Here is a 72089-nt window from a genome sequence, read left to right as displayed (position 1 = left end):
CCACGATAGGCCAGACGCAGACAGCCACGATAGGCAGACACAGACAGGCCTTGATAGACCGAACATAAATAGCCACGATAGGCAGACGCAGACAGCCACAATAGGCAGACACGAACAGGCCTCGATAGACCATACAGAAAAATAGCCATGATAGCCAGACACGGATAGGCCTCGATAGACCGTACAAAAATAGCCACGATAGGCAGACGCAGACAGGCCTCAATAGACCGAACATAAATAGCCACGATAGGCAGACGCAGACAGCCACAATAGGCAGACACGAACAGGCCTCGATAGACCATACAGAAATAGCCACGATAGGCCAGACGCAGACAGCCACGATAGACAGACACAGGACAGGCCTCGATAGACCATACAGAAAAATAGCCATGATAGCCAGACACGGATAGGCCTCGATAGACCGTACAAAAATAGCCACGATAGGCAGACGCAGACAGGCCTCAATAGACCGAACATAAATAGCCACGATAGGCCAGACGCAGACAGCCACGCAGACATATACAGGCCTTGATAGACCATACAGATATAGCAACACCACCACCAGTAATTGCATGAATTTACCTGATTAGTTACAGGAGAGCTTGCTGAGCTTCGAGAATGGTTTTTGAATCAGGTCTGATGTATGATTCAAATGCTGAGGAAGACCATCTGCCCATGATCTTAACAGCTGATGTAGAGATCCATCGTTCAGCTTCTGAAGTAGCTGCCCCAATTCTGAATGAATGGCCAGTATAGAGAGAGGGGGATAGACTGCAGCTTTTGAGAACAGTGGTTAAGTGAGTTCTAAAACAGGCCTTAGAAAGGGGTGCTCCGTTAGGTAAAATAGAGAGTGGTGCGTTTTTAGAAGCTCTAGGTCGGATTTAACCATGCAGAGAAGGGACAGAATTTATTATTGATTTTAGAATTGTTAAGGTGACACCAGAACCTTGCACATCGGTTTTGAGTGCTTGAGGAAGAGTGTGAGAATTTAGGTCTGAATCATAGATCTTAAAGGAAATGCCGCGAGCAGGATCAAATTGATTAGTTTTGAAGTGAATTCCCCTCCCCTTAACTGTCACCCCCCAATTTATTTTTTTTATTTTTTTATTAAGGCATTAGAGTGCACTATCCGAACTAAATTGCTGTAATTTATGAACACTTTGGAATATAAACAAAGGTTGGTCTCTTTTAAACGAAGAAAATTAGCAGATGTTGGCAAAAGTGGAATTTTTTTTTTCCAAAAAGTTGAAGTATCAAAAGTTATAGAAGTTTAAAGTCCGCATAAATCGAATTGACTTAAGCTTACTAGCACACATTGCTAATCTTGATGTAAACAATTATGTCTTCGTAATCTTTATAGAAATCTGAACATTTCCACTCTGTAATGCATAATTTTTCTGATGACGTCAGTTTGACAGCATGAGCAGAACCTCCTTAACACACCCCTCCAGCCGTTAGTTTGCTATGAGTGAGAAGGAGACCAGGAGCGCCAACAAACCATGCCTGCTAATTAATATTCGGTTTAAACTGGAGATATGTCACTACTCTGAAATAAGGTCAGTAGCAACTTCGTGTCACGTGGACTTTAAGATACCTACTGAGCATTGAGCCGAATCTTACCTACGACTCAAATGAAAGGGTCCATATACGCATCAGCTTGGTAGATCCGGTGTTCATAATAGCGCTAGTCCAAGAGTAAGCCATGTAAAGATGAGGTGAGAGCAGCGGATCCCTGCATCTGCAACCATAGAATCCCATTCGAGTATGAAGCATTTCAGGAATAGATGCAAATGAAACAATGACTGAATAAACAAAGATTAAAGCATAGGATTAAAACAGCGAATCTTAAGTGTGCTAGACAAAGCATATTTTTAACAGAAATGCGAACAATCTTTATCAGTATAAAAGATTATAGCGTTTATTACAAGCCTTTAAAGTGCCTCATTACGAAGGAGTTATTCAGAACATTGCATGCACTATGATCAACATGTTAATTATGCTGTGCGAGTCTGCTAGATAAACAAGCACGAAACGCCGCTTTATTTGAACGTGTGAGTATAAATCCTTGCAGAGAACAAAATTAATGCCCAGCCGCCACAAGTGCATAGAACAAAATGATACTTATAATGCTGTAGACTGATGAAGTGATGGAGGCGAGATGCCGAAAGAGACCGGCAGCCATGATTCTGTCTGCTGGTCCGGAGAGACTTCATTCGTGCAGGTTCACGTGAGCGTACAGATGAATAATTGTTGATTGAGACCCAAGCAGCACTGACGCGACATCTTGGAAAGCACCAGCGTTGCCAAGACCGTTTTTTTTTTTCCTTTTATGAGGGTTGCTATTTCTGTCCGGGGTTTGAGGTGACCCCAATAGTGTCATACAGGGGTGCTGCTGAGGATTTTGGGCCCCATGAAAAGAATCTTGACAGGGCCCCCAACACAGCTGAAAGTTTTTTCATATTAATTTACATAAAATCATGCTCTTTTATGGTGTTTTGACTATCATTCTCATATATTTAAGTCAATCAGACAATTGAACTCCATCCCATGTCCACACCTGTAATTTGTCCTCTGTAATACTGCACTACTTCAGTACTGTATAATGTATATACTGTGCATAGCTGTACATGTTTCATATAGTGTATTCACATATATTTATATTTGTATGAATATTTGTACTGTACACTGGCAATGACAATAAAGTTAATCTAATCTAACCTAATATTTTTAACATGACACTGAAGTACGTTTGAGAAAATTGAGTTCCCTTATCATGCAGTTTTAACACTAGAACGGCCACCAGCAGTCATTTTAACCGCAACATTTAAACTTATGGTAATTATCTTTAACACTAGAATGAACACGGCATCATTTTGACCATTTTGAACTTTGCATAGTCAATAACTTTGTCTAAATAAATCACAAAGCCTTGCTGCTCACTGACTTTTCCTAAAACTACACGAATTTTCATGAAAACTAGTTTAAATATTTATTGTGTGAATAAAAACAGAAATATTATAATTTCTACCTATAACGTCCACTGGCAGTCATTTTGCGCTGTTTAAATTGAGTTTTGCCGATGGTCTGGATCAGATAATGTGAAAGTATTATGTGAAGATGGTTGGCAGAGATGAATCATGCTGTATTTGACAATAAAGGGGACAGTGTAGTAATACAACTCCACATCATCTTCAAGAGATGCACTGAAACCTCACAAACAGCTGATAGTTCGAGTTCATGAAGTTAGATTGTTTGCAAGACAGGTGCAACAGCGTGGTCCGCAGCAGGGTGCTGAAAGTGGGCGCCGCCTCGTACAAAGATGCCGACACCGGCTCCATGTGAGGCACATAGACAGTAAAAGAAATGGACACAGTGACCCCATTGGAACTCAATTGAGACAAGTGAAGCCCATTTTTAGCGGTTTTTAGCACTTCCGTTTCTGACGCGCAGACTCAAACGAAGCTTGACGACGTCAGCAACCTGTCGGACAGATGTAAATCTTCTAAGTGGCTGTGCGTGCAAACTGCCATCGTTAATCTTGCAGAGACGGCGAGCTTGAGCGGGGAGTTCTTTGTCCAGAGTGAGCAGGAGTAAGTATTCTGATTAATTATTTTGTATAGTATTTTAAAATGTAACGCCAGTACGCCATATTAAGTTAATTGCCTGCAAGCTTCTCCTCCTATCTGTACGGTAATGTGACAGAGAGTCGAGTGGTTATGACGCAATCGTTAGCCTATTTTTTACAAAAACTGTTTATACTGTTTATGTACCATCGCCATATCTTCTCATTAAAACTTTAAACTCGCTATTGTTTCCAGACTGTCCTTTCACCAGCCGTCCCAGAACGATCTCACCAACATGGAAGCAGCGAGCACCAATACCCTCACCGTCTTCATGCACCACAGTGTCAAAAGAATGGATCAGCAGCAGGAGAGTATCTCGAACACCGGACGCGCTGTCCAAGCACTGGTGGCACAGGTGTCCGAGCTCACCCAGCAGATCCATCAGGTCACATCTCCCACTGCGCCCATCGCACCGCCTGCGCCGTCCATTCCCCCGGGAATTCCCCAGGACCACTTCCGGCCAGAGCCGCGACTTCCGGCGCCGGAGAACTATGCGGGTGAGCCAACCTTTTGTAGAACATTTCTTAACAAATGCTCGATGCATTTCGCTCTACAGCCCCGCACTTTCGCTACTGAGGAAACCAAAGTAGCGTTCACGCTCACACTTCTCTCTGGCAAGGCTGCCTTATGGGGAACGGTGGTGTGGGAGAATCAACACCCGTGTTGTGCATCGTTCCACCTCCTATCGGACGAAATGAAGAGAGTCTTCGACAGGGCCGCGGCCGGCAGGGAGGCTGCCCATCGCCTCTCGGAATTCCGGCAAGGATCTTCATTGGTAACCGAATACTCCATCGAGTTCTGTACCCTGGCGGCCGCGTACCAGTGGAACGAGGTGGCGCAGTGGGATAGATTCCTGCATGGGTTATCCGACCGTGTTCAGCAGGAGATCTACCTCCTCGAGCTGCCCCCTACTCTCAACGAACTCATTGACCTGGCGTTGCGGGTGGAGGCCAGGTTTAATCGTCTGGGCCGCCAACACAGTCCTTACAGGCCTCCCTTCTCTCCTGGTAGGGGGCGCTTGAGTCGAGAGAACACGGTCAGTTCTGTCGACGATCACGAGCACATGCAGGTGGGTAGAGCTCGGCTGTCCAAGAGGGAGAGGGAACGGCGGAGATCCCAAGGACTATGTCTATACTGCTCTGACCATAACACCTACTCTTGCCCGGTAAAAGAGTCAGCCCGATAGTAAATCTGAGGCTACTATCGGGTGGGATCTCCGCTGAGAAGTCCTCACCAACATCATCGACCCTCCTTCCGGTGAGACTGCAGTGGAAGAATCAACATCATGAATATCAAGCCCTTCTGGACTCCGGAGCCGAAGGTAATTTCATTGATTCTTCACTTGCACATCACCTGAACATTCCTGTCCTTCCTGTGTCTCTCCCCATCCATGTCACCGCACTCAATGGCCAGGAACTGCCTCACGTCACGCACCATACAGAACCCATCACACTGATCACATCTGGAAACCATCAAGAAATAATATCCTTTTTCCTCATGGACTCCCCTGTTACTCCCATTGTTTTAGGTCACCCCTGGTTGTTCAAACATAATCCACGAGTGGAATGGGGTTCTAACACTGTCACATTGTGGAGTGAAAGTTGTCATGAGTCTTGTCTTGTTTCTGCTTGTCCTGTTGTTCCTGTTTTTGTTTTTCAGAAAGAGACCATGGTTTTGCCAAACGTGCCCGTTGAGTATCTGGACCTGAAGGAAGTGTTCAGTAAGTCCCGGGCTGCTTCTCTTCCTCCGCATCGTCCCTACGACTGTGCCATAGACTTAGTGTCAGGTAAATCTCCGCCTAAAGGCAAGTTATACTCTCTTTCTATTCCAGAGAGGGAGGCCATGGAGAAATACATTTCTGATTCCTTAGCCTCTGGGTTCATCCATCCTTCCTCTTCTCCAGCGGGGGGGGGTTCTTTTTTGTGGGTAAGAAGGAATGCTCGCTGCGACCTTGTATTGATTACCGAGAGTTGAACAACATTACTATTAAGAACACTTATCCTTTACCACTCATGTCTTCAGCTTTCCAGAGGTTGCAGGGAGCATCTATCTGTATTCACAAAATTGGATTTACGTAATGCTTATCATTTGGTCCGCATGAGGAAGGGGGATGAATGGAAAACTGCCTTTAACACCCCTTCAAAGGGCACTTTGAATATTTGGTGATGCCATTCGGGCTCTCCAACTCGCCCGGGGTTTTCCAAGCACTCGTGATTGACGTGTTGAGGGATATGGTAGATCAGTTTATATATGTTAACCTGGATGACATACTGATTTCTTCTTCATCTCTCCAGGAACATGTTCAACACGTCAGACGAGTGCTCCAGAGGTTACTAGAAAATGGGCTTTTTGTCAAGGCGGAGAAGTGCGTATTCCATGCACTGTCGGTCCCCTTCCTAGGGTATATCGTGTCGTCTGAGGGAATTCCAATGGACCCTGACAAAGTTAAGGCTGTGATAGATTGGCCATCTCCAGATTCCCGTAAGGCCCTACAGCGGTTTCTGGGTTTCGCCAATTTCTGTCGTCGTTTAATTCGTAATTTCAGCCAACTAGCCTCACCTCTGACAGCCTTGACCTCTCCCAGTACTCCGTTCAGGTGGTCTGACGCAGCTGAGGCTGCGTTCACTAACCTCAAGAACCTCTTCGTTTCGGCTCCCATCCTTGTGGCCCCTGATCCCACACGGCAGTTCGTGGTGGAGGTCAACGCATCAGAGGTGGGGGTAGGAGCAGTGTTGTCCCAACGTGCTGCTTCAGACGATAAGGTACACCCTTGCACGTTTTTTTTCACATCGTTTATCTCCTGCCGAACGTAATTATGACATTGGCAATAGAGAGTTGTTGGCGGTCAAATTAGCATTGGAGGAGTGGTGCCACTGGTTAGAGGGTTCAGGGGTTCCCTTTATTGTTTGGACAGATCACAAGAATTTAGAATACATCAGAACTGCCAAAAGACTCAATTCCAGGCAGGCTCGGTGGGCACTTTTTTCCGGTCGTTTTGAATTTATCATATCGTACCGCCCGGGTTCCAAAAATGTCAAACCCGATTCTTTGTCACGTCTTTTTGATCCCTCCGCCCATCCCGTTACTCCCAAGTGTATTTTGCCTGAGAAATTAGTAGTCTCAGCTCTCGTATGGGAGGTCGAGTCAAAGGTCAAGACAGCCTTACAAGGGGTAATGCCTCCGTCGGGTTGCCCACCAAACCGCTTATTTGTGCCAGAGGAGTTAAGGTCCGAAGTTGTCCAGTGGGGTCATTGTTCCAGCATGGCTTGTCACCCAGGGATAAGTAGAACTAATGGTTTGGTTAGACAACGATTCTGGTGGCCACATATGGCTCGCGATGTCTGCGATTTTGTTTTGGCTTGTTCAGTTTGCGCCAGTGGTAAGTCATCTAACCGACCTCCTGATGGGCTTCTTCAACTGCTGTCTGTCCCTTCGAGACCCTGGTCCCATATCGCTCTAGATTTTGTTACCACCTCCCGCCCTCTAATGGCATGATGGTCGTTTTGACCATAGTGGACCGGTTCTCGAATGCGGCACATTTCATTCCCTTGCCCAAATTACCGACAGCCAAGGAGACAGCGGTTACTGTTTTAGATCACGTCTTTCGGCTTCATGGGCTCCCGGTAGACGTGGTTTCAGACAGGGGATCTCAGTTTATATCCAAATTTTGGAAAGAGTTTTGCAAATTATTAGGAGCGTCAGTTAGCTTGTCGTCGGGTTATCATCCCCAAAGCAACAATCTGAGCGAGCCAACCAAGATTTAGAGAGGACATTGAGATGTTTGGTCTCCAAGAATCCTTCTTCCTGGAGTCAACAACTCTCTATGGTGGAGTACGCCCACAATTCGTTGCCAGTGTCAGCTACGAGCCTCTCTCCGTTTCAGTGTAGTGTACCAGCCACCAGCGTTTCCCAGTCTGGAATCTGAAGTCAAACAAACTACAGCTAGTCCAAAATGCAGCAGCAAGAGTTCTTAATAGAACCAGGAAGTATGACCATATTAGCCCGGTCCTGTCATCGCTGCACTGGCTCCCTATCAAACATCGTATAGATTTTAAAATATTGCTTATTACTTATAAAGCCCTGAATGGTTTAGCACCTCAGTATTTGAATGAGCTCCTTTTACATTATACTCCTCTAAGTCCGCTATGTTCTCAAAACTCAGGCAATTTGATAATACCTAGAATATCATAATCAACTGCCGGCGGCAGATCCTTTTCCTATTTGGCGCCTAAACTCTGGAATAACCTACCTAACATTGTTTGGGAGGCAGACACACTCTTGCAGTTTAAATCCAGATTAAAGACCCATCTCTTTAACTTGGCATACACATATCATACTAATATGCTTTTAATATCCAAATCCGTTAAAGGATTTTTAGGCTGCATTAATTAGGTAAACCGGAACCGGAAACACTTCACATAACACCGTACTTTCTACATAATTAGAAGAATGGCATCTACGCTAATATTTGTCTGTTTCTCTCTTGTTCCGAGGTCATCGTGGCCACCAGATCCAGTCTGTATCCAGATCAGAGGGTCACTGCAGTCACCCGGATCCAGTACGTATCCAGACCAGATGGTGGATCAGCACCTAGAAAGAACCTCTACTGCCCTGAAAGACAGTGGAGACCAGGACAACTAGAGCCCCAGATGGCTTGCTTAGTTGGGGTCTCTTCATCTACAGCGATATCATTGACTTGATTGCAAATAAATGCACAGACACTATTTAAACTGAACAGAGATGACATAACTGAATTCAATGATGAACTGCCTTTAACTATCATTTTGCATTATTGAGACACTGTTTTCCAAATGAATGTTGTTCAGTGCTTTGATGCAATGTATTTTGTTTAAAGCACTATATAAATAAAGGTGATTGATTGAAGTCGTGGTCCCCTCCGCTCACGAGTTTGTCCAGAGGTTTCTGGGTTTCGCCAATTTCTGGACCACCGCACCTGGACCAGAGCCCGTGAGACTCTGCTCCGGGTGAGGGAGCGCACTGAGGCCAAGGCCAATCGCCACCGGTCAAAGCCTCCCGTCTATGTTGTGGGTCAAAAAGTGTGGCTTTCTACCAGTAACATTCCATTGCGAACCGTTTCTAATAAATTAGCTCCCAAATTTATCGCCCCGTTCACTATCACCAAAATCATTAGTCCGGTGACAGTCTGCCTCAAACTACCTCCTGCGTACAAGAGGATACACCCCGCCTTTCATGTGTCCAAAATTAAACCCGTGTTTTATGCACGTATTAATCCGCCTACTCAGGTTCCCCCGCCGCCGCGTCTCGTAGATGGGGAACCGACATATTCGGTTAATCGCATTCTGGACTCGAGACGGAGGGGATGAGGATTCCAGTATCTGGTGGACTGGGAAGGTTACGGTCCAAAGGAGAGGAGTTGGGTAACTGCTAGGGACATATTGGATCACTCCCTTATTGATGAATACAAGCAGCAGGCCCTTCTGGGAACTCCTTCTGGGTACTGTCACGGTTGGTAAACCGTGATCTCGGGATGTTTACACTTTGTTGTGAATTCTGTGTGTTCCGCGTCTGCACTGATTAGTTATGGGCGTCTCCGTTAATTGTATCAGCAACAGCTGCCACTCATTACTCATCCACTATATAATGGCTTGTCTCATGTCTTGTGTTTGTGAGATCGTTGTTCTATGTTCGATGTGTTTACCCCCCGTCTGGCTTCAGTGTTGTTTTGCGTTTGGATGTCTGTGTTTCCCCAGAACCTCATCCACTCTTCACACGTTCACTCAGCCACGGACACTTACCTTCGGCTCTATTTCCCGCAGTTCCTGTGCCACTCTCTCCTGCTGCCTTATGCCGTCTGCATCCGGATTACTCACCTTCTCTCCACCACCGTCTGGACTTCTGACCACTTCACCATCCCCTCGGAGTATTGCTGTCTCATCGTCATTGTTTGTTTATGTACCATCGCCATATCTTTTCATTAAAACTTTAAACTCGCTATTGTTTCCAGACTGTCCTTTCACCAGCCGTCACAGGGAGTCAATGGGAATGCTAACGCAAGTGAAGCTACAAGATGGCAGCCCCCGGCCGACTTCAACTTCCGGTCGACTTCCTTGCCGCCTGGTGAGGCAAAGCCGTGAACCCTCTGCACCCTGCTCTATCGAAACGTGCCAACTTATCGAAAAATGCTACCGTAGAGACCTAGGGCCTCATGTACAAAGCGTGCGTACGCACAGAAAAGTGCCGTAGGCTACGATCCTGTTTGTTGTTGGCGTCTGTACTGCGTTTGAGCTCCGTCACTATATTCTTTTCATTGACTATTTTTAACTTAACAATCAATTTTATACACCATCGTTTCCATTTCTACAACGTGTGAATATATCCTCTATTGTATTCTACAACAAAAACAATCAGAGCGCCTCGCTATCACTAGTTTTATTTTGATCTCCCGGGTCCGCTATTAGCTTATAGCCCGTTAGCATCAGCAAGTGTGGTTGCTGCTAACTGCGCTTATATTGCTAATACTCTGTTCACACACATTACCACTGCTGTACTCACTGTTACTTGCTTTAATGGCGGATTAAACACATCTGATTCAACTCATCAGCTCATTATCACATGGGTTAATGAGCTGATGATTTGAATCAGATGTGTTTAATTAGGGAGACAAAGAAAACGTGCAGTGTTGGGGGTACTCCAGGACAGGTTTGGGAACCACTGCTTTAAATGAATGGTTGTTGTCATGGTGTAAAGAACAGAAACTGCTATTTGTTAATAACTGGAATATTTTCTGGGAGCGTCCTAGGCTGTTTCGCGCTGATGGATTACACCCCAGTAAAATCGAAGCAGAGCTGCTTTCTGACAACATCTCCAGGACACTTCGCTCCATGTGACTAGTAAGTCAATTCTCAAATAACCATTATGATGACTTTTGTTCCACCCGCTTAAATGATAAAAGTACATGAAAAGTAAATGAACAAAAACAATTTTTAAAGTTTGGGCTCATATATATTTGATCACTCACACCCAAAGCAGTTATTGTAAATGAAATGATCACAGATAATAGTTTTGATGTACTCTGCTTGACTGAAACCTGGCTAAAACCAAATGATTTTTTTGGTCTAAATGAGTCTACTCCACCAAACTACTGCTATAAGCATGAGCCCCGTCAGACCGGTCGTGGCGGAGGTGTTGCAACAATATACAGTGATATTTTCAATGTTACCCAGAAAACAGGATATAGGTTTAACTCTTTTGAAATACTTCTGGTAAATGTTACACTGTCAGACATGCAAAAGAAATCTAATGTATCTCTTGCTCTGGCTACTGTGTATAGACCACGAGGGCCATATACAGAATTCCTAAAAGAATTTGCAGATTTCCTCTCAGAACTTCTAGTTACAGTTGATAAAGCACTAATCATGGGAGATATTCACGTTGATAATTCAAATGATACATTAGGACTTGCGTTTACTGACCTAATAAACTCTTTTGGAGTCAAGCAAAATGTCACCGGGCCCACTCATAGTTTTAATCATACACTAGATTTAATTATATCTCATGGAATCGATCTTACTGCTATAGATATTGTATCTCAAAGTGAAGATATTACAGACCATTTCCTTGTATCGTGCATGCTGCATATAACTGATATTAACTATATGTCTCAGCGTTACCGTCTGGGCAGAACTGTTTTTCCAGCCACCAAAGAAAGATTCGCAAATAACCTGCCTGATCTATCTCAACTGCTATCTGTACCCCAAAATACACATGAATTAGACACAGTGACTGACAACATGGGAACTAATTTCTCTAATATATTAGAAACTGTTGCCCCAATCAAATTTAAAATAAAGTTGTTACCTGTAGCCGAAGAACCGCTTCTCAATATTATTAACTCGTCGTTATCTTTAGGTCACGTCCCAAAACCATTCAAGCTGGCGGTTATCAAGCCTCTTATTAAGAAACCAAAACTAGATCCTAGTGTACTGGCAAATTATAGGCCTATTTCAAATTTTCCATTTATGTCAACAATTTTAGAAAAAGTCGTATCTGCTCAATTGAGCACCTGCATAAAAATGATCTGTATGAAGAATTTCAGTCAGGTTTCAGGCCCCACCATAGCACAGAAACTCCACTTGTTAAAATTACAAATGACCTGCTCCTTGCGTCAGATCAAGGCTGCATAGTCTTACTTGATCTTAGTGCTGCGTTCGACACCTTAGATCATGACATACTCCTAGATAGATTACAAAACTATACAGGTATTCAAGGGCAGGCTCTAAGATGGTTTAGATCCTACCTGTCCGATCGCTACCATTTTGTTTACTTAAATGGTGTGTCATCTCATTTATCATCAGTAAAATATGGAGTGCCACAAGGATCCGTCCTAGGTCCCCTTCTATTTTCAATATACATGTTGCCCCTTGGTAATATTATTAGAAAATACGGAATTAGCTTCCACTGTTATGCTGATGATACTCAGCTATATATCTCAACAAGACCAGATCAAACTTCTCAATTATCTAAGCTAACAGAGTGTGTTAAAAATGTAAAAGATTGGATGACAAATTATTTTCTTCAATTAAATTTGGATAAGACAGAGATATTAATTATTGGACCAAAAAACACTACACAGAATCTTGTAGATTACAATTTGCAACTAGACGGATGTACTGTTACTTCCTCTACAGTCAGAAATCTGGGTGTCATATTAGACAGCAAATTGTCTTTTGAAAATCATATTTCCAATGTTACAAAAACTGCATTCTTCCATCTTAGAAACATTGCCAAGCTACGAAACATGTTATCTGTTTCTGATGCAGAAAAGCTAGTTCATGCATTCATGACCTCTAGACTGGATTATTGTAATGCACTTCTAGGTGGTTGTCCTGCTTCGTCAATAAACAAGCTACAGGTAGTCCAAAATGCAGCAGCTAGAGTCCTTACCAGGTCAAGAAAATATGATCATATTACCCCAATTTTACAGTCTCTGCACTGGCTACCTATTAAGTTCCGTATCAGTTACAAATTATCATTACTTACCTATAAGGCCCTAAATGGTTTAGCTCCTGCGTACCTAACTAGCCTTCTACCACGCTACAACCCATCACGCACCCAAAGGTCACAAAATGCTGGACTTTTGGTAGTTCCTAGGATAGGAAAGTCCACTAAAGGAGGTAGAGCTTTTTCACATTTGGCTCCCAAACTCTGGAATAGCCTTCCTGATAATGTTCGGGGTTCAGACATACTCTCTCTGTTTAAATCTAGATTAAAAACGAATCGCTTTCGCCAAGCATTCGAATAATGTATCTCTTAAATCGTGAGTGTAGTTGCATCTGATCAAATGTGCAAATTTATTCATTAGCTTTGGTTAAACTAATTTTAGTTTGTTGGATCAGCATTTATGCTAATGATGTCTCTATTTTGTTTCTTTGTTTTGCCACGGCATTTACATGCTTCAGTTTGGACCCAGAACACCTGGGAAGAGATGATGCTGACCCTCAGAGGACCTCAGATGATGCTAACCTTGAATCAACAAACAGAACTAACAAATATTGCTACAAGTGTGACTGAATCATATAATAATTATTAATTAATAATATTAATAATGTTCATTGTCTAGCTGACTACGTCTTGTATTCATTTTTTCAAAAAATCCTGTCAAACATGCACAAACTGACAGTCACCACCATAAGCTACTACTAAATATTGTAGAAACATAATTTTCTGTAAAGTTGCTTTGTAACGATTCGTATTGTAAAAAGCGCTATACAAATAAACTTGAATTGAATGTAATTGATCATTGTCACGGGCGGTCCACTAACAAACCCACCTTTTCTTGTGAAATATTGGGTAACATACTGTCGACCCTTTGCCTCTTTCACTTCTCTTATTTTTTTCTCTTTCCGTTTTTGACTTCCAGATTTTTGAGGCATTTTCACATCCTCTGTCAAGTTGAATCTGCCGGCGCTATTGTGTTGCCTTGTTTACTGGATACAATTTAGGCGGACTGAACCATTTTATGATAATCGAGAGGGGGAGAGGGGCCCACGGGTGTTTGTGTTTCCTAAACAAAAAAAAAATGTTGACACCAGGAAACAGCAAATAGAATAATTTAAAGTTAATCATTTTTACTATCAAATATTTCTTTTTAGCACCACAACTTTATTGGGGGCTTCTCTGGGCCCCATCTTAGTCATGGGCCCCGATAATCATCATCGTTTACCCCCCCTTTACAGTGCCCCAGGTGTCATATATAGCCCCTAGAATGTGAATTCCTTTTTGAACGAAATGGTGCTATTTTTAGTAGTGACTGGCGGTTTTGAGAAAACCTGGCAACACTGGAAAGCACACGGAAATCTGCCAATGTTTCACATCCTCTGCCGAGAAAAGCTTGTATATCATCCAACACAAACGACTGCAGATAATCACTGCGACACGGAGCTAAGCCAACGATCCCGTGTGCATCTTAGAGGAACGTCAAACTCTAGATAGTTTGCGGGGCACGAACTTAACTATAGCAAGTAAATGAATAAACGCAACAGTTTAAGCAAGGAACAATCGCGTCGGAATCTGCGGTTGTTGTCGCGTCGGCATCTGCGAACTCAAACATGTGTAAGTACGATGTGTAACTACGGAGTATAAAGACGTGATTGGATAATGATGAAGGTAATTAGTGACGAAGTGATTGAGTGTTCCTGGTAGAACTTAGGCTAAAGCTTCCATTTGGGATCTATGTAACATTCTCTGATATTATGTAAATCTGCTCTTGATGTGCAAAAGAAGTCTATTCTTGAATAACTACCATGAACATGCGACATAAAGGTAAAATCCTTCTCTTTGGGGTGCAAATAACGCCAAATATCTGTTAAACCTAATGCTCTCATTATTCCTAAAAAAGCTTTTACTTTTTTTGACTTGTGGTCCCCTTTCTCTTGGTAACCTATCAACACAACTATCTAATACACATTTAAAGTCCCCACCAATTAAATACATTCCCTCACCTTTCTGTGCCAAAAGAGAGAAAAAGTTCTTGAAAAATTGTGGATAGTCCTCGTTAGGTGCATAAAGATTAAGAAAAGTGTTTTTATTGCATGGAATTGTTTCAACTATCATGATGTATCTTCCCTCTTTATCTTTATATACTTGCTCCATATTAAAATAAAAACTGACTTGGCAAACATGATTGCAACACCTCTTCTCTTTCCCTTGTTATATGAGGAACTGTAAACTTGGTCCACCCATTCCCTCCTCAGTTTTAAATGTTCCCCATCAGAGAGGTGGGTCTCTTGAAGCAGTGCAATAGAGCATTGCATTTTTCTAAGCTGATTAAATATTTTATTTCTTTTAATTGGGCTACTCAGTCCTTTCACATTATAACTGACACAAATTGAATTATGTATAGACATTGGTATAAATATTGTATGTTCTAGTCACCAGTATATGTACCAGTAATATACAATAAAAAAATAAATAAAAAAAACCTTTATCTGTCAAGGGTAGATAATTAAAGTAAACAAACACAAAAACAGGAACTATGTACACGATCAAGACTTCCAAACATCCATTTGGCCAAGTTCTTGTCTCGTAGGCCAAATCAGGATGTAAGAAGGGCAGGGAGTTGTGACGTTGACTCCCTGGGATATCAAAAGTGCACCAAGTGCGTGCAGCCAGTTTTGAAACACGGCCACCTCCAAGAGTGGTTTCCACTCAGCAAAACGGTCATCAGGGTAGGAAAGGTTTTTACTCCCGTCTCCAGGTAGATCCTTATCTGTGCTGGATAGATACATTGAGCTCGCATATCTTTCATTTTGAGCTGTTTCATTACGTCTCGTACCTGCGTTCTCTTCCTCTGCAAAGGCGAATAGTCGTTGCCAAGAAGATCCGTTTCGTGTTGTAAAGGACCTGTTTCTGTGACCAGGCTTTTGGTAAGATTGCGTCCTTAACCACATAGTCCAGGAATCTCACTATTATCAATCTCGGGGGTGGGACGGGGTCTTGGCTGCATAAAATCTTTGTATCCATCTCCTATCGCAGCCTTCTGGAACTTGATATATTCTTAGATTATTCCGACAAAGTCTATATTGCAAATCTTCGCATCTACCTGTGCGATCCGCCTCACGTTCTAGTAGATATCGTAACGCTCTTTCGTGTCTCAGCCCAGTCTCCTCAGCAGTACTAATTCGTTCCTCCGTCTCCACAATTCTACTCTCCATACCATTTATTTGTTTTTTTAAGTCCTCAACCGAGGTCTGATATTCTTGTTTGCTTATGCCCCTCTTGATTTTCTTTTCTTAGCAATTTCAGTTCTTCCATCACTTCAGTAAGTTCGGAGAGCACGCGGGCTAGATTTAGCAGGGCTGGGAAATTGTTTTTTATCATCTATATATAATATAATTGAATTTATGATACAAATTGGGATTTATTGTAAAAATTCGACAGAGCTTAGCTTTCAAGCGCCTGCCATTGCTCTGACGTCACCGGAAGTGGACCAAACAGAATATGTTAAAACCTATAGTGAACGTCATAGGCCTGGTCTTATAGGCTACACACAAAACAGTCGGAGATGCCTTTATGCATTTTCTTTTCTATTTTACGCATTAGTAGTAAATCAAGACATCGCAAGTTCTTTTTCTTTCTTTTATTTGAATAGAAAAGAGCATTAGAGATACTGGACATTGGGAAAAATGTGAAAATATAGTTATGTATTATAATGACTATATCAGTCCCTCCAGAAAAACGTGATTATGCGATCGCCTGATTTAATGCATAATCAGCCGAAAAGGGCCACATAATTATGCGGGGGTCGTATTTTTTCAAATACGCAACACTTTCGCCGCATAAATTGCCGATTTCAGGCAGCAAAATATGCGGGGGTAGCATGATTTTACAATCCCTGTATTTTCGTTGCTAAAAAAATGACATATATCTTAGCAGAAAGTTGAAAAATGTTGCGTTTACTTCACACAAGTAAATCGCCATTATATCCCAAGGTAACCTTATGAAGTGAAGTAATTAAGCAACGTGAACATCATCTGCGAGACCCGCGGTGAAACCAGGGTGAAGCACGCAAATCACTCTCATTTGCCAACAAAAATAAGCGCAAAAGACCGCGCGAAGCAGTTAACCAGTGTGTTACATGACAGTGGGTGCAAATTATTTTGAGAGAGGGATGAGGATGAGGATGAGGATGCCGAATGATAGGCCAGTGTTAGAGGCTACGCAGTTAGTTTTCATTTTCACAGTGGACTGTTGTAGTTTCATTCAGAAGTTGATGAACCTCTACGGTTGTAAGATTGCACTTTTTTTGTTACAGAATAGTACCAAAACCTTACAGTTGTAAGTATATTAGTAGTATGTAAAATAATTTACTGTAATTCCTGTAAAACAGCATTTTTTAAATATTTTATTTATTCATTTGTACAGAAGTTGTTGAATATTCCTTTTGTAAAGGTAGAGAACTTGTTTGACTCAATGTTTTGTAAGTTTGAGCAGAGACTGTCTCTGGTCATGTGTTATTTAAGGTCTGAAATAAAACAGAATGAGAACTTAAATATTATGTTATTTAGTATGCTTGCTTATCATATCATATCATAAGTAATGACTCTTTACAGTAGTAGTGAGAACAGGGTGTTGGGGGGATCACCTTTTTTTCTCTTTTTCATCAAACCGCATTTTTGCAAGTTCCTGCGATTACATCGCATAAAATTGCAAAAATATCCTGCATATTCCATTCCATCCTGCACATCCGCGTTTTTCTGGAGGGACTGCTATATGTATTCAATAATATTCTTCATAATATATAGAAAAACATATGATAAACTGTTTGAATGCATACACACATATACTGCGACAGGTACATGCACTAGAAAATTACACAATTATAAGGAAAATATATAAAAGTTATGTGTTCAGCTGTAACTTTTGAAAGAGAAAATGTTTCAATAAAGCTATTTCATGCCAAATTAAAAGTATTTTTTTAAATGCATCAAAAGACATCCAAACATGATCCATGAATATACTGCAGAATACTGAAAAATATAAGTGCTGGTTTCCCATATATAGAAATGTATTATGTAATAAACTGCATTATATTTTCCAAAACATTCCCATATATTTTTCTTTCATATGGGACAACTGTCCACTTTTTAATACTTATTTATTTCATTGTATTGTGGAGGAGCGTCTGCAGAATGATGAGAGGAAGAGCTGCTGGCCACAGGGATCTGCAAGAAAACAGAGATATGATCAGTTTATTGATTGATTTTTATTGGTAATATTACCTAATAATTATTGCACTCATTACTGAGTGCCTAACATATTTCCAGCGCATGGATACTCGTCCCTAATTTCAAATAATAAATTTTTCCTTACTAATTTTACTCAAATTGCAACTAAACTTACAAGTTTCTCTTACCTCTGAGCTGTTGAGATCGTGGAAAGGATTGGGCCTGAAATCACAGGGCTGTGGTGGAAGAACTTGAGCAAACTGCACCTTTGGGGGAGAAAATGCATGCTTTATGCCTTCTTACTGTGAGATACCAGAAATACATCAGTATCACAGGTTTATAAACCTTATTGTACTTCAAAAGGAATAAGAAAAAGCTAAAGACAGAAATGCTTCGGACATGTCTTTTGGAATCAGGAATGTGTAAAAAAAACAGTTCTACAATAAATGTGTAAGAAAAAAAGAGAAAAGAGAGATCCAAGGACACAGAGGGGAAACACAAGCAGCATTCATCACTAACTGGCCAGGAAGAACTGAAAGAGAGCAGCTTAAATTCACAGACTAAATGAGGATAATTATCAAACACAGGTGAACAGAATGAACTAATCAAGGGAACTAAGGAAAAGTAGTTCAAGAAACAAAACAGGAGAACAAATAGTGTGACAGTGGTTTACTTTCCAGTCAATAGCCTACATTTACAACCACATAATAAAATAAGTAACTGAAATAAAGCAAATTAATCCTTAAACTAATCCTCACTAGGATGCTGCTTTTAGCCCCTCGAGGTATCATGGGCTTCATGGGACGAAACATAGAGTAATATTTAATAACCCACAAAAACAGGGTCACGATTTCTCGTTTCAAATCAAGTACTCAATAAATAAATAAAAATCCTTGGTTACATTTTGCCCATGTCGAATAATAATGAACTTAGCATAATTCTATTGTGAATTCATAAATGCTAGATTTAATTAAATATATGTAATGCAGGTTTAATATATGCGCTTTTATTATTTACATGCATGTGTGTTAGTAACATGCATCTCAGAGCAGATCCATTCACAGTAAATGCTGCTCCACACAAACTGTTATCTTTCACATTTGTGGAGCGTCTAACACTCCATCTCTGCATATTGTTATGAGTTAGGGTTTAAAGCAACATTAATCTGGGAATGCAACATGCGCCGTTTCATCAGATTTGTAAGGTAAATAATTTCTAAACCTATGCAATCACAGAAGAAAACATTGGTATCCTTCTTAATATGAAAAGTGTTCATTGCAATTTCGGTCCCACTTTATATTAGGTGGCCTTAACTACTATGTACTTACATAAAAAAATAAGTACAATGTACTTATTGTGTTCATATTGTATTGTAAAACACTTTTGCTGCTATTGAGGTGGGATAGGGCTAAGCTTAGGGAGAAGGTTGGAGGTATGAGTAAGTTTAAGGGTGGGTTAAGGTGTAAAGTATGGGTCAACAGTGTAATTATAAATGTAATTACAGAAATTAAATACAGATGTAATTACATGTTGTTGTTTTTTTTTTAATTTAAGTACAATGTAAAAACATGTATGTACACAATAAGTACATTGCACTAAATTATTAATTAAAATGTAAGTACATAGTAGTTAAGGCCACTTAATATAAAGTGGGTCCGCAATTTCTAATTAAAAGTTTAAACTTTCGGTCTGCCTTTACACGTTATGATGTCCACATATTCAAGAAATTACAGTAGCTGCAGCATTTCTGACGTAAAGAAATGACCAAATATTAAAGATTCAGTGGATGTTTGAAGTAAATGTTGTTTAGTAAACAATAAACAAGGATTAGATTGTGCAGCAAAATGTAAAAACAATCGTCAGGCCGTCTGCGCCTCTGCAGTAATTCGTTATAATTACATTACTTTTACCAGTAAAAAATAGTTACATTTAGTAGGGGTGCTCCGATCACGATCGGCCGATCGTTAATGCGCATCTCGTCAGTAAAGCCGGTTCTCTAATCAGCGGTTAATTCCATCAGGTGCGTGATTTCACATAGAGCAGCTGTTACTACACAGAGCCGTTGTTAACTGAGAAGATGCGCCAAAAAACGCTGAAAATGAAGTGGATTTGCACATCTTCTCTATTAACAACGGTCCAAAGGCAGAAATCAGGAATGGCGTCAGGTGTGTCAGGGATAACCAGAATCGAAACCAGAAACAAGCAGAGATCGGGGCAGGCAGCAGAAAAATCAGAGTCGAACACACAGTCCAAAGGTCAAACACAGGAATAACAAACACAGGGGAAAAACGCTTGGAAATGTCAGACAGGCTAAACAAGACTTCAAGTGGAGTGAGTGTGCTGCTTGTATGTGTGTGTAAATGAAGTGCAGGTGTGGCAATGAGATTAGCTGATGAATGAGGTGCAGGTGTGGCAAGGAGATTAGCTGATGAATGAGGTGCAGGTGTAGCAAGGAGATTAGCTGATGAATGAGGTGCAGGTGTAGCAAGGAGATTAGCTGATGAATGAGGTGCAGGTGTGGCAAGGTGATAGTGATGCAGTGACTCATGGGAGATGTAGTTTGGGTGTGGGGCAACAGATGAGAGGTGCTAGTGTCCAAGTGATGATATGGTGACATGGTTGATGGGTGGAATGGTCCTGAGTGGAGTGCCCTCTACTGAAGTTCGTGGGCACTCCAGCTAATGATCATGACGCATAAACACAATCAATGTTATTACCTGAATGTGGTTACAAGTAACTGTAACTGATAGTTTACATGTAACTGTTGTGTTCTGTGTTATACCTGCAGATGTTTACACTTAATGACATGTGACTGCGTTATCGGCAGGTGCCTGTTATTTGAGACATTTCACTTTCATCTGACATGCATGTGTATATATTTATCTAAAAGTAAAATGACTCTGTTATATTATAACAGTGCATAGGCGATTTGAGATGTTTTCTACATCAGCACACTTTTTATATGTTTTGTGTTTGAGTTCATTTGTATAGTAATGTAAGCAGTTTGAATTCAAGCTGCAGTGTAATGGTTTCCAGTAGCTATCAGTTTACTAGTTGATTTACATCTATCATTGTGTTATTTTTATACTCATTTTTGTTTTTGTTTACAAACCCGATTCCAAAGAAGTTGGGACACTGTACAAATTGTGAATAAAAACAGAATGTAATGATGTGGAAGAAAATTCTATATTTTATTCAGAATACAACATAGATGACATATCAAATGTTTAAACTGAGAAAATGTAGCATTTTAAGGGAAAAATAATTCGATTTTGGCATAAACACATCTCAAAAAAGATGGGACAAGGCCATGTATACAACTGTGTGGCATCCTCTCTTCTTTTTATAACAGTCTGCAAATGTCTGGGGACTGAGGAGACAAGTTGTCCAAGTTTAGGAATAGGAATGTTGTCCCATTCTTGTCTAATACAGGCTTCTAGTTGCTCAACTGTCTTAGGTCTTTGTCTCATCTTCCTCTTTATGATGCACCAAATGTTTTCTATGGGTGAAAGATCTGGACTGCAGGCTGGCCATTTCAGTACCCGGATCCTTCTTTTACACAGCCATGATGTTGTAATTGATGCAGTATGTGGCCTGGCATTCTTCCCTGAAAGAGACGATGTCTGGATGAGAGCACATGTTGTTCTAGACCTTGGATATAGCTTTCAGCATTGATGGTGCTCATCTTTCCAGATGTGTAAGCTGCCCATGCCACACACTCATGCAACCCCATACCATCAGAGATGCAGGCTTCTGAACTGAGCACTGATAACAACTTGGGTTATCCTTGTCCTCTTTAGTCCGGATGACATGGTGTCCCAGTTTTCCAAAAAGAACTTCAAATTTTGATTAGTCTGACCACAGAACAGTTTTCCACTTTGCCACAGTCCATTTTAAATGAGCCTTGGCCCAGAGAAAACGCCTGCGCTTCTGGATCATGTTTAGATATGCTTTCTTTTTTGACCTATAGGGCCCTATAATACACCCGACGCAATGCGACGCAAGGCACAGCGCAAATGTGTTTGCTAGTTTCAGTCCGGCGCTGTTCGCATTTTCTTGTCCAGCGCCATGTCATCTAATTAACAAATGCATTTGCAACCATGTGTGCGCCCATGGGCGTGCTGGTCTAAAAAAAGAGGTGTGTTCAGGCGCATGGATATTTTAAGGGAGCTGAAAATAGACTGCACCATAGACCAACTCAAACCTGATCTACAGGTCCTTCTCAAAAATTAGCATATTGTGATTAAAGTTCATTGTTTTCCATAATGTAATGATAAAAATTAAACTTTCATATATTTTAGATTCATTGCACAACAACTGAAATATTTCAGGTCTTTTATTGTTTTAATACTGATGATTTTGGCATACAGCTCATGAAAACCCAAAATTCCTATCTCAAAAAATTTGCATATCATGAAAAGGTTCTCTAAACGAGCTATTAACCTTATCACCTGAATCAACTAATTAACTCTAAACACCTGCAAAAGATTCCTGAGGCTTTTAAAAACTCCCAGCCTGGTTCATTACTCAAAACCGCAATCATGGGTAAGACTGCCGACCTGACTGCTGTTCAGAAGGCCATCATTGACACCCTCAAGCGAGAGGGTAAGACACAGAAAGAACTTTCTGAACGAATAGGCTGTTCCCAGAGTGCTGTATCAAGGCACCTCATGGGAAGTCTGTGGGAAGGAAAAAGCATGGCAAAAAATGCTGCACAACGAGAAGAGGTGACCGGACCCTGAGGAAGATTGTGGAGAAGGACCGATTCCAGAGCTTGGGGGACCTGCGGAAGCAGTGGACTGAGTCTGGAGTAGAAACATCCAGAGCCACCGTGCACAGGCGTGTGCAGGAAATGGGCTACAGAGAAGCAGCACTGGACTGTTGCTCAGTGGTCCAAAGTACTTTTTTCGGATGAAAGCAAATTTTGCATGTCATTCGGAAATCAAGGTGCCAGAGTCTGGAGGAAGACTGGGGAGAAGGAAATCCCAAAATGCCTGAAGTCCAGTGTCAAGTACCCACAGTCAGTGATGGTCTGGGGTGCCATGTCAGCTGCTGGGGTTGGTCCACTGTGTTTTATCAAGGGAAGGGTCAATGCAGCTAGCTATCAGGAGATTTTGGATCACTTCATGCTTCCATCTGCTGAAAAGCTTTATGGAGATGAAGATTTTGTTTTTCAGCACGACCTAGCATCTGCTCACAGTGCCAAAACCACTGGTAAATGGTTTACTGACCATGGTATTACTGTGCTCAAGTGGCCTGCCAACTCTCCTGACCTGAACCCCATAGAGAATCTGTGGGATATTGTGAAGAGAAAGTTGAGAGACGCAAGACCCCACACTGGATGAGCTTAAGGCCGCTATCGAAGCATCCTGGGCCTCCATAACACCTCAGCAGTGCTAAGGCTGACTTTTTTGTATTAAAAACACTGTTCTTTTATTGGTCGGATGAAATATGCAAATTTTTTGAGATAGGAATTTGGGGTTTTCATGAGCTGTATGCCAAAATCATCAGTATTAAAACAATAAAAGACCTGAAATATTTCAGTTGGTGTGCAATGAATCTAAAATATATGAAAGTTTAATTTGTATCATTACATTATGGAAAATAATTAACTTTTATAACAATATGCTAATTTTGTAAAAAGGACCTGTACAGTCTGGCGCAATGTTTTTACTTTGTTATTTGAAAGGCGGGTGCACAACACGAGTACACCCTGCTTTTTAACAGAGCAAAAAATTTGTAGGCTAAATAAATACATAAATAAATATATATATATATATATATATATATATATATATATATATATATATATATATATATGCTAACATGTCATAATGGACTATTACACATAGTCATTGCATGTATCAGAATTAGGCTATAGAATTATCTATTTGAGCAGCTCTGTTTCATCACATAGATGCGTTCGGTCTTTGTGCTTGCCAAATTCCATCGTGTAAATAGCAAATACGTCATGCCACGAGCGCAACTGGCTCTTAAATGGAAGGCAAGATGAGACTCTGATTGGTTTATTGCATATTATGTCCAAAAAACACCCATTACTCATTAAGAGAATAGGGACAACCATTTTTCCATCATTAAAATAGCAAAAATGGATTTGTACATTCCCTGAGTGCACCTGCACAGTGCGCTATACACTTTACGTTTAGATCGTTAAAATATGCTGTTTTAGCTTGCAACGGCAAATGGCACGGTGGATTGTATTCACCGACAGTGTTTTCTGGAAGTATTCCTGAGCCCATGTTGTGATTTCCATTACAGTATCATTCCTGTATGTGATGCAGTGCTGTCTAAGGCTCTGAAGATCATGGGCATCCAGTGTGGTTTTCCAGCCTTGACCCTTACGCACAGAGATTTTCCAGATTCTTTCAATCTTTAGATGATATTATGCACTGTAGATGATGATAACTACAAACTCTTTGCAATTTTTCTCTGGGAAACTCCTTTCTGATATTGCTCCACTATTTTTCGCCGCAGCATTGGGGGAATTGGTGAATCCTCTGCCCATCTTGACTTCTGATAGACACTGCCACTCTTAGAGGCTCTTTTTATACACAATTGACCTAATTTATTAGGTTAATTGACCTAATGATTTGCAAATTGGTCCTCCAGCTGTTCCTTATGTGTACATTTAACTTTTCCAGCCACTTATTGCTACCTGTCCCAACTTTTTTGGAAAGTGTAGCTCTTATGAAATCCAGAATGAGCCAATATTTGGCATGACATTTCAAAATGTCTCACTTTTAACATTTGATATGTTATCTATATTCTATTGTGAATAAAATATAAGTTTAGAGATTTGTAAATTATACACATTTTTTCTTATTTCCCATTCATTTCCTATGTCGGTCATTTTTTACCGCGAAGAAGGTAAGAGTGACAAATTTTTTTTGGACTCTTTAACATATCCAAATCATGTCCATGATTTTTTGTGTGTGTTCATATTGCGAATGTTACAAAAGTCACCAAGAGTCATCTCATTCCATTGAAGCTACGATTTTATACATTTCAAAATATAAAATATTTTAGGCCAAAAATGACCGAAGAGTAGCCTGACTACATCAGACTTCCTACTTCCGCTTAATTTCATTTTGCTTCTGTACTCAGTCTGATACAGCGTCAGAGCTTTCTGTTTGCCACCGGTCTGGAAACAGCCGGGCCAATCAACGAGCAGAGGGCGGGCTGGGAGCCGTGACGTAGATGCTAAGCACCGAGTTTTAAATTGTAGGTTAGAGAAATCGAAAACCGAAACGACCGCGGAAATGGGAAACGAGACACGGGATGCAATTCGCTCTGTTATGGAGAACATTCAACTCTTTTTCAAACTGAAGCCAGAACAAGAAGAGTGTTTAACAACAGGTTTACAGTGGAAGTTCAATCATAGATTTGAGTTCGATGCATGATGTCTGTGCTTCGATGCGGCTGTACAGGCGCATAACATACGTCATAACTAAACGTATCTGATTGGCTTATGGGTAACCAATGATTTTAAACTTCAGACAAGCGAGAGAGAAAACACTTCTCTATTGTGCCATTCCAGACTCTGTCTACGAAGCAAAATGAAGTAGCAGAGTCTGGTATTACCAGGCTAACCGAAGAGGTCCAGAGGGTTAAAAGTTAGTATTCCCATTTTATATACATGTCTGGGGGGTACAGCTGAGATAAATAAACCCCTGATTTGGTGCATTACTCACCTGAGGAGAACAACAGCAGCCAGTGGCTTTACAGGCAAATGCTGACAGACAGATGGAGATGATAAATTCAAGCACAGAGAATAACAGCAACACTCCTCTGATTCCCCTGAAGAGAGTCTGAGAGAAAATGAAACATTAATACAATTAATCATACCAAAAACAATGATTATTACTACTCACAATGCTCAGCAGTCCAGAATCGACCATTTTTGATGTTCATATGATGAGTTTGGTTCCAAAACAATATAGATTCATCTCAGTACAAATGTGTTTTCTTTACCAAGAAAGTGCCAAGATGAAAACCACTATTATCTGTTTCAAACCTTCACATATCATCTTTAGATTATAATAAATTGAAACTGTTAAAAATACAACGTAAAAATACACAAAACATCGTAAGTTGATCGACATATGACAGCCTCTGAACCTGGTCAATACTAATCTTATATACAGGCACAGGACTGAAAATACATTAATCCGTCATCGCTTCCAAAATGAATTCAACGGGTCCTCTTGTTAATGATATAAGTTAATTACAGAAATTAAACCACAGAAATCACATTAAACCACAGAAATTCCAAAATAACATTTCCCTTACATTCAACTTCCAAAAGTGAATTCATCTTTGCCATGTTACATTCATTTTTTTGACTAGTGCATAGTAAAACACTTACACTGACAGGCTAAGCAATATCATAATCGGATGTGATTCATTTAATGAACGCGATATTGCGTAGCTTGATTCACAGCTCTGTGTATTAAATGATGCTCAATCTGAAAGCACGCAATGGAGATTTACATTTACATTTATTGATTTAGCAGATGCTTTTATCCAAAGCGACTTACAAATGAGGACAGTGGAAGCAATCAAAAACAACGAAAGAGCAATGATTTATAAGTGCTATAACAAGTCTCAGTTAGGTTAACACAGTACACGTAGCAAGGGCTTTTAAATGTACATTTACATTTAATCACTTTTATCCAAAGCGACTTACAAATGAAAACAATAGAAGCAGTCAGGTCAACAAGAGAACAACAACATTATACAAGTGCCATGACAAGTCTCGATTGTCTTATATACAATAAATTATATAATAAATAAAAAGAAAACCGATAGAATTAAAAAAAAGAGTAGAGCAAGCTAGTGTTAGAGGTCTTTACACACACACACATACAATTGCATAATAAACGAAAAGAAAACAGAATACAAAAAGATTAGAAAGGTAGTTCGATTTTTTTAAGAATAGAATTGAAATAGTGAGTGTTACAGTTAGAGGGTCAAATAAAGATGGAAAAGATCGAGCATCGCGTTAGTTCAGTCAGGTCATGTTAGTCATGCTTGCATCAGCTGACAGTCAGCTGTTCCTGACGTGTACCAATCGAGTCTTGACACCTATCACCTGCGGTCTATTTAAATTCCCATTATTCAAGTGTCTCTCCATGGCATTGCTGCTTGCAATTAACTGATCGCATCACTGCTTGCGAATCAAACTGTTGCATCGGTTCTTGCAAATCAAACTGTTGCAGTTTGTTTCAGAACATCTGAAATCTGCGTCTAAGATAAGTGAATGCTTTTTAATCCATAACGCTGTGTATATTGCCTGGTGGTTAACATGGTTTTGCATCGGTTGCAGGAACGAATATTAAGCATATTTGCAGCAGCATTTATACATCTGTGTTCATACACCTGGAGCAATACGCAGCTAGAGCATGCAATCGCTCTAAGGACACGCCGATTAAGCCATGAGAACAGGGTTAAACGAGACCAGCATTCTCGTGTAAATGTTTCAAAGGGGGTTTAGTTGTATTTAGCTGCGAAATATCAATTTCACTGGTGTTTATTTCTAAGATTGATGTCACATTAGCTGTGTGAGTGTTTCGATGCACGCAGCTTCAAAAGCAGGCATTTATCGCTCTATGGCTTCTATACATAGGGTTATAAGAACGTGACAAAAATAGCCACGTTTACATGTTTTTTATTTCTTCATCCAGATTTAAAGATTCGGTGGACCACATGAGACGTTATCTAATCCTATGTGGTGTTTAGGCTACTACATGTGTTCGTGCTTAGTTTTTGGGTCATAAGTGGCTACTATGACAAATTACCAGAGAGAGGAGAAAAAAAAAACGGAGTTGCATTAATATTTTTAATAGCTGCTCGTACTTGCTTGGAATTAACAGACTAATATCAAATGCCATCGGGAGCACCGGGACATTTCTGGTCCGGTTGAGTGAGAGGGAATTTTAAATGGTAAATTTAAATGGTAAAATACATGATTCTCACCAAGTTTTGTTAAAACATGAATCACGAGGGGGCAGCTTATAAATGCAGATAGTGCTTGCAATGAGCTATCTGACAACATTTACAAATGGGTTTATGAATCTGTAATTCATACAATTAATTTTAATTGAGCTGTTCACTATCATAGGCTGCATCCAAAAACTGAAAAATGCTGCCTTCGGAGGTCGCATTCCAAGGTAGGAAGGCTTCAAGGCACGTCCGAAATCAATGTCAGCTTCATTTCCTGTCTCCTGAGATGACTTGGCTGGTTTTGAAGGCAGCATAGATGTATCTTTCGCTGCTTTTGATATCAATGCATTCCATTCTGTGACCGTTAAGCTAAAAAATAAAAATGGCGTCTGAAAGTTGCAGTCGGTGGTCAGTTTGTGTGTAAATGTATGTTTCTGAACAACGTTTTCCACTTATGTAATTTCTAGCGAGAAAATTAATATTGCAGTAATGAAATATCCACTTAGTTATAACCAAGCTCTCTATATTTTGATATTTTGTAGATCATTAAACCATTACTCCACCTCAGAAGCCTGTCCGAAATCCGTTGCATGAGGTGCCTTCGAAAAAAAAAAAAAAACACTGCCTTCAAAGTCATTGACTGATTAGACAGCAAGGCAGCAAATCATTTGGCTAAGTTTTCATATGCAGTCATAGTGTTGTTTCTAAGCTGAAAATCAGTTAATTGTGCTTCACTTATTAAATCAGCTTTCTGCTCTGGTCATGAGATTCCAGGTTCCATTCTAATGTGTGTTATTGTATAACTGGAGTTTCATCATCTTTGTTTACCATTTCCCAGCCTCTACTGTAATGTCAGTGTCTACTAATCACTGAATGCACACCGTTGCCGACATCACGTTCCCATTCTGATGACCGACTATTGATGCGATTTACATGGGTACAAGTAATCAGTTTAACATGTTTACATGGCAGGATTTTCATTTAGTTTGGTTACAGAAGGTTATCCTACCTCTCAACAGATTACCATTTCGGTTTAGGCATTTTTATTCTGATGGAGGTGTTTCTATGGAGCATTTTCATTCATACTGGATGCCATTCTAAGTTTCCGAAGGGTGCATGCTTCCCCTGCTGGAATACCACCCTCCATTATGCAATCTACAGAATTAATGCAGATTACATGTTCCTCATGCCGCAGCAAGGGGTCGTATGTATCACACGTTTGCTTAAAGGTGGGCTACAATGCTGTTTCATGGATTCAGAGTTGTTCAGTGTTAAAGAGATGGATTTTCATGCTAAACATGGCCAATACGGATGAGTGGAGAAATCTTATTTCTGGGTGGTACAAGTTTCGGTAGTTTTTCGATGATGGATCTACGATGTAGACGATGGTGGAACTCCTTATGAGCATTTCTCTTGGGAAAGCACGCCCATGCACATCTCGACCAGAGGAGAGCGAGACCTCGCCCGTAAACACGCTTCATCAGGAAATCGTTGGCAGCGCTGCATAGGATTTGTTTGAGAATGTCTCCAAATAAGTGTGTTTTGGATGTGAGGGGAAAGCATTTTAAGAAACATGCTTGTTGCACATCCTCAGTTGCTTAACTTTGGGTGATGCCCCCCCCCCCCCCCCCTTGTGATTTTTACAGCATGAAAGATACATAAAATTGGATAATACTGCCATCATATCAGACTGCTGCTGCTAGGGGCGTATGCTCCCCCTTTACAATCACAGCTGCTTAAGCATTTTAAGAACATACTTGTTGCACATCCTCTACTGGACTGAAGTACGTCACTTCCTGTTTGTTGTTGGCGGCTGTACTGCGTTTGAGCTCTGTCACTGTATTCTTTTTATTGACTATTTTTTACTTAAAAATCAATTTTATACACCATTGTTTCCATTTATATAACGTGAGAATATTTCCTCTATTGTATTCTACAACAAAAACAATCAGAGCGCCTCGATGACTTCTCCCCCTACAGCCTTCGTGATCTCCATCCGGAACCGCTTCACTCCCCTCCGCGAGACAGGACGCGACGCTGTGATCATCGGAGACTCCATCGTCCGACATGTCCGTGCTACGTTAGCCGAAGGTAAAGTGCACACTCAATGTTTCCCTGGTGCTCGTGTTCTCAATGTTTCTGCGCAGATACCCGCAATCCTGAAGGCCGACGAGAGCCCCAGAGCGGTCGTGCTTCACGCCGGGGTTAACGACACCACGCTGCGGCAGACGGAGACGCTGAAGAGGGACTTCAGGAGCCTGATCGAGATGGTTCGCAGCACGACGCCCGCGGCGACGATCATCGTGTCAGGACCACTGCCCACGTATCGACGAGGACACGAAAGGTTCATTAGACTTTTTGCTTTAAATGAATGGTTGTTGTCATGGTGTAAAGAACAGAAACTGCTATTTGTTAATAACTGTAATCTTTTCTGGGAGCGTCCTAGGCTGTTTCGCGCTGATGGATTACACCCCAGCAGAGTCGGAGCGGAGCTTCTCTCTGACAACATCTCCAGGACACTTCGCTCCATGTGACTAGTAAGACAATTCTCAGATAACTATTAAGATGAGTTTTGTTCCACCCGCTTAAATGATAAAAGTACTTGTGCTGTAAAAACTATTAAGACTGTGTCTGTTCCCCGAATAGTGAGGTCAAAATATGATGTAGGATCTAGAAAAAATCTTATCGTAAATGAACAAAAACTATTTTTAAAGTTTGGGCTCATAAATATTAGATCACTCACACCCAAAGCAGTTATTGTAAATGAAATGATCACAGATAATAGTTTTGATGTACTCTGCTTGACTGAAACCTGGCTAAAACCAAATGATTATTTTGGTCTAAATGAGTCGACTCCACCAAACTACTGTTATAAGCATGAGCCCCGTCAGACTGGTCAACAATATATAGTGATATTCTCAATGTTACCCAGAAAACAGGATACAGGTTTAACTCTTTTGAAATACTTCTGCTAAATGTTACACTGTCAGACATGCAAAAGAAATCTAATGTATCTCTTGCTCTGGCTACTGTGTATAGACCACCAGGGCCGTATACAGAATTCCTAAAATAATTTGCAGATTTCCTCTCAGACCTTCTAGTTACAGTTGATAAGGCGCTAATCATGAGAGATTTTAATATTCACGTTGATAATACAAATGATGCATTAGGACTTGTGTTTACTGACCTAATAAACTCTTTTGGAGTCAAGCAAAATGTCACCCATCGTTTTAATCATACACTAGATTGAATTATATCTCATGGAATCGATCTTACTGATATAAATATTGTACCTCAATGTGATATTACAGACCATTTCGTTGTATCATGCATGCTGCGTATAACTGATATTAACTATATGTCTCAGCGTTACTGTCTGGGCAGAACTATTGTTCCAGCCACCAAAGAAAGTTTCGCAAATAACCTGCCTGATCTATCTCAACTGCTTTTTGTACCCAAAGATAGAAATATACAAATATAGGACAGGAAGAGCTAAATAAACATATTACTGTATCTAAACCAACAGATTATTAGATCCTGTACCCACTAAATTACTGAAAGACTTGTTACCTGTAGCCGAAGAACCGCTTCTCAATATCATTAACTCATCGTTATCTTTAGGTCACGTCCCAAAACCATTCAAGCTGGCGGTTATCAAGCCTCTTATTAAGAAACCAAAACTAGATCCTAGTGTACTGGCAAATTATAGGCCTATATAGGCTTTAATATGGTTTAGATCCTACCTGTCCGATCGCTAACATTTTGTTTACTTAAATGGGGTGTCATCTCATTTATCTTTAGTAAAATATGGAGTGCCACAAGGATCCGTCCTAGGTCCCCTTCTATTTTCAATATACATGTTGCCCCTTGGTAATATTATTAGAAAATACGGAATTAGCTTCCACTGTTATGCTGATGATACTCCGCTATATATTTCAACGAGACCAGATGAAACTTCTCAATTATCTAACAGAGTGTGTTAAAAATGTAAAAGATTGGATGGCAAATAATTTTCTCCAATTAAATTTGGATAAGACAGAGAAATCTGGGTGTTATATTTGTCTTTTGAAAATCATATTTCCAATGTTACAGAAACTGCATTCTTCCATCTTAGAAAAATTGCCAAGCTATGAAACATGTTAACTGTTTCTGATGCAGAAAAGCTAGTTCATGCATTCATGACCTCTAGACTGGACTATTGTAATGCACTTCTAGGTGGTTGTCCTGCTTCTTCAATAAACAAGCTACAGGTAGTCCAAAATGCAGCAGCTAGAGTCCTTACCAGGTCAAGAAAATATGATCATATTACCCCAATTTTACAGTCTCTACACTGGCTACCTATTAAGTTCCGTGTCAGTTACAAAGTATCATTACTTACCTGTAAGGCCCTAAATTGTTTAGCTCCTGCGTACTTCTACCATGCTACAACCTATCATGCACCCTAAGGTCACAACACGCTGGACTTTTGGTAGTTCCTAGGATAGCAAAGTCCACTAAAGGAGGTAGAGCTTTCTCACATTTGGCTCCCAAACTCTGGAATAGCCTTCCTGATAATGTTTGGGGTTCAGACACACTCTCTCTGTTTAAATCTAGACTAAAAACGCATCTCTTTCGCCAAACATTTGAATAATGTATCTCTTAAATTGTGAGTGTAGTTGCATCTGATCAAATGTGCATTTTTATTCATTAGCTTGGGTTAAAGGGATGGTTCACTTTCAAATTAAATTTTGGTATGTTTTAGCTTACCTCAAGGGCATCCAAGATGTAGATTTCTTTGTTTCCGCAGTATTTCCCATCTTGATATTTTTAGGTCAAACCATTCTGGTCTGTGACTCATATAACGCAGGTCTATGGTCACCACCTCAAAGAGCATGCACAGAGGAGTCCAAATTAAACAATTCCCCATCGTAAGTACACATTGATGACCTAAGACACGAAACGAGTGGTTTGTGTAAGAAAACGAATAGTATTTATATCATTTTTAGCTCTTATACACAACCACATCCAACTGATCTGAGGACACGAGTGCTTTCTGATGTGACGTGAGCGCGCGCTCTGGCTTAGTCTGCACAGTGCGCAAGCGCGGAAAGTGCCGGAAGTGATCTCTCGCGCATGTACATCACTCATTGTTTACACTTACGGTCTATGGTTTACACAGAGATTTCGGAAGTGTTACCTTTCACTGTGAAGATCTAAACATATTTAGACGTACAGGAAATTGCAATGGAAGACGATTTCAATATATCAACAGACAACGTTTAATTTTTTTCACAACCATATTTATTTGAACCAGAATACACAAATCAAGTACTCAGGAGCGATCCGCTGCAGCATCTTGTCTTCAAGCCTCAGAGAGACAGAGATCTCTTCAAAATTGGTGTAGTTTTAGTAGCAAGTGTTGTGAGATGCCAACACAAGTGGAGAGCATATGTTGTCAAGAATGGAACACAGCTACAAGACGATGACATTGACAGTATCGCATCGCACACCTGCCTGACTGAAGATCCTGAGTTTTCTCCGCTGTTGAGACGCAGTGTTTTGCACGTTGTGTTTAGTTTGCCACATATAAACTGGAGGCGACGTCCAATGCTAGAGGGACCCAATGGCACGCTGTCAATAGAGTGAGTAATGTGTTGTATTTTTATTATAATCACAACGATTATAGGGTGCATTATAAACAAATTAATTAACTACAATTATTGCATTATATTTCAGACAGTGCAGATTGGTGCCGTATCGTGTGGTAAACAGTAAAAATTGAGTGACGTTCATGAGCAAGAGATCACTTCCGGCACTTTCCGCACTTGCACTGACTAAGCCAGAGCGCGCGCACACGTCACATCGCACCCTGAGATCAGTTGGATGTGGTTGTGTACAAGAGGTAAAAACTATATAAATACTATTCGTTTTCTTACACAAACCGCTCGATTCGTGTCTTAGGTCATCAATGTGTACTTACGATGGGGAATTGTTTAATTTGGACTCCTCTGTGCATGCTCTTTGAGGTGGTGACCATAGACCTCCATTATATGAGTCACAGACAAGACCGGTTTACCTAAAAATTTCAAAATGGGTAATACTGCGGAAACAAAGAAACCTACATCTTAGATTTCCTTGAGGTAAGCTAAAACATACCAAAATTTAATTTGAAAGTGAACTATCCCTTTAAACTAATTTTACTTTGTTGGATCAGCAGCTATGCAAATGATGTCTCTATTTTGTTTCTATGTTATGGTAACTAGGATTTACACAAGCTCCAGTCTGGATCCAGAACACCTGAGAAGAGATAATACTGACCCTCAGAGGACCTCAGATGATGCTAACCCTGAATCAACAAACATAACTAACAATTATTGCTACATGTGTGTCTGCATCATATAATAATTATGAATTAATAATATTAATAATGTTCATCGTCTAGCTGACTACGTCTTGTATTAATTTTTTCTAAAAATCCTGTCAAACGTGCACAAATTGACAGTCACCACCATAAGCTACTACTAAATATTGTAGAAACATAATTTTCTGTAAAGTTGCTTTGTAACGATTTGTATTGTAAAAAGCGCTATACAAATAAACTTGAATTGAATATTGCTTAACTTTGGGTGACGCTCCCACCCCCCACCTTAATGTTGATTTTCAGCATGTTAGACTTAAATTGAATGATATACAAACTGCCATCGTATTAAGCTGCTGCTGCTATTACCTGCGGTCTATTTAAATTGGAAGCAGTCTCTATCACATTTTGTTTACAACTCATGTAATTGTGAATTGTAATTATATATGCTTGTAATGTTTCTGTTCTGTACCCCAGGGGGGCTTGTCTTGCTGCTCTCCCTGCTCTGTCCAAGCATGGCTGCATGGACAGGCATGTGGAGTGTTGCCCAGAACATAACCAAACCACCAACACTTACTGTATGCAATTATAATTGTCATAAATATACTTGACGGAAGTGGACCTGATTGAAATGTGTTTAAATCCGATTCTTGAAGATGGCTAAGGACTCAGCTGGCCAGATTGAGTTGGGGAGGTCATTCCACCAGGAGGGAACATTTAATTTAAAAGTCCGTAAAAGTGACTTTGTGCTTCTTTGGGATGGCACAATCAAGCGACGTTCACTTGCAGAATGCAAGCTTCTAGAGGCACATAAGTCTGAAGTAACAAATTTAGGTAAATGGGTGCAGAGCCAGTAGTAGTTTTGTAGGCAAGTGCAAATTGATAAACTGAAGTGTGATGTGTATTCTTTTTGGCTCATTAAAAATTAATCTTGCTGCTGCGTTCTGAATTAATTGTAAAGGTTTGATAGAACTGGCTGGAAGACCTGCCAAGAGGGCATTGCAATAGTCCAGCCTGGACAGAACAAGAGCTTGAACAAGGAGTTGTGCAGCATGTTCCGAAAGAAAGGGCTTGATCTTCTTGATGTTGAATAAAGCAATTCTGCAGGATCGGACAGTTTTAGCAATGTGGTGTGAGAAAGTCAGCTGATCATCAATCATAACTCCAAGGCTTCTAGCTGTTTTTGATGGAGTTATGGTTGATGTGCCTAACTTGATGGTGAAATTGTGATAAAACGATGGGTTTACTGTAATCACAAGCAGTTCTGTCTTGGCAAGGTTGAATTGAAGGTGATGGTCCATCATCCAGTAAGAAATGTCTGTTAGACAAGCTGAGATGCGAATAGCTACTGTCGGATCATCAGGATGGAATGAGAGGTAGAGTTGAGTGTCAAAAGCATAGCAGTGGTATAAAAAGCCGTGTTTCTGAATGACAGAACCTAATAATGCCATGTAGACAGAGAAGAGAAGTGGTCCAAGAACTGAGCCCTGAGGCACCCCAGTAGTAAGATGTTGCGACTTGGACACCTCACCTCTCCAAAATACTGAATATTGAAGGACCGTCTGATAGATAAGAATTAAACCATTGAAGTGTGGTTCCTGAGGTGCCCTTTTGCCAATAGGGTTGATAGGAGGATCTGGTGGTTAACTGTGTCAAAAGCAGCGGACAGATCAAGCAGGGTAAGTAGTGAAGATTTGGATTCCGCTCTTGCCAGTCTTAGAGCTTCAACGACTAAGAGCAAGGCAGTCTCAGAATCGGATTTACTGATGAGATGCACTTGACAATCCCATGCAATTTATTGTGCAGCCCAAAGTTTGTTTATCACAAAGTAGATGAGGAAAACTAGGATGCCGGATATATTCAAAGCACCGCCATTACTGTCTAGAGTGCGTGGAATGGTGCGCTGTGATTGGTTGTTACTGTTTACAATGTGTGGAATGTTGCGCTGTGATTGGTTGAGCAGATATATCACATTGTGCAGAGAAAATAAGGGAGAAAACATGACAGAATAACTCGGATAACGTGGATATCACATTTTGCGTAAAATTTACCGACCAGACATAATACTGATTTTGGTAGTAACTCAATAAAAAAAAGGCATTTATCACGGTTTGGTACCAAACTTTTCATATTTTAATATAAAATGATAAGGCAAGATTTACTGAACAGGGCAAATTGGCATGTGATCACAATCCCATAAAAGCAATGGTGGGAGTAGAAAGTTCATTAAAGAACACTGAAACAAACGTCTCATTTCCGTAATGACAAACGAATAATGAAAAAATAATGGTGCAAACCTTAAATTATATTGTGTAATTTATTTAAATCCCCCTTCTCCTGTAAATTTTGTGTCTAAAAGGAAAACTCTTACAAATGCAAATATAATAAGTTAAGCCCCCAAAATAACTGTACTTATCATTGCTGATGTTTCGCTGCATGTCTGGGGAAGTTGTGGCCTAATGGTTAGAGAGTCGGACTCGCAATTGAAAGGTTGTGAGTTCGAGTCTCGGGCCGGCAGGAATTGTAGGTGGGGTGAGTGCATGTACAGTGCTCTCTTTACCTCCAATACCATGACTTAGGTGCCTCTGAGCAAGAACCGAACCCCCAACTGCTCTCCGTGTGCAGCAGCATAAATGGCTGCCCACTGCTATGTGTGTGTGTGTGTGTGCGTGCGTGCACGAAAAGCAGAGCACGAATTCCGAGTATGGGTCACCATACTTGGTTGTATGTCACGTCACTTTAGTATATCCTGCCATTAGTTTTTAACACGAGAGTTTGCGCTGGCACACGCTGTTATTAAATCTGGCTCTTATAGGTTAAACTGGGCTGAGTATACAATTAACATATAATTTCAACTCCTTCTTGTGTTGTAAATGATCTATAAACTACTTGTGAAGTGCCAAATAAAAAGAGTGAACAGATGAGGGCAGAATAAGGCTTGTGTTCTGCTGTGATATTACTGTAATTACTAAATAAGTGTGAATATAAAAGTTGATGACATACCTCATACTTTGTTTCTAAATAAGAACAGTCATAACGGTAGCAGTAAGTGTATGGCCCTATATCCAAATCCAGAGAGGTTAAAATAATGGCAATGCCGGCGGTTATAGTACTGAAAATGTTCATTCCAAGTGAAGCATTCACCTATAGGGAGAAAACAAACATAAAACAGATTAATAAATTAGCAAAAACTTTAAAGCTATGAGTTAACATAGATGGGAAATTATATAGAGTGCTACAAATACACTACTTGAGGTAGTAGAGAAGAATAAATAAATTATAAATAGCCTTAAGCAGCAATCATCATGATTTTACAGTCCAATCAATCTTCAACAAATATACTGTTAAAGATACAACTGGAAATTCTTCCTCTTACTGTTAGTAAAACAATCATTTGTGCAATTTTTTACTGTCTAAGATACAGTGTGTGATCATGAGATTATGTGGTTTAAGTGAAGTTTAGATGAATCACATGTCATAGCATGTGGAGTGTGAAGGTGTGGAGTTATCATTGGAGCAGCTCAAAATTTCAGCTTAGACAACATGGGACTTAAAATTAGCCTTAACTATACTGGAAATAGGGCTGGGATAAACAATTATTTTTTTCAGACCGATTCGATTATCTCCCCATTAATTGACTACTAACAATTTATACATGTTGATTTACATATCTGAATGAAAAAAAAAACATGAATTCCTTAACATTGCAATATATGTTTATTGCTCTAAAAATTACAAAATAAAAGACTGACTAAGAATGCATTACTTTGCACTTGTATAGAAATAGCATTCAATAAAACCTTGGAGCCTTGAAAACACATAGCTTACTGAAACAAGCATACTGAACACATAGGGCCTAGCTTACTGAAAAAAAGTTCTTCTTTCAGATGAAAATAACAACAACTTGATGTCTAGCATTCAATAAAAAAGGTCACCCAAAATACTTGTTTAGAGCAATTGAAAGAATACAGTAACCAATGTAAACTTGAGGGGTTTAAGCTAATACAGAGAGTGTTTTTCCAAAAAATAAAAATTATAAGAAAATTAACAGTGGGAGCCAGCAGCCTGTCATGGAGAGAAAAAAAAAATCTCTGAATGCTCCACGTGAAACTTTGGCTTTCTGCCATTTTTCTATCGTGTCTAATGATTTTGGTTAATATGCACGAGGGAGAGAGAGAGAGAGAGAGAGAGAGAGAAAGAAAAACAGCGCTCGTGTAGTTTGAAGATTGTGAGTGCGCGAGAGCGCGTGAAACTTTGGTATTTCGCCCTTTTTCTATCGTGTTTAATGATTTTGATTAATATGCACAAGGGAGAGAGAGAGCAAGAAGCGCTCGTGTTGTTTGAAGACTGTGAGTGTGCGCGCATAGCCGGGGATCTCTCGCCCTGTCATTCTATTCTACATCACTCACCGAAAAAAAATCAATGCAGAAAAAACCCTGGATTGGTTATATAATGTTGGACAGAATGTTGATCTGGCCATCGCGTATATTCAGCACACATAAGGTAAAACATTTTGCAAACGTTTTTTAGAGAAATAAAAACAGGTCGACGAATCGATGCGCATATTTTACGTCAACGTATTGTTTGCGTCGACATCATCGATGACCTCGACGCGTTGTCCCAGCCCTAACTGGAAAACTTTTTTGGTATGTCAATTCCTAGTTTGCATTTATGCTTTACAATTCTTGCTCACAGACTAGAGTACAACTTAATCCACAAAATGTAATTTTTTTCTTACAATAATTACACATTTTATTCTTAACACACTTTATATTTGAGCAGAATCCCAAAGTGCTACAGATTAAAACAAAAATAAATGTTAGGAATCAATCAAAAGCTCTGTGCTGTGTACATACCAAACACAAACTGGAGGGTGAACTAATCTTATTTTCGGCAGCAATGCAGAGTGAGCCTGCAGTAATGTACTGAGAAGAGAAAGACAAAAAATTAGGCTTGCGCTGGAATATGTAATTTGTATTGAAAGATGGAACTCTTAATTGTATGACTGTTTCTTACGATGACAGATCCCCAGTAAGGCAGTCCACTATAGACAAAGCCAAGACTTGCATAAACTGTAGACACAATGCCTAACAGGAGAGTCAGCAGACCAATCATAATCTGGACCGTCTGTGAGGGACAAAAATAATTCAGAAAGTGTGAGAAGGACAAGAGTCTTTCATGAGGGGAAACAATATAATATATACAATATAAATTAGTCGGTCACTGTATTAGCGGATATGTAAGATTGGATTACTGTACATTTGTTGATAGTTTGCCACTCCTAAAACTTTGTTTAATTGAACTGTTTTACTGCGTAAATGATAAACCTGATCTTATATTGGTCACATTCTTCAATAAATAATGTGTTTGCTTTGTTAATGTGTGAATAAATAAAATTAAATTTATTCATGAACATTTCTTCCCTCACACTGATATGCACAAATGAAAACCAATTATTTGGGTAACGAGACATTTCTCACCCCAAGGGCTTTCGGTTGGCCTTTGAGAAATGCCTGAAGTCCATGAAGAGGTGAAACTCCTGCCACCTGCTGTTCATAAACAGGAGCATTTGTTGATTGTGTTAGCGGTTGCAGCTGGATGACGAGCGTTGAAGAGGTCATGGGTATGACAGTGCTGGACATTCTGGTTTCTGAATCTCCAAATGACCTGTACAAAATCAGAAATAAAGGGAGCTGATCTAATGTGAAGAGCAAGATTGTTCTAGCGTTTCAGACCTGCAGTTGCAAAAGCACAATCACCTCGTTTTTTTAGTCTAGATCTAGGCACGATGAGCAGACAGATACAGATGGAGCAGGTTTGTTAGGTACTAAGGGACCAAATTATTGAGGGCTTTATAAACAAATAATAGAGTTTTAAAATAAATTCTATGTTTGATGGGTAACCATTGCATATGAAATAGGAGTTACCGACTCATACTTACGGGACCCAGTAAATTGTATTCTAGCAGCTGTGTTTTGCGTTAGCTGTAGACAGGAGAGGGTGAGACTGAGAAACCCCATAATAAATTGAATTACAATTATCTAAAGATTATTTGTACGTTTGTTAAAAATGGAAGCCAGAGGTAGCATGTACAGGGTCAACATAACTGGCCCTAGTATTGATCCCTGTGGAACTCCACAATTAAGAGGTATACTAAAGGAGGTCTGTAGACCAATATGAACACTTTGATAATGTTCTAAATAATGTTCAGTTTCTTGCACAGAACGATCTTTTTACTTGTTAAGACCTCAATTTATCATCAGGAGCCAAAGCTATTAAAGGGGTCAGTTAGTATTAATCCTCAAATGTCAACTACACATCGGATTGGTTTATTATTTGCTTGATAAAAAAATATGAATATGAATGGTGTTATAATGTTATACTAAAAATAAAATAAAATATTGGAAAAAACCCTTAAGAAAAAAATGCATCTTAAGCATGCAGAATAACATAAGTGGACTTTGAACACGCCTTCAACACGCTCTTAAATCCAAGGTATCCAGTTCAATCATGCAGATAACAAACAGTTATTTCAACTATATTTAGTTCAATTAAACTTCTGTCATGACAAACTTTGAGCCCCCAGCACTTCCAGCAACTCTACTCTCCGTCACACGTGACTTCACGGGAATTCTCCTCCACAGCATCAAACCACAGCGCCCCCTAGCGGCAGGCAAGACGTAATTCCACCTACTCTCATTCAACCGATCTCTCTTCTCTATGCTCACATTTCGTTCATAACTCCTCTCACAAACATCCTTTCATCCCAACATCCATTCCTATACCCTTCCTTTCAGCTGATTACAGCAATATGGCTCACAGCCCAAAGACATGCAGGCTGGTCAAATTGAACAGTCTAAATTGTTCCCCCCTTGACTCGTATGTATTAAAGACTTGTGCACGGATTGATTTTATGTATTAACTGATTTTGCCATGACATATAGCCTCATATGCTGGTATGGCTTAATAAGTAAATAGAAACTATCAGAAATACGGCTACATGTTTTCTAATAATTTTCTACAGCTACTTCTAAATTCAAGATGCCCATTCACTGTCCCTCATGCCACCCAAAACTAAAGGAGGGACACGTCTTCTGTATTCTTTAGTCTTCACTCATGCAGACCAGCCGGTCTCCCTTCAATTCTATTTAAATCTTCTTTTCATTCTCTACCTCCCAACCTCCCTCCCTCCCCGCATCTTGCAACATGCCCCACTCACAAACATCCTTTAATCCCAACATCCTTTTTTCCACCCTAACTTCAGCTGTTTACAGGAATATGGCGCTGTGTTTCTAATTATCTAACTAATCTGACAAGCACCGTGTCATAATGTTGTTACTTCTGCTCAAATAGCATTATTAAATCTGCAGCTATCACCACCGCCACCACCACAGCGGTACCTCAGGTGGATGACCTCACAACTAACAACAGCACCACCTCTATAGTGCCCAGCGGTCGAGCCTGCAGTTAACAACAGCACCACCAGAAGCGCCTCAGGTGAAGTGATCATTCAGCTACAACAGCACCGCCAGCAGTGCCTCAGGTGAAACAATCATACAGCTACAACAGCACCGCCATCAGCGCCTCAGGGCGGAATGATCATTCAGCTACAACAGCACCGCCACCAGCGCCTCAGGCGAAACGATCATACAGCTACAACAGCACCGCCAGCAGCGCCTCAGGTGAAACAATCATACAGCTACAACAGCACCGCCATCAGCGCCTCAGGTTGAATGATCATTCAGCTACAACAGCACCGCCACCAGCGCTTCAGGCGAAATGATAATTTGGGTTACAACAGCACCGCCATCAGCGCCTCAGGTGAAACGATCCTACAGCTCCAGCAGCACCACCACCAGCGCCTCAGTCGAAACGATCGTTCAGCTACAACAGCACCACCAGCAGTGCCTTAGGTGAAACGATCATACAGCTTCAACAGCAGCACCTCACATAAAACAATCATTCCACTACAGCAGCAACACCACCACAGCCTCAGGTGAACGATCACACAGTTAACAACCGCTCCACCTAGACCTCAGCAGAAGGGACCTCAGCCATCTGCACCACCTCAGCAGCGCCTCAAGTGGACGTACATGCTCCTAACAACATCATTGTTACCTTATTCAGGCTAAGATTAGTCAGTGAGAGTGCACAGTCCTAAGTGCATGTGTAAGTCTGCTGACTGTTTCTATAGCAACAAGGAAGCTTCTAATAGCAACTCCAGTGACGTGCAGTGTTTGGCTCTTTCATTCAGAAGGTGGGGCTTCCTGTGATTAAGCGACCTATTGAGCATTGCATGTTCTATACTGTTGCTCACACAGACCAGCCGGCCTCCTTCAACCTCCAATTCTATTTCCAAACCTCTTTCCATTTCAACCCCTCCCTGCATCTTGCAATACACACCACTCACAAACATCCTTTCACCCCAACATCCCTTCTTCCACCCTTCCTCTCTCCCTATCTTCCCTACCTCCTCCCCCCTCCTATCCTCTCATCCCAACATCCCTTCTTCCACCCTTCCTCTCTCCCTATCTTCCCTACCTCCTCCCCCCTCCTATCCTCTCATCCCAACATCCCTTCTTCCACCCTTCCTCTCTCCCTACCTTCCCTACCTCCTCCCCCTCCTATCCTCTCATCCCAACATCCCTTCTTCCCCCTTCCTCTCTCCCTACCTTCCCTACCCCCTCCCATACCATCTCATCCTCAACCCCTCCCCACTCAAGACATCCTTTCATCCCATCATCCTTTCTTCAGCCACTGTCAGGGCTGCCTCTCTTCTACAGGCGCCTCCACACCTGTGCATTCCGTGATGGAGCCACGTGAGAAACTCCTGCTCTCATAACCCTACGATACCAGCAGACTGACCTGCAAAGCACCTCCGCACTCCTATCAAGAATGTGACATAGTCGACAGGCCACTAGCTAGAAGAGCTGTTTATAGATGCAATACCCTAAGTAGGCTTCAGCAGTTAATATGGTGGTTGCCCGGTTGATTCGAACAGCCTCCGGAATTCAGTTCCTACAATCCATAGTCAAGAGCAGTCTCCACAGCATTATGAAATGTGTCCCATAGTCATAATATAACATCCTTGGGGGTTTGAATAGTCCGATTCTACTCATCTGCTTAGAGGTTGCAGTAGAAATTGGAAAAATAAAATAAAACAGTTATGCAAATCATGCATAGGCCAACTTAATATACTCAACAACAACTCCTTCTCCGAGCAACTCCTATACCACGACTCCTTAATCTCGTAAACCGACTCTCGTCTCGTTTCCCATTCCAGAAGTTAGACTTGGCTCCGTGCATCTCTCGCCGGTCATACCACTGACCAAACACCAAATAGGTTTCCCAAGAAGCCATTCTTAATCACCTTGCTCCAAGCATGATCTTCACGATACCTCTCCGGCCAGAACTGTCTTAAAGCTTCCTTCCCATCAACTGACCCACTGTATATCTTCAACTTAACATCTCACTCTAATTCTTTCCTCAGATCCCCACGTGCATTTAAACCTACTTGAGGGATCAACTATTCCTTCGAATAACCACTGGCTGCGATTGCCCAGCTTCTCTCTTTCCAACACATTCATATTTAAAGGCTTTCGAAAAACAGAAACCCATGTTAACCATCTAACGCCTTAACTAATCAGCCTCTGCATCCTCTCTGTACGAACAGGCATACTGAGCTCACATATCTCAACTCTTCCCAAATTTGGGGGTCCTCATTGTCTGGCCTAAATATAATCTAGAGACGGTACCCCCACCCTGAGTCTCTCTGAGCCCTCAATTCAAGATGCCCTGATCAACCTGACCATCATCCCATTCCCTCGACCCCTTCATCCTCTTTCTACTCTTCCCCAGTTGCATAGCTGGTTTGTGGCGTGGTCCTAGCTAGTGAAATGGGGTTAAGTGAGGTTAACTAAAGCTCGGGAGCAGGGCCATACCTCAAACAATCACCTGACTTCCAAACCTCCATATATACCGGGCCACCTCACACCGCACTGCTAGTCTCGTTCTCTCGAACCCACCCTTCCCTCCCTTTCTCATCCATTCAGCCAACCTTATCCCACATTATATTTCTATCAGGTTGTATCAGGTGGTCCTCATTGTCTGGCCTAAATATACGCTAGAGACGGTACCCCCACCCTTAGTCTCCCTGAGCCATCAATTCAAGATGCCCTGATCAACCTGACCATCATCCCATTCCCTCGACCCCTTCATCCTCTTTCTACTCTTCCCCAGTTGCATAGCTGGTTTGTGGCTGGTTTGATTAATCACGCAGCCCTATCCACCTTAATTTTCAAAGCTGCAGCAAGCTGTTTTCTGTGCATGTGTGGGACTTACAGTTCATCTGCTGCTGTAGGGAAAAGAGTGGTGGAACTATGATGTCACTTGGTTGGAAAAATCCAGAAGCGAGTTCGCATTTTAGCACTTTCGGTTCCATCGTCCCAGAGTCAATGGGTTATTTGAATGGGATTTTGGTTAAATCCCTTAAATAAGTTCCTTGGTTCACACAGGCTCAAGATATTTTCATAAAACACACCAATTACACCCTACTCGAGATTTTTTAAAACCGTTACATTTCTTAAAAAAGAAGGTTGTTAGGAGATTGCTAAATGGGACTACATGTGCTGTCGGAGACATAAAACAGCATCACAGTTTTTATCAATTTACAGTATTTTCCAGTCGTAATTTAATTTTTAATGCAATTAATTGTAGAATAACCAATTAATATTTTCCTGCATTTTATATTGTTGTTAAAAAAAAAATGTATGTCCTAAAATGCATCACAAGTCTTGGGATGGAAGATGATTGTTTTATCGCTTTCCCACTAATGCAGAGACTTCAGGTGTCTTAAGGTAAACTCATATTACCATTATTCCATGTTAACACTACATTTAACGGCTTAGTCACGGTGAAAGTGAAACTTTAATGATGCATAAAGCCACATTGAATTTAAATGTTTACATCCACATGAAGCTGTTACGGAGCACATAGATTGAGGATTTTCTAGAAGCAAAGATAAAATAAAATTTTGTGTAACTTAACTACCCTAACAAAGCTGAAATGTGGTACTTTCTTCACTAAAATATCCTACCATATCCCCAAACTCGCTCACTCTGCTGTTATTTAATAGATTAAAAGCACTAGAATTGTATTGAATAGTTCACAGTGACACGTTTTTAATTAAAATATTCATATAAATCAAGGATTTATTTAATTTTAATACATTCATTTATTTAATTCACTTTACTATTTATTATTAATGTCTCATTTCAGTTTTAGTTTGGCTCTAGTTTTGTATTTATTCCAGTTTATATGAAAGGGTTAATGTAGTGTGGATTAAAATTCATATACAGAGTAAATCCCTTTTACTGAACAGGTTAAAATAAATCCCGCTATTAAGTTCTGGCGGTTTTATTTAGTTTTCAACATTCAAAAGTTATATTATTTTGTGAAGATTATCTTGATATCTCTGACAAAACAGTTTTTTTTTTCAATAACCCAAAAAGCCTAAGGAAAAATCCTACAGTCTTTTTGTGGACGGAACCAGTGACAACAACCGCCTACAAAGTCGTCCCACTCTATAACGGAAAGAATAACAAAGTGCAGTAAACGGTAAAACTGTCTAAACATGTTTTAATAAATACATTTTGTGATAAACGTTATCTGTTCATAAACTGTTTCTGACTCCTCGAGTTAACAGCTCACAACTCAAGTTCAGTGTCCTAAACACACAATTATTGTGACATTTAGTAGAAACACACTGGACTTAAAGACAGAACCTTTATTTGCAGCAATCAGAAATGCGGTCTTATCACAAGATGAATTTTTAGTTTCGATTTACAAAGGGTTAGCGTGGATTCAAATTCTCATACAGAGTAAATCCTTTTCACGGAACACGTTAAAATTAATTTTGCTATTATCTGGCGCTTTAAATTATTTAGGCTTCAAAATTGAAGTTACATTATTATGTGAACATTATGGACAAAACGTAGGTTTCATTAACAATGGCTGAACTTTTTTTTTTTTTTTTTGTGATAACCCAAACACCTATGGAAAAACCCGCCTACAAAGTGACGTCATAGTCCCCAGTTCCCCCACTCTAAAACGGGAAGCATAAAAAAAAACAATTCCGGGAAGAATAACAAATTGCAGTAATCGGCAAAACTGTTTGTGCTACAAACCAGTGTGTTTATGATTAAGAAATAACATTCAAATAATATGATAACCCACCCAGCAAAAACTCGTTGAAAAGACGTCGAAAAGACGTCATTGGCAGTCGTCTAAACAACGTTAAAATTTAGTTGAAAAGTGAAAGGTGAAACGACGTCTTTTTCATGTCGTCAAAAAGACGTCTATAAATAGACGTCCAAATTACGTTTAAATGTGGTTGAAAAGTGAAAGGTGAAACGACGTCTTTTTCAGGTCGTCAAAAAGACGTCTATAAATAGACGTCCAAATTACGTTTAAATGTGGTTGAAAAGTGAACGGTGAAAAGACGTCTTTTCCAGACCTAATTACAACCATGAATTATTTGTCATATTCCTAATTAGTGAAAATAAGACAATTCACAGTATATTGACACATTTATTGACACATTACATCTTTCATGTAAAATCTTGATCACATCTTAAGCTTCTTTTGATTAAACAGACCGTAAAAACTGTAATATTGTGAAATATAACTACAGAAATAATTGTTTTCTATGTGGATGCATTGTAGAATGTAATTTATGCCTGTAAACTGAAATTTTTAACACAATTACTTCAGTCTTCAGTATTACATGATCTTCAGAAATCATTATAATATACTGATTTGCTGCTCAAGAAACATTTCTGATTATTATCAGTTTAAAACCGTTGTGCTGCCAAATATTTTGTGGAAACCATTACATTTGTCCATATTTTTTTAATAGACCTTGCAAAAGAGTAGTATTTATTTAGATTTTTTTTTTTTTTATATTTAAAAGGCTTTACTATAAACTTATCAAATTAATCCATGTTTCTGTATAAATATATTTTTTCAAGACAAATAAACTATGACCAATTATAACCACATTAGAACAACCAAAAATTTTAATTCTGTCATTAATTACTTACCCTCATGTTGCCCCAAACCCATAACACCCTTTTGTGCAGAACACAAATTAAGATATTTTTTTAACAGATGCCTTGTGTACAAAAAAAAACAAACAAACAATAACAACAGCAAAAATAATCTATTCAGAAATTATGACTCCCCAATGGATTTTCACAAAAGCACCAAAAGCGCCAGCTCTCACGCCAATGCAACACTGATGCATCATGGTGCTTGTGTGAATGTGTTATTTTATATAAAGAAAATAATCTCAGATTTCATTAAAAAGTTCCGCATTTGGTTTCAAGGATGAACAAAAGTCTGGTTTGGAACAACATAAAGGTGAGTGAGGAAAATCTTTGGTTAAACTAACACATTAGGTAAATGGGGTTCCCACAGGGGCACCAGTAGATCTCTGCCTGATCTCTGATCTTCTGCTTCTTCTGCTCCTTCCTCCATCCCAATTCTGGATTAATGAGCCACGGCAGATGTTTCCACTTTGAATGCTTTAGCCTCGCTCTTTTTTCTGCAGCATCTAAAGTGAGAAAGAAAACCGTAACTAAAATGTAAATTAATAATAAAAAAACAATGTTTGTCCAAAATGTACAAATTAAAGTGTACTCATTCTTTATGAGGGATTATTAACTAATCAGTATGTCAGGGGTTGTCAGCTCTGGCCATTAAGGTGAGACTTAGGTCTCTGCAGAGTAAAAGTGGGCGTTTATGACTTTGTGGGTGTTTTCAAACTGCTGGGTGTTTCTAAATCATGCAATCAAAATGATCCCCCTTACCTAAACCCCACCCTAAACCTACCGTCACTATGATGTCAGCCAATCAGGTATCATGGTCTAAAAACACCCTGATCTGGTAACTCCCATTACTTTAGTACAGAGACATATGCTTGGATTAAGGTCCACTGTCATGCAGAGTTTACGTCTCAATCAGCTTCACAGTTTGCCAAGTTGTGAATATATTGTGTACACAAATGTAGGTACTGGTAAGCACTGTGGCTCACTATACACTGGTGACTATCTCTGTCCTCATTGTACAACATCACTACTGACATTAATGCACAACAATAAAACTGATATCTTACTTTAATGCTATTTACAGCACATTATGATGAATACTTTATTACATGTATGTGCAAGATTTAATTAATAAATTAATTGGAAATGTTTACTAGATTAGACATTACCTGTCTAGTGATATGTTTATGCTGAAATATATTATTGGTTTGTGTTTTAAAATCTATTACGTGTTTTCTTATAGCGAATTATCAGTGCACCGTAAAATGAAAATAGTGATTGAGGCAGCCGTTCACCACTGAGTACTGAGCAACGGACCTGAGTGAAACACACCCAGAGTTTACGTCCACACCTGATCACACTCACCTGTCTGTGACTTATAGTTAGCAAAACTGAAGACCTTGATTAATGTGTTCAGGTGCACTGCACTAGGTTGGTGCAAAACTCTGCATGTAAAAGGACCTTGTGAGACAATGTTGAGATCTCCTGCAATATGTTCTGAACATTCACTATAAAGAGACAGAATGACTTACAACACTGGTGTCCAGTCCTGGGCTGGAGGAGCACCGTTCTGCAGAGTTTCTGCTGATCCTTGATCGGCTGCTCAGGTCTGCTTAACTGGGGTTGGAGCTAAACTCTGAAAAAAGAGAAGACAACCAATATTATAATGTTAAAAAGTTAAACAACGTTAAATAATTTGATCCATAAATATGCACAACATCTGAAAATGCACAAAGATGAGAAGAAAGAACTTTCAACATTGAAAAATAAGAAGCAATATTAAATCACACATGCATTTTCTTTTCTTCTTATTATTCCTCTTGCAATAAGTTTATTCACAATTACCTTGTGGTTTATCAATGATTTTCAGTCTCTGAAATAGAAAAGATCCATCAATGATGAACTATTATTTACCCCGTTTATATCTGCGAGGTGTTCATAACACATTTTACCAGTGTGTTAAGATCAGTAATTATGACTGTCGAATGTCAGACTTGACTCAATGTATTCTGCCCCCAAACATATGATTAGACTATCAGTCGAATATCGGCAAGATTCAAAAATTCTGATTCAACTATGAAAAACCTTAGTCAAGGACACCCCTAGTAATTTCAAATATTACTATTTTACTGTATTTTAATCAAATAAATGCAGCAGTGGTGAGCATAAAAGATTTATTTTAAATACATTTTTAAATAATATTTTCTATTTCTCTTCCACCTTTATTTGATCCTCTAACTTTAACACTCACTATTCTAATTCTATTCTTAAAAAAAATCTAACTACCTTTCTAATCTTTTTGTATTATATTTTCTTTACATTTATTATGCAATTGTATGTGTGTGTGTACGAGTAAAGACCTCTAACTAGCTTGTTCTACTCTTTTTTTTAATTCTGTTTTCTCTTTATTTATTATATTATTTAAAATCCCATGCTATGTGTACCGTGTTAAGCTAACTGAGACTTGTTATAGCACTATAACATTGCTTATATATCATTGCTCTTGTTTTTGATTGCTTCCACTGTCTTAATCTGTAAGTCGCTTTGGATAAAAGAGTCTGCTAAATGAATAAATGTAAATGTAAATACATGATAAATCTGACCCTTAAACGTTTGAATAATAGTGTATGTCTGAGGTATTACTTACTAGTTATATGTTTCATAATGTCTAAAAATGTTCTTCAGCTGGATACAGGCACGGCCATCAGCATGGAAGAATCTAGAACATAAACAATCTGTCATTCTGTCAATCTGTCTAAGCCAACAATATTTATTATACAATGCCATGTTTATTATAAATAAACTATAGCAGAGGTGAAATGCAGAAAAGAATATTAATTTACAGATTATACAAAAAAATTAAAAGAATAATAACAGAATTTAAAGTTTTAGGTTTACTAATCGATTAATACTCTTACAGTGTGGACATCAAAATAACTAACATGCAAACAAACACACACACACACATTATGAAAATATTATATAAACACACACATATATAAGAAAATTACAGATTCATGCTGATGTAGGCGAAATATATTGTGAAAAATGCACATAAAGTTACCTCTTGTAGTTAGCATTACAGTTGAGATGCTAACGGACTTTTCATGAAGACACTGACCATTTCTATAAACTACATTTTCAACGAAAGCGTGTCATTTACATGAAAGAAAGTTTCAGGGACACTTTTATGTAACATTTGTGTAATTTAGGGATTAAACTTACCTGAAATTAGTGAAAACAACCATGAGAGACAGCGTCTGTTCAGCTGCTTGACGGTTGAGCTGAGCCCCGTTTCCATGGTGACTCCAGTACAGCGCGTGACCATCAAGTGTTTTCAAAATATATTTAAATATATTTAACAGTGCGATCAGACATGATGTCTAATTTCTTCACTAGTTTATGTTAATGGCTTTGTGGTGCGAAATAAAAGTTTTTTTTTCTGCTGAATTTGGACTAAAGCCCATTTACATCTATTTTTGGGCTAAATAAATAAAAAAAAAGACGTTAAATGTCGCTTTTTGGGCTTAATTTGGACCAAATCCGACGGACCAAATGAAGACCAATTTTCAACGTCGCTTTTTGGTCTAAAAGATGGCCATGACGGGCCGACTTGATTTAGACCAGAAAACGACGTCCAAATGACGTCTGGTGCTGGGTGGGTAAGAAACACCAGTTTGCAGTATCAACGAGCAAAACGAGCTGTTTTGAATAATACTCTCACACTTTAAGCAAGGGAGAAAATGAAAATATAACAGTTGACTTCGATGTGATTCACAATTGATATGAATTCACAGAAGTGAATTTATTAAATACATTGTGTGATAAACGTTAACTGTTCATAAACCGTTTCTGACTCCTCGAGTAAACAGCTCACAACTCGAGTTCAGTCTCCTAAACACACATCTATCATTACATTTATGATAGTAGAAACACACTGAACTTACCGATTAATAAAAGACAGAAGCTTTGGTTTGCGGCGATCAGAAATGCGCTCTTATCACAAGATGAATTTTTAGTTTCGATTTACATCTGAACCCCTGTAAACACTCTGACGAGCACCACCCCGACTGTGATTGGTCCATCCTGAAACCAAGCGGCTGTGATTGGTCCATCCTGACTCTAGACGGCTGTGATAGCCTCATATAGGGTTGAGTGCATCATTTTCCTGTAGTTGAAACATAACATATGAGTGTTTAACGAAATAAGTGACTGAATCACGAAGCCTGCATTTATTTGACCCAAAATACATTACTGTATTTTCAGCATCATTACTCCAGTCTTCAGTGTCACACGATCTTCAGAAATCATTCTAATATGATGATTTACTGCTCAAGAGACATTTCTGATTATTATCAATGTTGAAAAGTTTTTCAGGATTCATTGATGAATATAAATATCCAGGTTTCAGCATTTATTTGAAATAAAAAGCTTTTGTAACATTATACACTATACCAAAAAATTACACTATTCAAAAGCGTCAGTATAATTTATCTGATTTAAATTCCTTTGCGAAATAAATTATATAAATTAATACTTTTATTTAGCAATGATGATTTAAATTGATAAAAAGTGATGAAAAAGACATTTATAATGTTTCAAAATATTTTTTATTTTAGATAAATACTGTTCTTCTGAACTTTGTATTCATTAAAGAAACCTGAAAAAAATGTATATATAATAATAATAATGATATATTCAAATAGAAAGCAGTTATTTTAAATGAAATATTTCACAATATTACAGCTTTTGCTGTATTTTGTATCAAATCACTGCAGGCTTCGAGTTTGCCTGAATAAGCAAAACATCATTGATATTCACCTCATATTCATATCATATTCCTGAAGGCAGCGGGTGTAGAACGACATCTTCACTGAATTGACATTTGACCAAAAATGACTGAGCTGGCTTATCTCAAACCAGGAATTAACTGTGCACAAGTCAACTGGCTGATGATTTAAGGGTTAGTTCACCTACAAATGGTGTATAATGGAGTATATGACTTTTTTCTTATATTTCTTATACTTCTTATGTTGCAGTGCATCAGTCCAAATTAAGTTAAATAAAGAGCATCCATCCATAATAAAAAGTGCCTCACACAACACCTTTGATTGGCTGTGTAACCCACACATTTGACTATCATGTTTCTAATCACTTGTTATGTGTGTTTTTTAACTATTGAATAGCTTAAGGATTCATATTCATGTTTAGTATGTAAAGTTTAGTCAAGTCACCTTTATTTATATAGTGCTTTAAACAAAAAAGATTGTGTCAAAGCAACTGAACAACATTAATTAGGAAAACATTGTGTCAATAAAGCCCTGTGGCCACCCCCGTGCTTTAAAAAACAAACAAACAAAAAAAAGTATTATGATTTTACGTAGAGATGTTCTGATACCCTTTTTCTCTTCCCGATACCGATACCTGGGCTCAGGGTATCGGCCGATACTGAGTACTGATCCGATACCTGGGTGTGTATCTGTATATACAGCTGTATACACTACTAGCCCTGTGTAAATTGCTAGAATTATTTTATGGTGTGCTTCAGACTGATCCCTTAATAAAACAATAACAAATACATGGTGAAATACTGTATTTATTACAGTTTTTTTATTATCTGACATGAATTTGACAGTAATATTATTTATTTTCTTAAGCGAAAAAGAACTTAAAATGCAGCAAAAAGGTATTTTAGTTTTACAATATAACTGTATAAAAAACTGCAAAAAATAAGTCTAGGAATATAAAAAATATATATTAATCAGATAATCTCTTTACAACAAAACAAGTAAAAAACAAGCAACCGTCTAGGTTTAATTATTATTATTAATAGAGACGTATTATTACTACAAAAAGACATAGCTAAATCTACTGTAGGCTGCAACAGTAGCTTAATATATTGTCAATTTACTCACATTAAACCACACATTTATTTTGATGGGCTGCCATGAAGATCTTTGAGTGACTGTGTTTATGATATGACAGTTTCTCAAATGAAACGGTAAATTCTCATGAAGTGACGGTTTATGCCTTCGTGTCCTCATATAGTGACACACAGCAGATACTACAAAACAGCGAGCTCCCACGCAGTTGTCAGTTTAGAACGCGATGAGCAATCCAGTCATATATAGATCAGTTCTGCTAACGCGGCTTCATTTCTTCTACGCTGCTCTAAACAGGGGTTGCTTGTGGCAACACAGCACAACTTCCTGTGTTTGCAATGCATTCTGAGCAGTGAAGAAGAACCGTGCAGCGGTTAGGCAAAGTTAGCGGTCATAACTAGGTCTTGTTTAAGAAAATGGTATCGGATCGGTATATGGGTTCATGTCCTCGCTGATGCCGATGCCAGAATTTGTTGTGGTATCTGTGATATTTCCGATACTAGTATCGGAATCGGAACAACTCTAATTGTACACGCGAGCGCCTAAAGTGGAACTGATGCGACGCAACGTTCTACACGGGTAAATTAGTGCAGCGCACCCGAAAACTGTTGCCTGCGGTGCGGCTCGGTGAATGAGAGCTCAGCAACTATCGTTTCTGGAGAGAGGAGCTACGATTTCTTCTTTTGCAAGAGTCAAAAGTATGCAAAACTATTTCATCTCTCGTAAGTGACTTGTTGTACTTGGCATAACCGTGTTACTTTTCTTCCTCACACTGGTAATGAAATCAAGTTTGTAAATGTCTGGTCTCGATACGTTTAAAAAACGTAATAATATTCAGGGATGCAAACAGCACGCTTTTTGGTGCCTCCCGCTTTTTTCACGTCAGTTTGGGTGACTTGAAAATGAAAAGTATTGCATATTTGAGAGGTTTGTGTTTGAAAAAAGAAATCCCTGTGTACCTGAACTGACGCTTATCCGCATAATCAACAGAAGAATAAAGCAATCTCCGCGTTGTATCTTGATGAATTTCCACACAGAGGTACGCAAAATATAAGGAGGATGTTTCCCCATGTTTTTGATATACCACTATCGGCTGTTAAATTTGAAAATCTTTAATTATATAAATCTAGCCAAGTTTCTTATGTAAGTTTCCCTTACAGTCAATGGGAGCGTAGCAAGACCGGAAATAAGTATTCACACACTCGCGTCGCTGAAGCTCACCGGCGCCATCTTGTGCACCTAGCCCATTGAGAGAGTTGATGAGTAGGAAGAGGGAGAACCAGAGGAGTCGGTGGAGGTTGGAGAGAGTTTATATGATGAAAGTGAGGACTCTGACATGGAGAAAGAAATTCCAGAGGGTGAGGAGCATGAAGAAGAGTGTGAGGAGCATGAAGAATGAAGAAGAGTGTGAGGAGCATGTAGGAGAGGGTGAGGAGCATGAAGAAGAGGGTGAGGAGCATGTAGGAGAGGGCGAGGAGCATGAAGAAGAGGGCGAGGAGCATGTAGGAGAGGGCGAGGAGCATGAAGAAGAGGGCGAGGACTATGAAAAAGAGGGCGAGGAGCATGTAGGAGAGGGCGAGGAGCATGTAGGAGAGGCTGAGGAGCATGAAGAAGAGGCTGAGGAGCATGAAGAAGACGGCGAGGAGCATGAAGAAGAGGGCGAGGAGCATGAAGAAGAGGGCGAGGAGCATGAAGAAGAGGGCGAGGAGCATGAAGCAGAGGGCGAGGAGCATGTAGTAGAGGGCGAGGAGCATGAAGAAGAGGACGAGGAGCATGAAGAAGAGGGCAAGGAGCATGAAGAAGAGGGCGAGGAGCATGTAGGAGAGGGCGAGGAGCATGAAGAAGAGGGCGAGGAGCATGAAGAAGAGGGCGAGGGGCATGTAGGAGAGGGCGAGGAGCATGAAGAAGAGGGCGAGGAGCATGAAGAAGAGGGTGAGGAGCATGTAGGAGAGGGCGAGGAGCATGAAGGAGAGGGCGAGGAGGATGTAGGAGAGGGTGAGGAGCATGAAGAAGAGGGCGAGGAGCATGTAGGAGAGGGCGAGGAGCATGAAGGAGAGGGCGAGGAGCATGAAGGAGAGGGCGAGGAGCATGAAGCAGAGGATGAGGAGGAAGAAAACATTCAGGGAAAGAGAGAGGAACAGCCAGAGGGACAAAAAGTGGATCAAGTACTGCACTGGTTTAATAATTAAAAAAAAAAAAAAAAACACCTGTTAAATACCGCCAGATTGACTGGATACTTTTTCATGACTTTGTGAACTTTGTGTTAGACCTACGGACTTAAAAGCGAATCGTTTGATTGATTGGTTAACATGGATGAACAATCTCTTGCGATTGAACAGACTGCAATGCAAGCTGTTAGTAAACTCAGCAGTGGTAATGTTGGTGATAACAAGGATTCCAAACGTGCAGAATCGCTTGTTGATAAACTAATTATGTTGCAAGCAGATAGAAAGTCTAAATTGGATAACGCCAGCATAATTAGAAAATCAATGCAAGATTTAAAAAATCAAAAACCACAGTTACAAAATGCTTTGAAGGAACTGATAGAAACATGTAATGATGCAAAGCATATTCATGAGTCTTTGTTGAGTTTATTGCCTGTTGATGAAAAGGAAAAACATGAAGTGTGGTTTAAAGCAAAGATGATAGCTAATAATGATGTTATGTCAGAAACAAAGGGCTTTGTTACAAGGTGTTCTAAAAAGTGTAATGTTGCTTTGTCAACTGAGTCACCTGAAATGTTTGATGCTGGTTTAAATGTAAGTGGTCATGGGAGGCCTAAAACAAATGTGGGTTTTAAAGCTGTGCATGAAAATGGCAAGGGTCGGGATGGTGTCAATCCAGACCAGCTCAATGATTTGGAGGTACCAAGATGCGTCCTTTCTTCTCGGCAAGGCTAGGGTGACACCATTGAAGGCCATCACTATTCCACGACTGGAGTTAACAGCAGCAGTTCTTGCTGTATGTGTAGACTCAATGCTAAAGGTGGAACTAAATTTTAGGTTGGAAGATTCTGTCTTTTGGAAAGATAGTACTTCCGTCATTAAGTACATCAAGAATGAGGATAGACGGTTTCACACATTCGTGGCTAATAGAATTTCAACCATCCGAGAGGCATCAGAACCCTGGCAATGGAGGCATGTCTGCTCCAAGGACAATATATAGGCTGGACCCTGTCTTGGTTGATGGTCTATTGAGGGTTGGAGGGAGGCTGAGTAGGGGAGCAATGCCTGAGGAAGTTAAACATCCCATTATCCTCTCCAAAGAGCAGCATGTGGCAACACTCATCCTCAAATATGTGCATCAGAGTTTGGGGCATGCTGGACGTGCTCACACATTGTCATCAGTAAGGAAGAAATTCTGGATTACTAAGGCGAATGCGGCCGTCCGAAAAATTATTACTGAGTGTGGCTTTTGAAGGCGCTACAATGGACGTCTTCTGGGACAAAAGATGGCTGATCTTCCAGAGATGAGAATTCAGCCAGACCTACCCCCTTTTACCAACACGGGAGTGGACTTTTTTGGTCCTTTGGAAGTGAGGAAAGGAAGAGGAATTGGTAAGCGGTATGGAGTTATACTTACCTGTTTAGCCAGCAGAGCAGTCCATCTTGAAGTTGCGGCATCTTTGGAGACGGACGCCTGTATCAATGCTCTGCGGTGCTTTATAAGCAGAAGAGGGCAAGTGACTCACCTGGTGTCTGACAATGGTACGAATTTTGTTGGGGTGAACAGAGAATTGAAGGAAGCTCTTGTGGCACTTAACCATCAGCAGATTGAAGGAGTCCTTTCACAAGTTGGAATTCACTGGAGTTTTAACCCACCAGCCGGGTCCCATCATGGCGGTGTGTGGGAGAGGATGATCCGTATGGAAAGAAAAGTACTTAGTTCTGTCCTACGTCAGCAGACATTAGATGATGATGGTTTGCAAACAGTGTTCTGTGAAGCAGAAGCCATCTTGAACGACCGACCCCTTACCAAGATGTCAGATGATCCAAATTACTTGGAATCACTTACACCAAACCATCCACTTTTGCTTAAAGGGAAGCCAGCCTTACCACCTGGGTTGTTCAAGCCTCATGACCTTTACGTGAGAAGAAGGTGGAGACAGGTGCAATACGTCTCAGACTTGTTTTGGGAGAGATGGGTGAGGGAGTATCTGCCTCTACTTCAAGAGAGGCAAAAGTGGAATGACAAGAAGAGGAGTCTGAAGACTGGAGATATTGTGGTCATCATGGACGCGTCGGCTCCTCGTGGTTCTTGACCACTCGCCAGAGTTCTTGAAGTTTTTCCTGATAAGCAGGGTCTGGTACGTTCTGTGAAGTTGCAGGCAAAATCTAATGTCATGGAGAGACCTGTGACCAAAATTTGTTTAGTGTATGGGGTTTAATTGTGAAAGTATCATTTTGATTATTTCATGGTATTTTGCAACATTTTCTTGGTTCCTTTTGTTTCATTTGTTTGAATTGTTGTGTCTGCCGGCCATCAACAATTAGGGGCCGGTGTGTTAGAGCCAAATGCCGCTTTGTATTTGGGTTGTAATTTCTTTGTTTAACACTGGGTGGCGCATGTTTGTAACTTGGCCTCAGGTATAAAGGCAGCAGATACAATGTTGTCTACAGGTGTTTGACCCGGAAGGGCATAGGGTTTTTGACCGCTTGCGCTCGGCGCTTTGTATTGTTACACTGATGGAAACTGCTATAGACAATGCTGTATTAAAATAAATGGACCACTTTGGATTTCAACGTCAACATTCGTCTATACGTTTATGGTTTAGCACAGGGCAATCAAGTGAGCATAGTAACATAGTGTGTCAATCACGGCTTCTCCGGGCTCAGACATCTAAGTAGTTCGAAACCAAAACAAACTCCTTAAAAATATCCATTGCAGAGTTGATGTTATACAGCGCATTCAATTAATTGCTGGCCATCTCAGTGATCAGCCGTAAAACAGTGATTCTGTCTAAATTCCCTTTAAAATCTTCAATTATTCCCTTTGAGCTAAATTGTCCTGTTTCCCTTACAAAGAGGTTCAGCTCAAAGCCAGCAGAGGAAGGGGAGTGAATTATTACCTAATTAATTAATTATTATCTGTAAAGTGCATTTGCAGCTTTTAAATGCTGAGTGGAGCTTTAACCACAAGTTATCAAACAAGCGCATCACAGCACATTTTCAATAGACGTCAGTTTTGCCTCACTGATGTGTTACATTTGACAGCTGCAGTCACTGAAAATGAACGAAAAACACTGTAGTAGTGTTAATTTCGTCACCTATTTTTAATTTAATGTTAGTCTTGTGCCAAATGTCCTTGTTAGTTTTAGTCATATTTAGTCATTCACTTATATTTTTCTGTTAGTGAAGTTTTAGTCGACTAAAAGTCTCGTCATTTTAGTCTAGTTTAAGTTAAAAGAAAACTCAAGGTACCTTAGTCAAGTTTTAGTCGACTAAAAGTCTTTTAATTTTAGTCTAGTTTTAATCAAAAAATGTTAATCCTTTTTTTTTTAAATAACACATTATTACTGAGATTATTGTGTTTCACATATCTCAAACATTGTTTAAATGTCATAATTACCTGACAAAATACACTTGTTGAATGATTTTTGTTGAATGCAAATGTTAAAGGTGTCTGGTTTAGCATGTTGTTGTCGCTCGTCACCAGGGCCACTGCTGGCCAAATGGGTGCCCTTAGCAGAATTGTATTGTTGTGCCTCCTCCCCAAATTATAAAATAAAAATAACATCAACTACTATAGGGGTCAGAATATAACTTTAATAAAACATAAAAGTAAATAACTAAATTGTAATTAAATTGTATTTTTTAATATACAGTTGCATATGGCTATGATTTTACTAGTTGTCTATACAGGTGTCTGATTGGTTTTATAGTGTCAAGCATTAAGAAATAACACAAAAGACAATTTAACTTAACCCCTTAACGAATACGGGATGCCTATGTTGACTATACTATATTACAATCAAATCTAATCTAATCTTGACAAACTATATATCGTTAGAAAGGTCTAAGACTCCCAAATATATATTTTACCAATATTTTTTGTTAAAAATTATGTAGGAAAAGTAATAGATTAATATATGACAAGAGTGCACCCTCAGAAATCTACATTACAAAAAGAGTTTTGACCTTTGTTTAAAAAAATACTTCCTTGTTGTCTTTTTCTCTGTCACATTTTAGAAATCATCAAGTTATATATCACTTGAAAACATAAAATCTCAAAATTCATCCTTTAAAACCTATTTTAAAATCAAGCATTGCATTACCATGTAAATGGTACATCAAAATCATGTTACAAAATGTTTTCAGACATGAATTAAAAAAATTTAGGTTTGTATCATGCACATTCAAGTCTATCTTCAAAAACGTAAGTGACAGTTAAGGGGTTAAATAAAACCAAGGATTAGTCTTTGTAAGGGTTGTGATGTCCATGTTTTTTGTTGAAGAAATTGTAGAGGCTAGCTTTTCTATCAAAAAAAGGTGGCCACAAATTAAAGATAAAGTGGATATTTGAATTAATTGTTTGGTCAATATTAAACAAGGATTTGATCATCCTATACAGTAAGTGTTAAAACCACAATTATCAGGCCTTTTAGCACCCTTTGTAGGAATTTGTAATAATAGCCTATTTGATGTACATAAATCTATTATTTTGCATTACATTATGTATTTTAACAGTGTTATTCAATTATTATTAATTAACCAATCATTATTGCCTCGTTGTTTTTATAACACATTTTATAGCATTTTAAAAGGTTTTTGTTCGCTTAGGTCTGTTTTTATTACCACAAAAAAATATTATCTGAATGCTTCGTAAAGTATAGTTCTTTATCATTCAATCAATCAAATTTATAACTGAGACAAGATTATTAGAAAAAACAGTAACATTATTACCTTAATGATGGAAAGACATTTATTTTATTTTATTATTATTTTTTTGTTAATACTAGCCCATCATGCATCTAACCATCCACTCAGTGTTAAGAGCTGTTCAGATTAAAACTGGCAGCTCAGCAGTGAGTCAGTGTCATGGACGGAGGACAGAGCAGGTGTAAATATATTTTCTAGTCTAGATTTCCATCTTGGAAGGTTATTTATTTATTTATTTTCTTATATAACTTATTTTTAAATGGAGCAGACACTGTCTGTGTCTACACCGGACGCAAGAGTTGTCTGCGTGCCCCGCTGCGCTAAAAGTGGGTCTAAAGTTGATAACATCACACTATAGTGTCAAATCATCTGAACACAGTGTCAGAACATTTCATCATAAACAGAACGAGCATCAGTTCACTGATGGGGATCGTGCCCAGCGTATCCATCACTGGGTTCTGTTGTCTTTTGTTGGATCGTTCCACTCGTGTCGGTGTAGACCTGGCATGCGTTTCTTTATTGTTTTATTTTACAGCCCTGCTTGTTTTAATGTTTTTATTAAATATCTGTATTGACTGCATGGTCATATCATCGTATTAAATACTGCCATGCGACCTACAAAAGTAAAGTTTGGCGAGCCGAGCAACGAGCATTGCTGCAGGTTGCTTTTGGCGGATGTGCTGTGCTTGTGCTGCCGCGGTTTTCATTTTGTCCGGTGAAACATCTCTCTCACTCGGCAGCAGAGTCTGTGAGCGGAGCAGCCACAACTTCTCCAATGTGCTCAGAGCATTTAATAATCACTCCGATCCGCATGCACTGATACCAGAAACACGCACTCCGCCTTCACTACGTGGATAAAGTATTTCAGTATGTTTTTGAAATGTTATATTCATAACGTAGCCTAATTTAAAAATAAATAACAGGAGAGTTTTAAAGTGGCTTAGGCTATTGAGTGGAAACTTGTTTTCCCTATCACATGCCAAACTAATAACATTGTAAGCATTAAATCTATAATTGCTGCTTTCTGCTGTGCAAATTTTGTTTGTGATGAAAATAACAGTACATTTGCTGCCGAGCAGAGTATGAGCGGAGCGGTGTGATTCTGTCTGGAGCGAGGAGCGAGTCTGACACAGAGACGTGCTGCCGAGCAGAGTATGAGCGGAGCGGTGTGATTCTGACTGAAGCGAGGAGCGAGTCTGACACAGAGACATGCTGCCGAGCAGAGTATGAGCGGAGCGGAGTGATTCTGACTGAAGCGAGGAGCGAGTCTGACACAGAGACATGCTGCCGAGCAGAGTATGAGCGGAGCGGAGTGATTCTGTCTGGAGCGAGGAGCGAGTCTGACACAGAGATGTGCTGCCGAGCAGAGTATGAGTGGAGCGGTGTGATTCTGACTGGAGCGAGGAGCGAGTCTGACACAGAGATGTGCTGCCGAGCAGAGTATGAGCGGAGCGGTGTGATTCTGACTGAAGCGAGGAGCGAGTCTGACACAGAGACATGCTGCCGAGCAGAGTATGAGCGGAGCAGAGTGATTCTGTCTGGAGCGAGGAGCGAGTCTGAGACCGAGATGCACTGCCGAGCAGAGTATGAGTGGAGCGGAGTGATTCTGTCTGGAGCGAGGAGCGAGTCTGACACAGAGACGCACTGCCGAGCAGAGTATGAGCGGAGCGGAGTGATTCTGACTGAAGCGAGGAGTGAGTCTGACACAGAGACGTGCTGCCGAGCAGAGTATGAGCGGAGCGGTGTGATTCTGTCTCAAGCGAGGAGCGAGTCTGACACAGAGACGTGCTGCCGAGCAGAGTATGAGTGGAGCGGTGTGATTCTGACTGAAGCGAGGAGCGAGTTAGACACAGAGATGTGCTGCCGAGCAGAGTATGAGCGGAGCGGTGTGATTCTGTCTGGAGCGAGGAGCGAGTCTGACACAGAGATGTGCTGCCGAGCAGAGTATGAGCGGAGCGGTGTGATTCTGTCTGGAGCGAGGAGCGAGTCTGACACAGAGATGTGCTGCCGAGCAGAGTATGAGCGGAGCGGAGTAATTCTGTCTGGAGCGAGGAGCGAATCTGACACAGAGACGCACTGCCGAGCAGAGTATGAGCGGAGCGGTGTGATTCTGACTGAAGCGAGTCTGACACAGAGACATGCTGCCGAGCAGAGTATGAGCGGAGCGGTGTGATTCTGACTGGAGCGAGGAGCGAGTCTGACACAGAGATGTGCTGCCAAGCAGAGTATGAGCGGAGCGGTGTGATTCTGTCTGGAGCGAGGAGCGAGTCTGACACAGAGACGCACTGCCGAGCAGAGTATGAGCGGAGCGGAGTGATTCTGACTGAAGCGAGTCTGACACAGAGACATGCTGCCGAGCAGAGTATGAGCGGAGTGGTGTGATTCTGACTGAAGCGAGGAGCGAGTCTGACACAGAGACGTGCTGCCGAGCAGAGTATGAGCGGAGTGGTGTGATTCTGACTGAAGCGAGGAGCGAGTCTGACACAGAGACGTGCTGGCGAGCAGAGTATGAGCGGAGCGGTGTGATTCTGACTGAAGCGAGGAGCGAGTCTGACACAGAGACGCACTGCCGAGCAGAGTATGAGCGGAGCGGAGTGATTCTGACTGAAGTGAGGAGCGAGTCTGACACAGAGACATAATGCCGAGCAGAGTATGAGCGGAGCTGTGTGATTCTGACTGAAGCGAGGAGCGAGTCTGACACAGAGACGTGCTGCCGAGCAGAGTATGAGCGGAGCGGTGTGATTCTGACTGAAGCGAGGAGCGAGTCTGACACAGAGACGCACTGCCGAGCAGAGTATGAGCGGAGCGGAGTGATTCTGACTGAAGCGAGGAGCGAGTCTGACACAGAGACGTGCTGCCGAGCAGAGTATGAGCGGAGCGGAGTGATTCTGACTGAAGTGAGGAGCGAGTCTGACACAGAGACGCGCTGCCGAGCAGAGTATGAGTGGAACGGTGTGATTCTGACTGAAGCGAGGAGCGAGTCTGACACAGAGACGCGCTGCCGAGCAGAGTATGAGTGGAACGGTGTGATTCTGACTGAAGCGAGGAGCGAGTCTGACACAGAGACGTGCTGCCGAGCAGAGTATGAGCGGAGCGGAGTGATTCTGACTGAAGTGAGGAGCGAGTCTGACACAGAGACGCACTGCCGAGCAGAGTATGAGTGGAGCGGTGTGATTCTGTCTGGAGCGAGGAGCGAGTCTGACACAGAGACATAATCAGAATCAGAATCAGAATCAGAATGAGCTTTATTGCCAGGTATGTACACATACAAGGAATTTGTTTTCGTGACAGAAGCTCCGCAGTACAACAGAATGACAGCGACAGAACATAAAACACATAATAAAAGAATAAAAAATACAAATAAGTAGATAGTGAATAACAATATACAAATGACAATTGTAGGCAAGTATATTACAAAATGAAGTTATGTATGTACATATATATTGTGTGCAAAATTTAAGTGTATACTAAGTATGTGTGTTAGATAAATAAAGTGTGTGTGTATATAAATATAAAGTGTAGTGTGTCCGCCGTTATTATAAGCTGTTCATAAGATGGATTGCCTGAGGGAAGAAACTGGTCCTGTGTCTGGTCGTTCTAGTGCTCAGTGCTCTGTAGCGTCGACCAGATGGCAACAGTTCAAAGAGGGAGTGTGCTGGATGTGAGGGGTCCAGAGTGATTTTGACAGCCCTTTTTCTCACTCTGGATAAGTACAGTTCTTGAATAGATGGGAGGGTTGTACCGATGATTCGCTCAGCAGTCCGGACTACCCTCTGTAGTCTTCTGAGGTCAGATTTAGAAGCTGAGCTGAACCAGACAGTTACTGAAGTGCAGAGGATGGATTCAATGATGGTGGAGTAGAACTGTTTCAGCAGCTCCTGTGGGAGGTTAAACTTCCTCAGCTGGCGGAGAAAGTACAACCTCTGCTGGGCCTTTTTCACGATGGAGTCAATGTGAATGTCCCACTTCAGGTCCTGAGAGATAGTGGTTCCCAGGAACCTGAATGACTCCACTGCAGTCACAGTGCTGTTCATGATGGTGAGTGGGGAGAGTGCAGGGGGGTTTCTCCTGAAGTCCACGATCATCTCCACTGTTTTGAGGGTGTTAAGCTCCAGGTTGTTGAGACTGCACCAGACAGCCAGCTCTTTTACCTCCTGTCTGTAAGCAGACTCGTCACCGTCCTGAATGAGGCCGATGAGTGTGGTGTCATCTGCAAACTTCAGGAGCTTGACAGAGGGGTCCTTAGACGTGCAATCGTTGGTGTACAGGGAGAAGAGCAGTGGGGAGAGAACGCAGCCCTGGGGAGCTCCGGTGCTGATTGTACGGGTGCTGGATGTGTATTTTCCCAGCCTCACTAGCTGCTGCCTGTCTGTCAGGAAGCTGTTGATCCACTGACAGACTGAGGTGGGCACGGAGAGCTGATTTAGTTTGGGCAGGAGGAGGTTTGGGATGATCGTGTTGAAGGCCGAGCTGAAGTCCACAAACAGGATCCTCACATAAGTCCCCGGTCTGTCTAGGTGTTGCAGAACATAATGCAGTCCAATGTTTACTGCATCGTCCACAGACCTGTTTGCTCTGTAGGCAAACTGAAGAGGATCCAGCAAGGGCCCAGTGATGTCCTTCAGGTGGCCCAGCACCAGTTTTTCAAATGACTTCATGACTACAGACGTTAGAGCCACAGGCCTGTAGTCATTTAGTCCTGTAATTTTGGGTTTCTTAGGGATGGGGATGATGGTGGAACGTTTGAGGCATGAAGGGACTTCGCACAGCTCCAGCGATCTGTTGAAGATCTGTGTGAAGATGGGGGCCAGCTGGTCAGCACAGGATTTCAGACAGGCTGGTGTAACACAATCTGGGCCTGGTGCTTTTTTCCTTTTCTGCTTCCGGAAGACCTGGCGCACCGCATCCTCGCTGATCTGAATTGCAGGTGTGGGGGAGAGGGGGGATGCAGGAGGTGAGAATGGTGAGAGTGCTTGATTGGAGAGGTGTTCAGGATGGGTTGCAGGAGCTGGTAATGGTGTGAACGTTTGTTTGGAGAGGCATTCCGGGCTGGTTGCAGGAGTTGTGAAGGGTGTGAATGGTTGTGTGGGGAGGCGTTCAGGGCAGGTGATGGGTGTTCTTTCAAACCTGCAGTAAAACTCGTTCAGATCGTCTGCCAGTCGTTGATTCTCTACAGTGCTGGGGGGTGGTGTCTTGTAATTGGTGATCTTCTTTAGACTTTTCCACACTGATGCGGAGTCGTTGGAAGTGAACTGAGTCCTTATTTTTTCAGAATAATTCCTCTTTGCCACTTTGATCTCCTTTTCCAATGTGTATTTAGCCTGTTTATACAAGACATTGTCCCCCTTCACGTAAGCATCTTCTTTGGCCTGACGGAGCTGTCTGAGTTTTGCAGTGAACCACGGTTTGTCATTATTGTAAATTAGTTGAGTCTTTGTAGGAATACACATATCCTCACAGAAACCGATATATGATGTTACGGTCTCTGTGAGTTAATGCCGAGCAGAGTATGAGCGGAGCGGTGTGATTCTGACTGAAGCGAGGAGCGAGTCTGACACAGAGATGTGCTGCCGAGCAGAGTATGAGCGGAGCGGTGTGATTCTGACTGGAGCGAGGAGCAAGTCTGAGACCGAGACGCACTGCTGAGCAGAGTATGAGCGGAGCGGAGTGATTCTGTCTGGAGCGAGGAGCGAGTCTGACACAGAGACGTGCTGCCGAGCAGAGTATGAGCGGAGCGGAGTGATTCTGACTGAAGCGAGGATCGAGTCTGACACAGAGACATGCTGCCGAGCAGAGTATGAGCGGAGCGGTGTGATTCTGTCTGGAGCAAGGAGCGAGTCTGAGACCGAGATGCACTGCCGAGCAGAGTATGAGCGGAGCGGTGTGATTCTGACTGAAGCAAGGAGCGAGTCTGACACAGAGACATGCTGCTGAGCAGAGTATGAGCGGAGCGGTGTGATTCTGTCTGGAGCAAGGAGCGAGTCTGAGACCGAGATGCACTGCCGAGCAGAGTATGAGCGGAGCGGTGTGATTCTGACTGAAGCGAGGAGCGAGTCTGACACAGAGACATGCTGCCGAGCAGAGTATGAGCGGAGCGACGTGATTCTGACTGGAGCGAGGAGCGAGTCTGACACAGAGATGTGCTGCCGAGCAGAGTATGAGCGGAGCAGAGTGATTCTGTCTGGAGCGAGGAGCGAGTCTGACACAGAGACATGCTGCCGAGCAGAGTATGAGTGGAGTGGAGTGATTCTGACTGAAGCGAGGTGCGAGTCTTACACAGAGACATGCTGCCGAGCAGAGTATGAGTGAAGCGTGTGATTCTGACTGAAGCGAGGTGCGAGTCTGACACAGAGACATGCTGCTGAGCAGAGTATGAGCGGAGCGGTGTGATTCTGTCTGGAGCAAGGAGCGAGTCTGAGACCGAGATGCACTGCCGAGCAGAGTATGAGCGGAGCGGTGTGATTCTGACTGAAGCGAGGAGCGAGTCTGACACAGAGACGTGCTGCCGAGCAGAGTATGAGTGGAGCGGTGTGATTCTGACTGAAGCGAGGAGCGAGTCTGACACAGAGACGTGCTGCCGAGCAGAGTATGAGTGAAGCGTGTGATTCTGTCTGGAGCGAGGAGCGAGTCTGAGACCGAGATGCACTGCCGAGCAGAGTATGAGCGGAGCGGAGTGATTCTGACTGAAGCGAGGAGCGAGTCTGACACAGAGACGTGCTGCCGAGCAGAGTATGAGTGGAGCGGTGTGATTCTGTCTGGAGCGAGGAGCGAGTCTGACACAGAGACGTGCTGCCGAGCAGAGTATGAGTGAAGCGTGTGATTCTGTCTGGAGCGAGGAGCGAGTCTGAGACCGAGATGCACTGCCGAGCAGAGTATGAGCGGAGCGGAGTGATTCTGACTGAAGCGAGGAGCGAGTCTGACACAGAGACGTGCTGCCGAGCAGAGTATGAGTGAAGCGTGTGATTCTGTCTGGAGCGAGGAGCGAGTCTGAGACCGAGATGCACTGCCGAGCAGAGTATGAGCGGAGCGGAGTGATTCTGACTGAAGCGAGGAGCGAGTCTGACACAGAGACGTGCTGCCGAGCAGAGTATGAGCGGAGCGGTGTGATTCTGTCTCAAGCGAGGAGCGAGTCTGACACAGAGACGTGCTGCCGAGCAGAGTATGAGCGGAGCGGAGTGATTCTGTCTGGAGCGAGGAGCGAGTCTGAGACCGAGATGCACTGCCGAGCAGAGTATGAGCGGAGCGGTGTGATTCTGACTGAAGCGAGGAGCGAGTCTGACACAGAGATGTGCTGCCAAGCAGAGTATGAGCGGAGCGGTGTGATTCTGACTGAAGCGAGGAGCGAGTCTGAGACCGAGATGCACTGCCGAGCAGAGTATGAGCGGAGCGGAGTGATTCTGACTGAAGCGAGGAGCGAGTCTGACACAGAGACGTGCTGCCGAGCAGAGTATGAGCGGAGCGTTGTGATTCTGACTGAAGCGAAGAGCAAGTCTGAGACCGAGACGCACTGCCGAGCAGAGTATGAGCGGAGCGGTGTGATTCTGACTGGAGAGAGGAGCGAGTCTGACACAGAGACGTGCTGCCGAGCAGAGTATGAGCGGAGCGGTGTGATTCTGACTGGAGCGAGGAGCGAGTCTGACACAGAGATGTGCTGCCGAGCAGAGTATGAGCGGAGCGGAGTGATTCTGACTTAAGCGAGGAGCAAGTCTGAGACCGAGACACACTGCCGAGCAGAGTATGAGCGGAGCGGAGTGATTCTGACTGAAGCGAGGAGCGAGTCTGACACAGAGACATGCTGCCGAGCAGAGTATGAGCGGAGCGGTGTGATTCTGACTGAAGCGAAGAGCGAGTCTGACACAGAGACATGCTGCCGTGCAGAGTATGAGTGGAGCGGTGTGATTCTGACTTAAGCGAGGAGCGAGTCTGACACAGAGACATGCTGCCGAGCAGAGTATGAGCGGAGCGGTGTGATTCTGACTGAAGCGAGGAGCGAGTCTCACACAGAGACATGCTGCCGAGCAGAGTATGAGTGGAGCGGTGTGATTCTGACTGAAGCGAGGAGCGAGTCTGACACAGAGACATGCTGCCGAGCAGAGTATGAGTGGAGCGGTGTGATTCTGACTGAAGCGAGGAGCGAGTCTGACACAGAGACATGCTGCCGAGCAGAGTATGAGCGGAGCGGTGTGATTCTGACTGAAGCAAGGAGCGAGTCTGACACAGAGACGTGCTGCCGAGCAGAGTATGAGTGGAGCGGTGTGATTCTGACTGAAGCGAGTCTGACACAGAGACATGCTGCCGAGCAGAGTATGAGCGGAGCTGTGTGATTCTGACTGAAGCGAGGAGCAAGTCTGACACAGAGACATGCTGCCGAGCAGAGTATGAGCGGAGCGGTGTGATTCTGACTGAAGCGAGGAGCGAGTCTGACACAGAGACATGCTGCCGAGCAGAGTATGAGCGGAGCGGTGTGATTCTGACTGAAGCGAGGAGCGAGTCTGACACAGAGACATGCTGCCGAGCAGAGTATGAGTGGAGCGGTGTGATTCTGACTGAAGCGAGGAGCGAGTCTGACACAGAGACATGCTGCCGAGCAGAGTATGAGCGGAGCGGTGTGATTCTGACTGAAGCAAGGAGCGAGTCTGACACAGAGACGTGCTGCCGAGCAGAGTATGAGTGGAGCGGTGTGATTCTGACTGAAGCAAGTCTGAGACCGAGACGCACTGCCGAGCAGAGTATGAGCGGAGCGGTGTGATTCTGACTGGAGAGAGGAGCGAGTCTGACACAGAGACGTGCTGCCGAGCAGAGTATGAGCGGAGCGGAGTGATTCTGTCTGGAGCGAGGAGCGAGTCTGACACAGAGATGTGCTGCCGAGCAGAGTATGAGTGGAGCGGTGTGATTCTGACTGAAGCGAGGAGCGAGTCTGACACAGAGACATGCTGCCGAGCAGAGTATGAGCGGAGCGGTGTGATTCTGACTGAAGCGAGGAGCGAGTCTGACACAGAGACATGCTGCCGAGCAGAGTATGAGCGGAGCGGTGTGATTCTGACTGAAGCGAGGAGCGAGTCTGACACAGAGACATGCTGCCGAGCAGAGTATGAGTGGAGCGGTGTGATTCTGACTGAAGCGAGGAGCGAGTCTGACACAGAGACATGCTGCCGAGCAGAGTATGAGCGGAGCGGTGTGATTCTGACTGAAGCAAGGAGCGAGTCTGACACAGAGACGTGCTGCCGAGCAGAGTATGAGTGGAACGGTGTGATTCTGACTGAAGCGAGTCTGACACAGAGACATGCTGCCGAGCAGAGTATGAGCGGAGCGGTGTGATTCTGACTGAAGCGAGGAGCGAGTCTGACACAGAGACATGCTGCCGAGCAGAGTATGAGTGGAGCGGTGTGATTCTGACTGAAGCGAGGAGCGAGTCTGACACAGAGACATGCTGCCGAGCAGAGTATGAGCGGAGCGGTGTGATTCTGACTGAAGCAAGGAGCGAGTCTGACACAGAGACGTGCTGCCGAGCAGAGTATGAGTGGAGCGGTGTGATTCTGACTGAAGCGAGTCTGACACAGAGACATGCTGCCGAGCAGAGTATGAGCGGAGCTGTGTGATTCTGACTGAAGCGAGGAGCGAGTCTGACACAGAGACATGCTGCCGAGCAGAGTATGAGCGGAGCGGTGTGATTCTGACTGAAGCGAGGAGCGAGTCTGACACAGAGACATGCTGCCGAGCAGAGTATGAGCGGAGCGGTGTGATTCTGACTGAAGCGAGGAGCGAGTCTGACACAGAGACATGCTGCCGAGCAGAGTATGAGTGGAGCGGTGTGATTCTGACTGAAGCGAGGAGCGAGTCTGACACAGAGACATGCTGCCGAGCAGAGTATGAGCGGAGCGGTGTGATTCTGACTGAAGCAAGGAGCGAGTCTGACACAGAGACGTGCTGCCGAGCAGAGTATGAGTGGAGCGGTGTGATTCTGACTGAAGCAAGTCTGAGACCGAGACGCACTGCCGAGCAGAGTATGAGCGGAGCGGTGTGATTCTGACTGGAGAGAGGAGCGAGTCTGACACAGAGACGTGCTGCCGAGCAGAGTATGAGCGGAGCGGAGTGATTCTGTCTGGAGCGAGGAGCGAGTCTGACACAGAGATGTGCTGCCGAGCAGAGTATGAGTGGAGCGGTGTGATTCTGACTGAAGCGAGGAGCGAGTCTGACACAGAGACATGCTGCCGAGCAGAGTATGAGCGGAGCGGTGTGATTCTGACTGAAGCGAGGAGCGAGTGTGACACAGAGACATGCTGCCGAGCAGAGTATGAGCGGAGCGGTGTGATTCTGACTGAAGCGAGGAGCGAGTCTGACACAGAGACATGCTGCCGAGCAGAGTATGAGTGGAGCGGTGTGATTCTGACTGAAGCGAGGAGCGAGTCTGACACAGAGACATGCTGCCGAGCAGAGTATGAGCGGAGCGGTGTGATTCTGACTGAAGCAAGGAGCGAGTCTGACACAGAGACGTGCTGCCGAGCAGAGTATGAGTGGAACGGTGTGATTCTGACTGAAGCGAGTCTGACACAGAGACATGCTGCCGAGCAGAGTATGAGCGGAGCTGTGTGATTCTGACTGAAGCGAGGAGCGAGTCTGAGACCGAGATGCACTGCCGAGCAGAGTATGAGCGGAGCGGAGTGATTCTGACTGAAGCGAGGAGCGAGTCTGACACAGAGACGTGCTGCCGAGCAGAGTATGAGCGGAGCGGAGTGATTCTGTCTGGAGCGAGGAGCGAGTCTGAGACCGAGATGCACTGCCGAGCAGAGTATGAGCGGAGCGGTGTGATTCTGACTGAAGCGAGGAGCGAGTCTGACACAGAGACGTGCTGCCGAGCAGAGTATGAGCGGAGCGGAGTGATTCTGTCTGGAGCGAGGAGCGAGTCTGAGACCGAGATGCACTGCCGAGCAGAGTATGAGCGGAGCGGAGTGATTTTGTCTGGAGCGAGGAGCGAGTCTGACACAGAGACGTGCTGCCGAGCAGAGTATGAGTGAAGCGTGTGATTCTGTCTGAAGCGAGGAGCGAGTCTGACACAGAGACGTGCTGCCGAGCAGAGTATGAGCGGAGCGGAGTGATTCTGTCTGGAGCGAGGAGCGAGTCTGACACAGAGATGTGCTGCCAAGCAGAGTATGAGCGGAGCGGTGTGATTCTGACTGAAGCGAGGAGCGAGTCTGAGACCGAGATGCACTGCCGAGCAGAGTATGAGCGGAGCGGAGTGATTCTGACTGAAGCGAGGAGCGAGTCTGACACAGAGACGTGCTGCCGAGCAGAGTATGAGCGGAGCGTTGTGATTCTGACTGAAGCGAAGAGCAAGTCTGAGACCGAGACGCACTGCCGAGCAGAGTATGAGCGGAGCGGTGTGATTCTGACTGGAGCGAGGAGCGAGTCTGACACAGAGATGTGCTGCCGAGCAGAGTATGAGCGGAGCGGAGTGATTCTGACTGAAGCGAGGAGCGAGTCTGACACAGAGACGTGCTGCCGAGCAGAGTATGAGCGGAGCGTTGTGATTCTGACTGAAGCGAAGAGCAAGTCTGAGACCAAGACGCACTGCCGAGCAGAGTATGAGCGGAGCGGTGTGATTCTGACTGGAGAGAGGAGCGAGTCTGACACAGAGACGTGCTGCCGAGCAGAGTATGAGCGGAGCGGTGTGATTCTGACTGGAGCGAGGAGCGAGTCTGACACAGAGATGTGCTGCCGAGCAGAGTATGAGCGGAGCAGAGTGATTCTGACTTAAGCGAGGAGCGAGTCTGACACAGAGATGTGCTGCCGAGCAGAGTATGAGTGGAGCGGTGTGATTCTGACTGAAGCGAGGAGCGAGTCTGACACAGAGACGTGCTGCCGAGCAGAGTATGAGTGGAGCGTGTGATTCTGTCTGGAGCGAGGAGCGAGTCTGACACAGAGACGTGCTGCCGAGCAGAGTATGAGCGGAGCGGAGTGATTCTGTCTGGAGCGAGGAGCAAGTCTGACACAGAGACGTGCTGCCGAGCAGAGTATGAGCGGAGCGGAGTGATTCTGACTTAAGGGAGGAGCAAGTCTGAGACCGAGACACACTGCCGAGCAGAGTATGAGCGG

At 41.9% G+C, this 72089-nt stretch overlaps 2 protein-coding genes across 5 annotated transcripts; one reads left to right on the top strand and one right to left on the bottom strand.

The window, feature by feature from the left end:
• Window positions 1-14012: 14012 nt before the first annotated feature.
• LOC127968337 (uncharacterized) lies at window positions 14013-34498 on the top strand. Of its 4 annotated transcripts, none has more exons than XM_052569506.1 (4): window positions 14013-14216; window positions 29774-29862; window positions 29941-30330; window positions 34036-34498. In XM_052569506.1, exons 1-3 carry the CDS (start codon window positions 14213-14215, stop codon window positions 30325-30327), a joined length of 480 nt encoding a protein of 159 aa, XP_052425466.1. In that variant the 5' UTR covers window positions 14013-14212; the 3' UTR covers window positions 30328-30330; window positions 34036-34498. The 4 variants fall into 4 exon arrangements, with proteins under 4 accessions (XP_052425466.1, XP_052425448.1, XP_052425457.1 ...); XM_052569488.1 differs by having other exon boundaries at window positions 29746-29862; XM_052569497.1 differs by having other exon boundaries at window positions 29774-30330.
• LOC127968287 (membrane-spanning 4-domains subfamily A member 4A) lies at window positions 16228-51321 on the bottom strand. The gene is made up of 8 exons (XM_052569394.1): window positions 51184-51321; window positions 39611-39797; window positions 39147-39257; window positions 38987-39055; window positions 37134-37274; window positions 25543-25659; window positions 18019-18096; window positions 16228-17827 (listed from the first exon to the last, which is right to left on the bottom strand). The coding sequence occupies exons 2-8, from the start codon at window positions 39770-39772 to the stop codon at window positions 17750-17752; spliced, it is 756 nt and encodes a 251-aa protein (XP_052425354.1). The 5' UTR covers window positions 39773-39797; window positions 51184-51321; the 3' UTR covers window positions 16228-17749.
• Window positions 51322-72089: the final 20768 nt, after the last annotated feature.

The sequence above is a fragment of the Carassius gibelio genome, chromosome A4 (assembly GCF_023724105.1).
Source record: "Carassius gibelio isolate Cgi1373 ecotype wild population from Czech Republic chromosome A4, carGib1.2-hapl.c, whole genome shotgun sequence".
Lineage (NCBI taxonomy): Eukaryota > Metazoa > Chordata > Actinopteri > Cypriniformes > Cyprinidae > Carassius > Carassius gibelio.
The sequence above is the reverse complement of the archived record's forward strand: the minus strand, read 5'-3'. Positions and strand labels throughout refer to the sequence as shown.

Coding starts and splice junctions, on each gene's coding strand:
- LOC127968337 (XM_052569483.1), top strand. CDS start 14,130: ATGAATAAACGCAACAGTTTAAGCAAGGAACAATCGCGTCGGAATCTG. Junction 14,217..29,745: donor ATCTGCGAACTCAAACATGT/GTAAGTACGATG, acceptor AAAAACAATCAG/AGCGCCTCGATGACTTCTCC.
- LOC127968287 (XM_052569394.1), bottom strand. CDS start 39,772: ATGTCCAGCACTGTCATACCCATGACCTCTTCAACGCTCGTCATCCAG. Junction 39,056..39,146: donor CTTACTGGGGATCTGTCATC/GTAAGAAACAGT, acceptor TTCTCTTCTCAG/TACATTACTGCAGGCTCACT. Junction 17,828..18,018: donor ACGATCTCAACAGCTCAGAG/GTAAGAGAAACT, acceptor GTTTTCTTGCAG/ATCCCTGTGGCCAGCAGCTC.